Source organism: Punica granatum, chromosome 2, assembly GCF_007655135.1.
Source record: "Punica granatum isolate Tunisia-2019 chromosome 2, ASM765513v2, whole genome shotgun sequence".
Lineage (NCBI taxonomy): Eukaryota > Viridiplantae > Streptophyta > Magnoliopsida > Myrtales > Lythraceae > Punica > Punica granatum.
In genome coordinates, this window is record NC_045128.1 from 16,956,954 (window position 1) to 17,029,042 (window position 72,089).

A 72,089-nucleotide genomic window follows, 5' to 3' on the forward strand; every position below is an offset into this window, starting at 1 on the left:
ATCCTCACTAAACCATCACAGGCATGATCCTCATCCAGTTAGGAGTCCAATGCCACCGATCTTGCACCAAAAGACCACCGGGAGCCTCCCGTAGAGTCGTTTCTTCATCGGGTGCCAGTCGGGTTTGTTCCTCTGGTTGTCTTTCTAACCAGAAATTTGCAGGAACGTACAGGTCAGCTCGGGTTGAATCTTGCTACGAGCCACGTATCACCGTGATCCTCATTCAGTTAGGAGTCCAATGCCACCGACCTTGCACTAAAGGACCGCCGGGAGCCTCCCGTAGAGTCGTTTCTTCATCGGGTGCCAGTCGGGTTTGTTCCTCTAGTTGTCTTTTCTAACCCAAACTTTGTATGAACGTACAGGTCAGCTCGGATTGAATCTTGCTACGAGCCACCTATCACCGTGATCTTCACTCAGTTAGGAGTCCAATGCCACCGACCATGCTCCAAAAGACCACCGGGAGCCTCGTGTAGACCCGTTTCTTCATCGGGTGCCAGTCGAGTCTGTTTCGCTCCGACTGGGTCTGTCATTTTTTACTAACCCGACTTTGTTTTTGATTTCCGGAAAATCTACACCTGCCCTCCTCCCGAAACCACCACAGACGCGATCCTTAATCTCTTTGGACTCCAACGCAACTGGCCCCGAGCGAAAATTCCATCCCGATCAACCGGTACAGCCCCGACAAGCCAGACTGCCAGTCGACCCGACTGCACCGGTTCGGGTCTGTCCATTCCAACCGAGTCTCCTGACTCCCTTTGCTACTTCTCCAACTCCTTCCTCGTGTTCCGAGGCTAGGTATAACCTCTCTACGACTTAGAGGAGTTAGGTCTTCAATGTTTGCTTGTCGTGGGATGACAAGGTGGTTGATAACTATATTACATGCAAGTTTCGTTTTTTTTTTTTTCATTTCCGTGCATATGTACATCATTCATCATGCACATACATCGTTATATTACTTGCATCATGGCTGGAAATGATTAAAGTCGGGGTAGAAGAGACCACACGGTCCGGTATAGCCATGGGAACTCACGGCTAGAGCCCACGATAGGGAGTCGCGGGGTTCCTTTGATTCACCGAGACTAAAATGGTCTCTTCTTCCCCGAAATTAGTTGTTTCCCATGACTTTACCGTTGTTTATTGCATGTGATGTGTTATTATGACGGGAAAAGACTTAAATCGGGGTCGAAGAGGCCGTCTTGACCCATGTGAGCCATGGAAACTCACGGCCATTCTTGAGGGAATGTGGCCGAGAGTTTCTTCGGACCACACGGGTCCAAGGAAGCCTCTTTCATTTCGAAATAGGTCGGTTCCTGTGTTTTCACGTTTTACCATTGCATGGATCGACGCCGTTTTATTGATTCCTTTATATATATATTGTATGTGTTTGTTTGTGTGTCCGCTCGAGTTTTGAGATCTTGGTGGCGTCGGTTTCCTTTTATTTTCGTCGAAACATGTGTTATTAACGTGCTTGACGTATTATGCATGCAAGGAATGGCTCGAATTGACGTGGGAGACCACCCTTGACCCCTCCTGGATCTAGGATGGTCTTCTTCGTCGCTTCAGACTAATTCCTTGGAATTGAGTGCACTTATGTTCGTGTTTTATCGCTAGCCATGTGTTAGTTTCATGATAGATAAATTGATTTTGGACCATTACCCATTAAATCCATAATACCTATAATATAAGATCACCACCACCGAATAATTTCACAAATGGGATAAACGGGACGTGTCATTCGATTAATTAAATCACTCGGACCAAATAATTGGATAAATTGATTATTAATTCGTAAACGCATCGATGGTTCACGGAACGGCAGAAATGCCCTTTTCTTTAAAAACTCAAAATTTCAAAGCACCGAGACATGTAACACGAATAGAATCGTGTCTAGCGAGTACTCGCGTACTATGACTCTAGTCCGGGCCCAATTTGAGGCGGCTGGAGTCGAGACGCGCGAGTCCTTTTTAGACCTCTTCGTGTCACGCGATCTTTAATTTATATGTGAACCTCACACGTTTTACCGATTAAGGGCATAATTGTCATTCCGCGATCCACCGATATCCTAAGCATTAGGGAGTCGGAAACACCTTGATCTATGGACGGAAAAAGGCAACCCGTTCAGGTGCGAGTTTCATTCGCACGGCCCATTCTGTCCACTTTCGGTGTTTCTATCTCCCTATTGCAGATTCGGTGGCGACCATTTTATTTCTGTTGCAAAACACGAAAAACCGGATTAATCACGCATTCGGCTTAATCAAACATTGGTTAATGGATAGGCGGAATGCTAGATTCCAATCTAGAGTCAAAATACAGGTTTGGCAAATTCGGTGAAACCGCAGTGACACCTCACTGAATAGAGTTCTAAAACAAATTCACACATGTAATTGGCCTAGAACCATATCCCAGCCCACCTCTTTGTTTGCCTAGGTTAGATACATTGTTTACTAATCAACCCCGGTTAATAACTGATTAAATCACGTAAATTCGGCCTAATATACAACTTGTCTGTATTTATCTGCATTTATCAGTTTTTGTCTGTTTTTCATCAGTTTTATCAGTTTTCTTCTGTTTTCCATTTGCTTTTGCTGATCTGTTGCGGCTCGAGTCCGAACACATAGGTTACGTAATACACGGGGTATAACACCCCAAATCACCGAACACGAGGTCCAATGCCTCTTAACTCACTGAGCGCTTGCAACCCGAGTGCGGAATGGGATCTAGCCTCGAGTCATCGTCTCACTCCAAGTATGACCTATGTGGAAGACAATTTGGATTGGATGTATGAAACGTGTTTAGATATCACCCGGGAGCTCGATCGGTCCAACGGTTACAGTGAGAATCAATCGGTTCTCTTGTAGACAGTTGGTTCGATTGGACCCGACCCCCGGCTCCCTGAGCCTGCGTTGCCTTAATTTATTTATCGGTTATTCCAAACACATGGTGAGCCGGAGCGGAATATTGGCCTAATGCAAACCGATCGGGATCCATTTACTTATTCAGTTGTACTTTGTAATTATTCGAGAGAGCATTGCGAGGATTTTGTTTGTACATTCACTCTTTCATTTGTAAGGATCCCCGATCGGCGAGCAAGAGGTCCGAGTGTCGAACCGGTCAAGTTGGTCTATTGTTACCAAGAGAAGAGTAAGCTCGAATACTCGAGGTCTCGGTTCGCGCAGAGAATCAACCATCACGGTTCGATGAACTGTAACGCTAAGATAGTGAACCGATTCCTCGACGCACAAGCCTACTCACCTTTCGGATTCTTGGCCCAACTTGATCAATTCATCGACTTTACATTGTCAATACGGGCGAGTCAAGTGCAACTCTAAATCACGCGGTAAATAAATAAAATGGTAAGCCTAGCAAATTAGAGTACCGAAAGGGCGTGCGGGATATAGGTCCGCACGTAATAGAACCCCCGAATTCGAAATTTTCGATTATGCATGACCATTGCCTTAGCATTTAGGTATACCCCGTACCCCTAGACCCGGGCGAGTAAACGACCCTCGACCTACGGGTCGTAAACAGTAAGTGGCGACTCCTTCTCACGCGTGTCTGTCGCGCATCCCCGGGAAGGTGGATACTCCCAAGCCACGTTGCGTAAGCTTCGCACATGCGTACCCTGACGAGATGAAATTCGAGTGCGCACATTGTCAGTTGGGTATTTTGTATCAAAATACAATTACCTGACTAATTATTTCATTCAACTTAACCAAACGCTAGAAAATGGTTAGGCGGAACTCTAGTTCCAAATCCATAGTCAAAATACAAGTTTGAATCAATTCAGTGGTAATTCAGTGTCACAACACCGAATCACTGTAAAAGCAATCCACACACACGAAACTTGACTACGGACACCCGACATGTCAGGTTCTCAAACTGAAGCCGAATGCTAAAACATTGGCACGCGTTTGTTTGTCTAGGGTAGGATTTGCATGCGAAAATACCCCGGATTAATAAACTTGCTAATTCACGTGCATTCGGTGAATACAAACACATTGTCTGTTATTTATCTGCTACTTGTTATCTTTCCGCACCTGTTTGCCATGCGGGTCGAGCCTGATCCCTGGGCCGAACAATATTAGGGTTCAACGCCCTAATCATCAATCACAGGGTTCGACGCCCTGATCAACACTCACAGGGTCCAACGCCCTATTCAGTGAGAGCGTGCATTGAATTTTAGTTTTTCGGTGTTTCCCTAAACTCACGGTGAGTTAGAGTGGAATAATAACCGAACGCGAGTCGACTGGAATTCGACTATCTGTAATTTGTATTTACTGTTTTCGAGAGCATTGTAAGGACTTTTATTTTGTATATTCATTCTGTAAGAATTCCAGTCGGTGAGCGGACGGTTCGAGAGACGAATCATTCGAATCGGTCCCATGCTTGCCCAAAGGAAAGTAAATCTAAGAATTCGTGGTTCTGGTTCACGCAGGGATTCAACCTCCATGGTTCGATGAACTGTAACAAGATTGTGAACCAACTCCCCGACATACGGGTTTACTTCTCTCTTGGCTTCTCAACCGACATCGTTTGGTTCACCGAATCTCCGGTGTCAAAACGTGCGAGCCGAGTGCAGCTTAATTCAAGCGGTAAATAATAAAACATGCAAGTCTAGCAAACCATAGTACCGAAAGGGCGTGCGGGATATAGGCCCACACGTAACATGAACCCCCGAACACGAATTTTCCGGTTCCGCACAGATCAATGCCTTAACGACAAACTAGGTGTTCCATACCCCTAGACCCGGGTAACTTACCCGCCCTCGACCTTCGGGTCGTAAAATGATAAGTGGCGATTCCTTCTCCCACGCGTGTCCGTCACGCGTCCCCATGGGAAGGTGGACACTCCCAAGCCGCGCGATCCAAAAGCGCGCAATGCGGGCCCCGACGAAAATCCACATTCGAGTCTGTACAGCGCCGTACCCCTACTTCGAACCCCTGTCTAACCTGGGTTGCCTAAAACCGGTCGTGGGACGCAACCCATAGGTACCTAGTACTAGCATGATATGCAATGCAAGTGCTTTAAATAAAAGTGTGTAAAGTAGATAAGTAGAAAATTGCGGAATGCAGTAAATAAACAAGCAAGCAAAGCAAGCGGGAACGAGCCCGAACCCTCTAAAAGAAGTCCCCAGTGGAGTCGCCAAGCTGTACGGACCCGAATATACTGTCATCGGGGCCCACATGCGCGCTTTTGGGAGTGTCCACCTTCCCGGGGATGCGTGACAGACACGTGTGAGAAGGAGTCGCCACTTATCATTTTACGACCCGAAGGTCGAGGGCCGATAAGTTACCCGGGTCTAGAGGTATAGAACACCTAGTTTTGCTAAGGCATTGGTCTATGCGGAACCGGAAAGTCCAAGTTCGGGGGTTCGTGTTACGTGCGGGCCTATATCCCGCACGCCCCTTCAGTACTCTGGTTTGCTAGGCATGCAAGTTTTATTTCATTTACCGCGTGAATTAGGTTGCGCTCGGCTTGCACATTTTGACACCGAAAATTCGGTGAACCAAACGATGTCAGTTGAAAACCTGAGAGAGAATTAAACCCGCGTGTCGGGGGATCAGTTTACAATCTTGCGTTACAGTTCATCAAACTATGATGTTTGAATTCCTGCTTGAACCGGAACCACGAAATCTTGGGATTACTCTTGTCTAGGCAAGCATTGGACCGATTCGATTGATTCGAATCTCGGACCATTCCCTCACCGACCGGGATTAATACTGAACTAAATGTACAAAATAAAATCCTTACAATGCTCTCAAAAACAATAAATTACAAATAGCAAATGGTCAAATCCCAGTCGATTCGCGTTTGGTTATTATTTCGCTCCGACTCACCGTGAGTTCAGGGAAAAATTGAAAAAACTGAAATTCAATATGCGCTCTCAATGAATGGGGCGTTGGACCCCGTGACTGATGGTTAGGGCATTGAACTAAGTGCAATGCGTCATATGGGTCGGGCTCGACTCGCATGGACAAACAAGAGCAGAAAAGTAACAAACAATGATGTGAATTGCAGACAATGTGTTTGTTATTGTCAAGTGTACGTGGATTAACAAATTATTAACTCATGGGTATTTTTGCAAGCAAATGTCATATGCTAAACAAGCAATCGTGCAAAATGTTTTGCATTCGGCTTTGCTTTGAGAACTTGGCAAATAGAGTCAAGTCTCGTGTGTGTGGATTGCTTTTACAGTTGTTCGGTGTTGTGACACTGAAATAACCAAACTTGTGTTTTGACTCTAGATTTGGAACCTAGAGTTCCACCTAATCATTATCTAGTGTTTGGTTAGGTTGAGTGAAAGGTTAATCAGCGTTTTGCATGTTTTGTGATAGAGATAACCATTCTAGTTACCCGAATCTATGATAGAATGATAAAAACTCATCAGTGGATAAGAAAAGGCTATGCAGATGAATCTGCACCTGAACAGGTAGCCCATTCTTATCCCGATACTGTAGTGTTTCTGTAAAGCTAACATTAGGGGTGTCGCTGAATTGTGAAAAGATGATTTTGCCATTTATTTGAAAATTATTTTCAGAAAAGGGAAACATCGCAGTGCAGACAATGTCGACCAATTCCTTGAATCGTCCAGGGTTATGCAAGAACCCCGAAAAAGCCAAAGAACCGGTCGATCTAATCGGAAGTGATTTAGAAAGATCTTATGTATCTTGACCTGAGTTACTTGAAATCAGGTAAAAACTCAAGTTGAGACACACAAGTCCTTTCTAAACGTCTATGCTACATCAGACTGTGCATTTCAGGATTTTGGAAATGCAAGTTTTGAAAAGGGCATTAACGTCATTTGACAACTCATCGAGGTGAGTTATCAAATAATTGTCAATTCATGCAAGATTTGTCAGTGTGAAGTGGATTTAATCATGTGAGCGTCCCGATTAACCTGTTTGTGGATTTACAGCTTAAAATTAAATGCCAAATGCAATAAATATGCGGGTTACAGACAATCAGACATATCATGGATTGATCCACTGAATGAAGTCTGAATACTCGAAAAGCTTAATTTAATGAAATCAATCCATGCACGATGACCAAGACGGGTCCAGGAAGGTCGAGGATAATTTGGTCAAAATGATCAAATACCCTCGGAATCCAAATGGCCCCGAAAGAGTCATAAATACATGAATTCATGCATCTTTGCTTTAAAACAATGTTTTAAAGGCATTTTAATACGGGATTTGCGACGATATTAAAATTGTAATTTTGCAACAAATCCGAGAAATGGATTTCATCGAGATAAATAGACCGTTCTTGACCCGAATAAGGTCGAGGAACCTTCGGCTCTTTCCTCTTGGGAATCGCCGTGGGTTTCCTTGACCCATTTTGGGTTTCAAGTGTTCTCTTTAACCTAATTTCGACTATTTCTTGCATACTCCAATGTTAAACACGGTAAATAACACGTTTTTAACAAAGCCGGTATCGCCATGACCTTGAAAAAAACACATTTAAACATACAAACATGCACAAACACGTTTTTTGTGGAATCGATAAAACAATACCGGCTCCATGGATGCGGTAAAACATAAAGATTCGGGAAACAACTCAAATCAGGGCAAGGAAACCAGTCTTGACCCGAAAAGGTCAAGAGTACCCTCGATTACCTCTCCAAGAGGTTAATCCGAGAGGTATCTCGGCTTTTCCGGGTCGATATGGTTTCCTCGACTTCGATTGAAACATTTCCCGACATGCTAGTACGTTAAACGACAATAAACATGTATAACATTGAAATTGCATAAAAATTAAAACTTGGAAGTAAAACATGCATAAAATCAACTTATAATTCCGTAAACACAACGAAAACGTAAAAGTCCTAGCTCCTCTAAGTCGGGAATGGTCATACCTAATCCCGGGATGCGGGATGGGACTGTAAAAAGTCGGGTTAGATCTTTGTTGGGTCGGGTTTGGGCTATTTTTTGTTGAACAGACCCGGATTGCACAGACAGACCCGGTTGGCAGTGTCTCAACCCGACTGGGCAGTTTTCGGGTCGGAAGTCACCATAGAGGCTCCCGATGGAATTTTGAGGCAAGGTTAACGGCTCCAGACTCCTAATTGGCCCCTGTAGGTGAATGTGGTGGCCGTTTTGTTCCAGAGTTATCGGGTAGACCCGTACAGCCCTGCAAAGATCACGAAAAACAAAGCACGTCTAGATAATAGACATGACTAGGCAGTTTTCGGGTCGGACGTCACCACGGTGTCTCATGATGGAATTTTGAGACAAGGTCAATGGCCCCCAACTCCTAACTGACCCCCAGAGGTGACTGTGGTGGTAATTTTTCAAAAAGAGTCTCGAATCGACAATCGCAAGAAAAGTCAAAAATTTCGACCCGACTGGGCAATCAAGCTGTTTCTTCGTACTGGGCTAAAACCATTGGGTTTTTCTTGGATTTTTCGACTCCTTGACACCCTAGGGTTGTGTGGGGAAGTGTTTTATGGGTTTTGACAACTCAAACCAGTCCGGAAAGGCTTGAAACCCAGGTTGCCATTTTTGACCCGAGAAGAGCTTTTCCTTAGTACGGTTCTGTGGTTGCTGTTCCGATGGGTTGGAGTCTTCAAACTTAAAATCTAAGCTCGGAAATGGATAGAGGGGATTGAAAACATGTGGGATATGAAGTTTGGTGAAGTTTGGATTTAAGTGGAGATGGTAAATGCCATGATTCCGACTTAAGTCTTGTGGATTTTTGCTTGGGTTGAAGCTTCTAGTTTTTCTTCAAACTCTTGAGAGAATTTGAAGAGTGAGAAAGCTAGAGAGATAGCATGTGGTGAGTTGTGATTAGCTTAATGGCATAAATGCAATATATAGGCAAAACATAAGTGCAATTAAGTGAGAAAAAACTTGATTAAGGGCATGCTTATGGGGATCCGAATTTGCTAAGCAAGATAAGGATGAATGTCATCCAAGTATTCTTCATGGAGAAGATCCAAGAAGCATTAATGCTTGGATGGGAAGTTTGTGTGTAATATTGAAAGACTTAAATATTGTTGGTGCAAGTGTGCAAGAGGGCAAGGAGAGGGCGGTTTGGGCAATTTGTGGTTGCCCTAGGGCAAGCCGTGGGTCCCACGGGCCTTGAGGAAGGTTCGGGACAAAGTTTGAATCTCGATTGATCATGCGTTCCATGCTCGTTTTTAAAACGAATGTCGAATTATCAATGTGCACGCGAAAACGGTTCAAACGAGCCTAAAATTGTTCATTTTGCCTAAGGGAATGCCTGTGTGGTTTTTGGGCTCGAAAGCCGATTTTACTCATTTTAGGTGACTGGAACAAAATTAGTCATTTCTGGATGCACATCTCGTGTCTGCATTCCGAATTGGTTGTTTTGACGTGTATTGTCAATCAGACCAAATAGTTGACCCTTAAGCCGATAATGCAAATGTGGAGCCAGAGACGTCCTAAGAGGCCAAAATTGGATTTCTAAGATTGCTTTCTGAGTTGTTTAGACGCTCCGGAGATCACTATGATCTCTGTTTGTCGAGATTGGACCTCTAAGGACTTGAAAAGTGCATCTAAGACTTTTAAAGTACTGCTCGGAAAGCCTAGATGAGTTGTGCAGTTCAGTTTGGCGATTCCACATTAAGCCTTGGAATGGCTAGCACTGTGTAGGGTATGCATCCGGCATCAAATTTCCCCAAAAAGGACCTCCGGATATGGATTTCCACTGAAAACGGCCTTTTATGCTCCTCGGAGATTACTCGAGAAACTGAAAAGGGTTTTCCTGTCTGTTTTGCCCAATTGCGTCTGTCCGATAGAGTTTTCAGGGTAATGCAGGATCAACTTCGTTTGCCGTTATTCTGTCAGACCGCTCTCCGGCTGTGCATTTCCGAAGAAGGGTACGCTTGTTATGTCGCTCGGAAGTTATTTGAAGTGTCAATGTGGCTTCCAAGAGACAATCTGAAGCACTGCTCATGCTCTGTATGCTTGTGGGGCATGACCGCATCTGACATTTGGAATTAACTTTTCTCTGAGAAACCGGCATTTTTTTACTTTCACTGAAAAGTTGTATGTATACAAAAAGTTGTTCTGTATAGAGCAGATGATTTGTGAAATGCATTTGAAGACATTTTTCATCTGTTTAGCACTGATGTGGATTTTTGGAATCCAATATTGGCTATCTTCCGATGGTCGAGCGAACTATCGGAAAATAGGACTGTTCGCAATGTATTTTGAAAAATGTTGGTTTTGGGATTGTTTGGCTTCTTCTTGCTCTGTTGGCTCTGGATGACCTAGGAGGTTCTTATGTTGTTCGCCCATATCATCTGCCTTCTCCTGCTGACTTAAGAATGAATAATGATATCTTGCTCTGTGGAGCCCATATTCTGTGTTCTTGCTCAAGTCGTGGCCTGAATCATTGGTGATAATGTTGTTTGAATTAGTGAGCCAAAATGGGGTGATGACAAGTGCGATACAAATTTCCAATTCCACGATTGGATGATTTGCTTAATCAGGTCAGCGGTGCAACGGTATTTACGAAACTGGATTTGAAGAGTGAATACCATCAGATTCACATAAGGCCTGGCGACGAGTGGAAAACAACTTTCAAGACACGCAAAAGGTTGTATGAGTGGATGGTGATGCCTTTTGAGCTGTCTAACGCACCAAGCACTTTTTATGAGTATGATGAACCAAGCCCTACGACCATTCATCTACAAGTGTGTTGTCGTTTATTTCGATGATATTCTGATTTATAATGCTAACAAAGCATAGCATCTCCAACATCTGCAGGCAATTTTGTGTGTGCTTCGCAAGGAGAAATTCTATGATGCCATTAAGAAGTGTGTATTCATGGCATCAAAGGTCTTATTCCTTGGATATGTGGTCTTCGGCGACGAATTGAAGGTAGATGGGTCCAAGATCGAAGTGGTGAAGCAATGGCCGCAACCGAAGATAATTACTGAAGTTCGTAGCTTCCATGGACTTGCTTCCTTCTATAGGCGTTTCATCCCTCACTTTAACACAATTATGGCGCCTATAATAGATTGCATGAATGGTGGAAAGTTCGCGTGGATGGAGGAAGCGAAGAAGGCATTCTAGCTTATGAAGATGCGTCTTACGACTGCCCCAATATTAGTCTTGCCTGATTTTGCCCAACCCTTTACATAGTGATGCTTTTAAAGTGGGCATTGGAGCAGTTTTAAACCAAAACAACAAGCTTGTCGCATATTTTAGTGAGAAGTTGTCCGGGGCTAAGTGAAAGTACAATACCTATAATGTGGAGTTCTATGCAGTGGTACAAGCAGTTAAGCATTGGCGGCATTATTTGTTTCATCGAGAGTTCGTGCTTTATACTGACCACGAAGCGTTAAAACACCTTCACCGCCAAGATAAGGTGTCCCTGCGGCATGCCTCATGGGTTGCTTATTTACAGCGTTTTACCTTCGTGATGAAACACAAGTCAACGGTGACAAATCGGGTGGTTGACGCATTGAGCTGCATGAGCAATTTCTTGGTCAGCCTGCGTATAGAGGTACCTGGTTTTGATTGTCTTCGTAATTTGCTTGAGATTGATCCTTATTTCTCTAATGTTTTGGGGAAAGTTCGTGCATGAGAGAAATCATAATTTTTGTTGTATGATGGAAGGGCAACCAATTGTGTATCCCAGATTGCAGCCTCCGTTTGAAGATTATTAAGGAGTTGCATGGAGAAGGCCATGCTGGGCGAGATCGGACGTTACTATTAGTGCAGGGCTCGTATTTTTGGCCAACCATACACAAGGAGGTGAATAAGTACGTGCAAAGGTGTCGGGTCTGCAACGTGTCCAAGGGGACAGCTACCAATGCTAGGATTAAAGACAATTATTTTTTGAATTATCAATAAAGCTTTGGAGCTACTGTGCTTTTTCGCCGAATCTCGGATTTGATTCGAGTTTGATGCCTATTCCCTAATATTCGTAAAATCAATAAGTAATAGAAGATTCTCTTTTGGTATTCGTGCGCAAATCAACAGATTGCAATTAATCCTTTGCGTCAGAGAGTCTCCAAACCTGCTCTAGGTCTGATCACACCCATCCCGGAGCCTTGGTGGTGATTTGAGGTCGTCCAAGGATATCAGAGGCCACGCCTTCTCGTTTTCAGCTTAAGTATGGTTCACCCATGCTAAACCTCCCAAGAACCTCTTAGGAATAGCTGCCTCCTCACGTCTTAATATCATGCTTTGGCCCCTCTCAATGAATGATGATTTTGAAGTTGTTCAGTGCGTTACTTGACCTGTATATGCACGAAAATGACATAATACGAACTTGGATATCTATAATCGGTGAAATGCTTGCTAAATCCACTTTATATGAGCTTGATGAATGCTGAGTGTTACTTATATGTGGCTGTGATATTGAAGAGTTGAACTTATGCGAACCCAGTTTAAGAAGGCTTTCCAGATTTCCAGCACCTCTGGAAATGTGTCAAATGTTTCTGGGGCAGTGTCAATCTTCAGCCAGGAAGAACCCATAGAATGATAGAACGGTCTTTGAAGACAAAGAAGTTGTAGGTGCGAAGGTCGAGGGTCGAGATTAAGCAGGTGGCAATCAGAAGCTCTAGAGTGGTTGAGTGTCTACGTGCCTCTTTAAATTTTAGGCCATGGCAAAGAAGGTTTTGATCATTAAGTTGGAAGGGAGACCTGAGTTTGGGGATATAGGCATAGATCCAGTGCTGTAGAATCTAGAGGGGCCCTGGCGATTTGTTAAAGGGGGAAGACACAACTTCAGTACACCCTCGGTACAAATAGCCTAAGGCTAGTGTGGCTAAGGCTAATTTGTGGCCAGTAGCCAACTTCTTTGCAAGGATGAGTGTTTCCTAAACAACCCCACCATTAGTAGGAAGGATAAAGAAATTGTTTAACAGATTCCAGAGGAAAGAGACATGTTCCCTGACAGAAGGGTCTTTTGCGCTACACTCTTACTTGATGAAGACCTGAAAGTTGTTCCGTTTACCTAAAGGCCGGTAATTCCTAACCTCCTAAGGATCAACATCATTCAGTTCTAAAGGATTAGTTGGGTGAATTTTGTCAGCAGTCATAGGGAGGCCAGTAGAGAGCAGAGGTCAAGGAGAGTTACCGAGATTGCTCCGCAAGGAAGAATGAAGGTATTAATGGAACGCTGCCAAAAAGTCAGCAGCTCTGGCAGTAGTTTCTCATCCATCGGCCGGACATGACAGGATAGTCCGATGAAGGGACAAATCTCAAGGAAGTCCCAGAGGCTTCCAAAAGTTCCCTTGAGACGTTCATGGAGGGTCAATACTTGAGAGGGTCAGACTTCCATTGACGCCTGTCTTGTGAATACAAGGAGGCATACGGCGTAGGAGACAGGTGTGGGAAAGGAAAGGCTTCTTTGATACTTGGATCAGGGACATCAGTGAAGAAAGGCCCAAGAACTCTCTCGTGAGTGTGGCCGAGAACGGCGCCAATCATGGGTTGCCAAGCAAGATGTCGCGGGGAACTCTAATGTCGGCCATGGCAGCGCTTTGAACTGGCGCCAAAAGCAGAGCTAGAGTGTGGGTAACACCGTCGAAGGCTCCGTGAGTCAATTGCTCATTTGTTTGAAAGATTTTCAGAGGCACATGCTAGGGTTTGCTCACGAATGTGAAAGGAATGAGAGAGTTTGAAGAAGGAAATATGGAGACGGAGGAGGGAAATGGCCGATTTGATGGAGAGATAAAGAAGGAAGCTTATGCTTCATTTAGTTTCGCAATTAAAATCACAAAAAATTTAATTTTAACTTTAACTCAACACACTATATAATAAAAATACACATTTCTCAAATCAAAAATTTTAATTTTAATTTTAACTCAACTCACTACATAATTATTTGTCATTTTTCACAGTCAAAATTAAAATTACTTTAATTCTGAAATCAAACCGACCATTAAAGATCCTGGCTTAGTGGAAGAAAAGGCAATTATGACTTGGCTTATTCCATGCGACAGTGTCGCCATTTAAGGGATAGGAGGTGCTTTTTCTCTCTCCAACTGTGCATGGTAGTTACATGCAAGAGGAGACGTGAGAAGAGAAGAGACACGAACATGGCAGCAGTGGGTACGGTTATTTCCTTTAATTTTTAAATGTTCAAAAGCCGTGACCTTTCCTTAAATTTTATTTGTGCTGTAAATTAATTTACGTAAGTTTCGGCATGGCATCAATTTTACAGGGGTATCTTTATACCTATTTCCTGCACTTCGTGGGAAGGGTGTTACGAGCACGTGATTGGGCATGCTTAGTGTGTAAATTAGAGCCCAACAAATGGATCGTGAAGTCTAATCCATATTTGGGCCCAGTCTAGTCAAGGCCGAAGATAGCAAAAGCAATCCAACGAACCCAGTAGTGAAGAAGCAGCTCATTTCCGAATTCGGGCAAGGGCTAGAGGATGGAGTAGAGTCCGGATGAGCCTTGGCAACATCCTTTTTAGCCAGCCATGGATAAGGAAAGACAACTCATGGGCGCAAAAATCCAGATTTGATCCCGGCCCACGAGAAACTAGATTCGAAGGAAGGAGATGAGCATGATCCAGAGTCAGCTTCCTTATTTGTAATAGATTTGATTTGTCTAATTAGGAATGTAATAAGTGATTTTCATATCACGATTTTAAACATTCCATACTTAGGTTTAATTTCTTAATGCCATTCTTTTGGTATGGAGGGCGTCCTCAAGCCTATATAATACCAATAGCGAAGGATTTTGTACTCTCTCAACAACAACAACACAGCACAACGTGTGTGTTTATCAATTCTATTCATTTCCCATTTGCCGTACCCTTACCCTTTCCAGCACATTTACTCTTTATGTTCTTTTTTCTTCCTTGTAGTTTATCTTTTATGCACCATTTCAAATCTGTCCTTTCCCTTTTCATCGCACTCATTTCCACTTCCTAGAGTTTATCCTTCAATCTTTCCTCCACCTACTCCAGGCTTCCAGGTGGAGACTAGTTTGCCCATCCAAGCCTTGACTCCAAGGTCTTGGCTCGATTCCTCTTGGCTTGAACCGGCCAGGATTCACTCGTCATGAGACTTCAGAGGTCTGTGACTGTTGATTGGGTCCGATTGGCTAGCAGGTCATTTATTGTAACAACGTTTGGCATACAGTCTATTAGCACAAGGGGAAGAACTCAACAGCCAAATCCTCGTGCCGTGTCATTGTTTGAATATCTACAAGCCCAATCATACAGTTTACTTCAAAACCCAACAACCAGTTAACCCTCTGACTCTCTTGGATCGAGGTGCAACGCGTTAGACCTAGTGAGGTCGACTGGTGTTCGTTGTGACACCGCTTGGGAAAGTGCCCCGATATGCTTGGTAAATTAAAAAAGTTATGTGACAGCAAGAGGCTGATCTAATAAAAATAAGGCGAAACATAATTTTTTTAATTATTATTTCTAGCCATTTTCTATTTTTATACAAAACATTATTCTTTCCCAGTCCATATCAAGAGGGGTGGTGGGCCCCCCGCTGGCGACCACTGCCTGATCGAGATTGCCAACATCCTTCTTTTCTCGAGTATTCTCCTTCCTTGTATGAGAGCCCCAATGTAGAAGAGCACCCTTCAAATTGGGGGCATGCACTGTACGTACTAATGCGCCCACAATGTGCCCATCAATGGGCACGAAGCTTCGGATAACTATGCAATAACTCATTACATAACAAGATAAAGCACCCACCGCACGCATGGGGTGCGTGTTGCAGTACCCAATAAATAGAGATACGGTATTCAAACTTTACTTCATTATTTGTTTTTTTTTTTTTGGTATCTGGCTATTTCACTTTCTCACTAAAGGATAATGTGTGGGGTATCGTGTAGGTCGGCTCTTCTCCCAACCCAAGCTCTCACCTTTTCCTTAAGACAAAAATATATTGTAGGCTACTCTATGTTATTGAGATGCCAGCTTGTCAAGGGTTCAAATCTATCGTAGCTGATTGCACTGAAAGATTTGTCATATATATTAAGTTCCAAAGCCATACATGCACCTGGTGGCTATCAATCAAATATGATCCACCAACTAGTTAAGTACTCTAGAGGATGGCAAAACAATTTAGAGCTGACTTTTAGTTGAGGAAAATGTGAATCTCAGCTAACTTCCTTTAACAGACAAGCACACACATCAATATGATATTCTATCTTCTAGGGATAGGATGATTTTTTTTGGCCATATGAAATGTTAAATTTTTTCAGTTACAAAAGAAACTCATAAGATTAGCCTAATCCTAATCCTAATAACTAATAACTAATTGATAGAAGGATACAAATAGTCCCATCATGAAAATCAAACCTGCAATCTCTTAATTGATAGACGAAGGCTTGCGTCAATGTGCTATACTCTTATTTTTATATCACGTGTTAATATTTATATATATACATATACATACATATATATATATATATATATATATAGATAGACACACACATATGCACACATTACATCTGACTTTGGTCCTGAAAAGCTAGAAATGATCAGTGCAAAGTGTCCCCGCATCATCATCCCATCTTGCTGCTTCTTCTCACTTACCATTCTTCTGCTATGGCAACCATATTGCACTAATAGCCAGGAGGTGCCCATTGGGCCTGAGGTACAAGAAGAAGAAGAAGATCATCACTATGTGTCTCTCAAGTTTAACAGAAGTAGTTTCCCCCCCTATTTCACTTTTGGAGTCGGCTCGAGCGCTTACCAGGTATATTGTTAATTGCTATTTGCTCGCCCAAGTTTCCCCGTTTGCTCATTTGGGCCAATCCGTGAAATGAGGGCTGGAACATATGTCGACCTCTGTCCGCTCTTTGAACTACCTGACCTACTCGTATAGACTGATCAGTGAGTGCATCGATGCAACGCCAGTGGTGAACAGGTCTTCCACACAACCATGGATGTGTTGCAAGTACCGTTATTTATTATTATTTGTTATCTATTGCAAAGTCCATATATATATATATATATATATATATATATATATATATATTGTGCGCACCCGAATTTCGTCTCGTCGGGGCACGCATGCGCGAGCCTATGCAACGCGGCTTGGGAGTGTCCACCTTCCCGGGAACGCGCGACGGACGCACGTGAGAAGGAGTCGCCACTACCTGTTTACGACCCGAAGGTCGAGGGCCGGTGAGTTGCCCGGTCTAGGGGTACGGGGTACACCTAATTGCTAAGGCATATGGTCTGCGAAACCCGAGGTTCCGAATTCGGGAGTTCTGTTACATGCGAGCCTATATCTCGCATGCCCTATCGGTACTCTAGCTTGTCTAGACTTGCCATTTTTATTTAATTACCGCTTAATTAAGTTCCGCTCATCTTACGCGTTTTGACACCGTAAATTCGAATAAACACTCCGACTGTCCGCTCTCCGACCGGGATTCTTACATGAATAAATGTACAACATAAATCCTTACATTGTCCTCTCAAATAAATAAAATATAAATTACAACAACTGAATCCCGGTCGGTTCGCGTTCGGTCATTATCCCACTCATGCTCACCATGTGGTTTGAAAAGACCGAAATTGAAATTAAAGTGCGCACTCGGTGTTTAGGGGATTAGATCCCGTAATCTACGATTGGGGCGTTGGACCCCATGTGAAACGTATCCTAAAGGATCGGGCTCGACCCGCATAACAAAAAAATGTAACAAGTAAGCGCAAATAAACAAATAATGAGATTTTGTTGTTGCCGAATTTACGTGAGTTAATCAATTATTATCCGGGATATCTTGGCATACAAATCCTACCTTAAAAAAAACAAAAAGGATGATGGATAGGGTATGTAGCATTCGGCATTATTTAACGGACTCGACAAACATGATGTTGTAGTCAAGTCCTGGATGTGTGTGTTGTTTTTAGAATTTTATGTATTATGACAATGTAGCTTTTACAGATTAAGAGTGTTTTTGTCCGAAACCCGAATCCTAGCCCTTTACTCAACTATTTGCCCATGTTTAATTAAGCCGAGTTTATGATTATTTTTTTTTCGTGTTTTGACCCATTCTAAGCACAAACTTACCCTAGGGTGATGACAGATCAAGAACCGGTAATCATGCCCTTGAAACGGAAAATAGGTGTGTATATGGAAAGTCGAGATTACGTGACACGTATCTCGGTGCTTTTGAAATTGTGAATTTTAAAAGAGCATGACTACAGTTTTTGTTTTGAACTGTCAACGCGATTATAGATTATTAACCGATTCGTGCAATTCACTTTAAAAGAGGTCAAATGATTTTAACTTAGCCAAATTCATCGTCCTAATTACCCCGTGTGTGGAATCTTTTAGGTTAATTAGAAATTTGCCGAATGCTTTGATTTACGGGTTTCGAGTCGTCGAGATAGTCATTTGGTTGACCGCCCGATAAACTCTAATTTCCGACATTATCACATATAATTACAAAAATAAAAATATTTAAATGGGACACATACATTGTCGGTGGGTGATCCAAGTAGGAAAGGGTCGGATATTTTTTTAGAAAATGTCCAGGGGACTGAATTGAACGATTTTAAAAGATTAGGGACTGATTTGCAAATTCGGATAAAGTCTGGGGACCAATTTGAAAATTATGAAAAATTGGGGACTGTGTAAAAATTACTAAAAATGTCCCAGGACTTGTTTGAAACGAATTTGAAAATCTGGACTGATCTAGAAACGAAAAAAAAATGACCACAGGACTAAACTGAAACAACTTGGAAAGTTCCTTGGGATGCTTGAAGAATTCTGAAAAAAATCCAAGGACTGATTGGAAAATAGTAAAATGACTGGGACTTGATTGAAAAGAAATTTTGAAATTCGGGGCAGATCTGAAAAAAAAATAAAATGCGTCCTCTGGACAGAAATGTGACAAAACGAAAAGTTTGTAAAATCGAGTTCGGGACAAATCCGATCACCCACGCGACCCAAGAACACTCATTTCACATTATATCCATCAAGCAATCATTAATATTCAAAAATGGAGCCCTAAACATGCCATTAAGTTGGGAATTTACCTTGTTTGAGAAGAATAGGGGCAGATCTGTAAATAAAAAAAATTCGTCAGACAACTTGGGCTGCTGGGAAGTGGGCCGAACTGGGCCGAAGGGCTGGACTGGGCTGACGGTGTCGAACTGGGCCGAGTGGGCTGTTGGGCCGAACGGACTCCTGAACCGAACTGGGCTGGTCTCTGGGCTGGATTGGGCCGAGCTGGACTGGATTGGGCCTAGTTGGGCTCCTGGGCACAAGCTGGGCCATCGTGCGTCCGTCCTTGGCTGCTCACGGGCGACGCCTGTATGACCCGAAAAATAAATCGACCCGGTTAGAACAAAAATGGAACCGAGGGGAGGCTACGCGGTCTGGGTGGCTCGAGTGGTGTGACACGATCGCACGTGACCCTTGGCGCGAGGAAGGCGGTCATTGGAGTCGAAGGTCGTCCGGTCGTCGAGTCGGGGAATGATGCGAGATGGAAGACGGGGAGGTCCGAGGAAGGACGGGATTCGGCTAAGGAGTCGGTCGTGGGCGTTGAGGGAAAATCAAATCAATCCGTGAAGGTGGAGGCTAGTTCCGAGCTGAGGGAGAGGTCGAGAAGACGAGCTGTGGGTTTTTTTTTTTTTTCCGGCGAGCGCGAGCTGTGGGAGGAGCTACTGGTTTTTTTGAGCTGCCGTCCTCTCCCTCCCCTTTTCTACGAGCTAGGGTTTCTCCTTTTTTAGGGAGTCGATGCTAGGTTTTGTTTTTTGTGTGTGTCCGATCCGAGAATCCCGAGATCGTCGCCCATGCCGTTCAGATTTTTTCTTTATTTGTTCTCTCCTTCCATTTTTCCTTTCATTTCCTTTTTAACAGAAAACGAAAAATAACGGAAGGATGATGAGGAGCGCGGCTAGGGTTTTCGAATGTGAGGGAGGGGCTAGCTGGAAATCGCGGAGAATCAGCTAAGAAGAGGAAAGATCGAATTCAAAATTTTATTTCCTTCTCGATTTTTTTTTGGCTCAGGAAGAAGAAGAAGAAGGAAGGAAGGAAGAAGAAGAAAGCAGAAAAAAACAAAAAATCGGGGGGAGAAAGAAGAAAAGGCAACGGTCAGTTGACCGTTGCCTTTGACTTTGACTTTGACTTTTTTTTTGGTCAGCAGTCGGTCAGACCTTGTCTGACCGACCCTGACCCATTTGTCACGTCGGTCAGACCAATTCTGACCGACCTGACTTCTTTCTTCCTCCTTTTATTTTTTTATTTTTTTTATTTTTTTATTTTTTTTTAAATTCAAAAATTCAAATTTAACGCGCGTCAAAATTAAAATTCTCGTCTTTGCAATTGGATGTCCAAAAAATGTTCCAGGACCAGCATTGTGTTCAGAAAAATTTACGGATCAATGTTATGCAATAAAAATATTTTCTGACCTTGAGTTTTCTTCCCGGATTTGAAAATTGATGTTGACGCGCGTGAAATTCAAAGACACCCCGTAAAAATATTTTTATAAAATTGATGTCACTTTTTCAAAGGCCATGAATGCTAGAGCAATTCGCTAGAAACACTTCCCTCATGCGGGGTGACAAAGTGATGATTTTGTCGCTTTGGAGTCGGTGGACCGAAATGGGGTGCTGACAGCTTGCCCCTCTTTGGTTGCGTGCTCGGATAGAGGATGCAGCCAAAGACCATGAGAAGCACCCCGTTTGACTTCGGCGACCGTTCCAGCGTCTTTCCTCATAGCCACTTGTTCTCTCTGGTTTTGGATTCATGGGAGGGAGTTGGATAGACGTATGTACCTGAAAACAGTGAAAATGTGACTTATGGATCCGAAAGCAATAAAGATGGGCTTATGGCCCTAAAAGCAGTAAAGATGGGTTTACGGGCCCAAAGAAAGTAAAAATGTGGGTGTCCAAACCCAAAGCAATAAATGTGGGTGTCCACACCCAAAGCGGTAAAGGATAGGTGTCCAAACCCAAAGCAGTAAATGTGGGTGTCCAAACCCAAGGCAGTAAAATGTGGGTGTCCAAACCCAAGGCAGTAAAAGGTGGGTGTCCAAATCCAAAGTAATAAATGGTGGGTGTCCAAACCCAAAGCAGTAAAAGGTGGGTGTTCAAACCCAAAGCAGTAAAAGGTGGGTGTCCAAACCCAAAATAGTAAAAGGTGGGTGTCCAAATCCAAAGCAATAAAGGTGGGTGTCCAAACCCAAAGCAATAAATGTGGGTGTCCAAACCCAAAGCAATAAATGTGGGTGTCCAAACCCAAAGCAGTAAATGGTGGGTGTCCAAACCCAAAGCAGTAAAAGGTGAGTGTCTAAACCCAAAGCAGTAAAAGGTGGGTGTCCAAACCCAAAACAGTAAATGGTGGGTGTCCAAGCCCAAAGCAGTAAATGGTGGGTGTCCAAGCCCAAAGCAGTAAATGGTGGGTGTTCAAACCCAAAGCAATAAAAGGTGGGTGTCCAAACCCAAAATAGTAAAAGGTGGGTGTCCAAATCCAAAGCAATAAATGTGGGTGTCCAAACCCAAAGCAATAAATGGTGGGTGTCCAAACCCAAAGCAGTAAATGGTGGGTGTCCAAACCCAAAGCAGTAAAAGGTGGGTGTCCAAACCCCAAAGCAGTAAAAGGTGGGTGTCCAAACCCAAAGCAGTAAATGGTGGGTGTCCAAACCCAAAGCAGTAAAAGGTGGGTGTCCAAACTCAAAGCAGTAAAAGTGGATTCGGTCATCGAGGATGGCCCGAGAACTCGAGAGAGTTGACTTGGGCCCAATAATGCCAACGGATTTGTCAGATGATGGTGTGAGGTGCCTCCTTGAGGGCCCTTCGCTCGGGTTTGAGATTACGATCTTGTCGCATGAGGCAGACATGAGTCCGTCAGGGAGAGACGCCTCTTAGGATCCACAAGCCCGTACCTGCATAGGAGGGTGACAGCTAACGGTCGTTGTCAGTCGTGTGAAACTGCTGGAATTACGATGTGCAAAGGAAATCTATGTAATGATGCTTCAGGGATCTGAACTTGGTGACCGTTTGAGGGGTGGCCGTGTCCCAAACTCATGTTTGACCAAAAGAAAGGCTTTTCACAAAATGAGGGCATGGCCCACAGAGCTTTGAATAAGGGTAAAGGGAAGGATCTTTAGGATCCTCCAAATCAAGGATACGACAATTCGACCCCATTTTGAGGGGCGTCTCGAGCCTTGAGAGTCGAGGAGAGTTTGTTTGCGTTGAGAACTGCCGAACCACTACTAGTTGTAGCTTCACGCGGGGTGCTGCTGTTCTTTCGTGGTCGAACCGACAATTGCCCCTAATTTTTGCTCAGGCCGCAAAACGCGTGACGACCCGACGGGGTATTTTATTTTGACTTTTCTCTCATGAATGCTCTCCTTTTACTACGACCGCCCAAGATAGGGTCCGATCGCATCTCTCGATTCCTCTAACTTTTGCCTAGACCGCCCTTTACGGGTTTTCAACCTAGCAAGGATATGATTTATGCTCTCCTTTTGCCACGGCTCCCCTTTACGGGATTTTAAGCCGTGCCCCTCGTTCCCTAACTTTTGCCTAGGTCGCCTAGAGGAGGTTTTCAACCTAGCGGGAAATTTATTCTTTTCTCTCAAAGGTGATCTTAGATGAAAAGAGTACAAGTACTGATGACAGGATGCGCTGAGGCGGTATGAGCATGGAGTCTGAAGAATACGGAAGAAGACAAAGGTCGGAAATGTGGTTTGCAACTGGCGAGGACATAAAGAGGCTGCGGAATGACGAAGAAGGCTATCAGGGATAGTACTTCTTGAGGGCATCGGCGTTGACTGGGAGCGCGTTTTCGGTCCCGTCCATGTCGCTTAAGATAATTGCCCCTCCAGAGAAGGTTTCTCTGACGACGAAAGGCCCGTCATATTTGTATGCGAACTTGCCCCGAGAGTCAGGTGTAATGTGAAGAACCTTTCGCAGGACAAGGTCACCAGGGTTGAACTCGCGGTGGCGGACCCTTGCATTGAACGCTCGAGCCATTCTTTGTTGGTAGCATTGGCCGTGACATAACGCTGTTAGCCGCTTCTCGTCGATGAGATTGAGTTGTTCGTAGCGTTGCTTCGCCCATTCTGCTTCTTCGAGCTCGGACTCGGCAAGGACCCTCATGGAAGGAATCTCCACTTCGATTGGGAGGACTGCTTCCATGCCGTAAACCAAAGAGTACGGAGTTGCCCCAGTTGAAGTGCGGATAGATGTTCGGTACGCTAAGAGAGCAAAAGGGAGCATCTCATGCCAATCCTTATAGGTCACCGTCATTTTCTCGATAATCTTCTTGATGTTCTTGTTCGCAGCTTCTACCGCACCGTTCATTTGGGGACGGTACGGCGTGGAGTTGCGATGCTGCACTTTGAATTGCTCACAGAGCTCATTGATGACCTTGTTATTCAAGTTCTTAGCGTTATCAGTGATGATTGTCGCGGGGACTCCGTATCGGGCGATGATGTTGCACTTGAGGAAGCGTGCCACGGCCTTTGCGGTGACCGAAGCAAGCGTTATTGCCTTGATCCACTTAGTGAAGTAGTCGATTGCCACCAAAATGAAAAGGTGTCCGTTGGATGCTTTGGGATTGATAGGGCCGATCACATCTATGCCCCACATTGAAAAGGGCCACGGGGCCGCCATTGGATGTAGCTCATTGGGGGGTGCTTTGATCTGGTCGGCGTAGACTTGGCACAAGTGGCAGTGTCTGACGTGTTTGGCGCAGTCGGCCTCCATAGTGGACCAGAAATAACCCAAATGCATAAGTTTCTTGGCGAGCATGAGCCCACTCATGTGAGGTCCGCAACTTCCCTCGTGTATCTCTCCCATAAGGCGTTGTGCCTCAATTTCATCGACACACCGGAGTAGTGTGGCGTCGAAGGAACGGCGATAAAGGACCTCTCCACTCAGGAAGTAGTGTGCTGCGAGTCGCCGAAGTGTTTTTCTGTCACGCTGGTTGGCGAATGTCGGGCATTGGCCGGTTTGCAGAAAATGTTTGATGTCTTCATACCACGGCTGTTCGTCAGTTGCCTCGATTGCGTCGCAGTGAGCAGGGCCCTTGGCAATCTCAATTTCGAGTGGCTCAATGAGATTCTCTTTCGTGATGCTCACCATGGATGCGAGCGTCGCAAGTGCATCTGCAAATTGGTTCTTGATGCGCGGCGTATATGTGAATGAGATTCTCTCGAAGTTCTCCACTAACTCCTCGAGATACTCGTGATATGGCACTAGCTTCGCGTCCTTCGTCTTCCATTGCCCCAACGTCTGGAAAATTGTAAGCATGGAATCACCAAATACTTCTAGTTCCTTCACCTTGAAGTCGATCGCCGCCTGCAGGCCGAGGATGCATGCTTCGTATTCGGCCACGTTATTAGTGCAGGGGAAATCAACCTTTGCTGCGACCGGATAATAGCGTCCGTCGGGGGATATCAGCACTGCGCCAATGCCGGACCCAGTGGAATTTACTGCGCCGTCGAAATACATCTTCCATGCGAATTTGTTCTCCTCACTGTCCACTTGGAGAATCCCTTCATCCGGGAAGTTAGAGTTGATCGGCGTATCGTCTTCGATTGGGAACTCCGCTAAGTGATCCGCAATTGCCTGCCCCTTGATCGACGTGCGGGGCACATATTCAATGTCGTATTCCGTCAGCTGACATCGCCACTTTGAAATGTTCTTCATGGAAGATGGACTATCGAGCAAGTACTTCAGGGGATTCGCTTTTGACAATAAGCGGATAGTATGATAGAGAGTGTACTGCCGGAGCCTCTGCATGACCCACACTAGCGCACAGCACATCTTCTCAATCTCTGGGTAGTTGGACTCCCCTTCGGTGAACTTCTTGCTTAAATAGTAAATGGCGTGTTCTGCGTGCGTGAACTCGTCTTCCTGCCCTAACATGCATCCTAGGGATTGCCGGCGCACTGTCAGATAGAGAATAAGAGGGCAATCTGGAGTAGGCGGGACCAATACCGGGGGTTGAACCAAGTATGCCTTGATAGTGTCGAAGGCCTTCTGACATTCTTCGTCCCACTTAATCGCTGCATTTTTGCGAAGCAAACGGAAGAGTGGTTGACATTTGTCTGTCAGGTTTGCAATGAAACGCGCAATGTAGCTCAGCCGTCCCAGGAAGCCTCGTACTTCGCGGACTGTCGATGGTGGAGGTAACTCCCTGATTGCCTTCACCTTGTCGGGATCGACCTCGATGCCTCGTTCGCTGACCACGAATCCTAACAGTTTCCCTGACTTGGCGCCGAATGTGCACTTTGCCGGGTTAAGTCGAAGCTTGTATTTCTTGAGTCGGTCGAAGAGGCGTTTTAAATTGACGAGGTGATCCTCTCCTTCTTTTGATTTAGCAATCATGTCGTCGACGTAGACCTCGATCTCTTTATGCATCATATCGTGGAATAGCGTGACCATGGCCCTTTGGTATGTTGCCGCGGCATTTTTGAGGCCGAAAGGCATGACTCGGTAACAGAAAGTGCCCCACATTGTGATGAACGTCGTCTTGATCTTGTCCTCATCGGCCATCCGAATCTGGTTGTACCCGGAGAAGCCATCCATGAAAGAGAACAACGTATGGCGTGTTGTGTTGTCAACTAAGACGTCAATGTGAGGCAGGGGGAAGTTATCCTTGGGGCTAGCCTTGTTGAGGTCCCGATAGTCGACGCAGACTCTGACTTTTCCATCTTTTTTCTCTACCGGCACAATGTTCGCCACCCACTCAGAGTAATTACAACTTCCAGGAAGCCCGCGTTGATTTGCTTGATGACCTCTTCCTTAATGCGAAGGAGAAGGCCGGCTCGCTGACGTCGTAAGTGCTGCCGTTTGGGTGGAAACCTCTCCGTATCGAGCGGAAGGAAGTGCTTAACTATTGAGGGATCCAAACCTGGCATGTCGGCATAAGACCAAGCAAAGACTTCTTGGTATTCCTTGAGGAAATCGATCTTCCGGGCCCGCTGTGTGGGGTCGAGGCTCGTCCCGATCTTCAGGGTGCGTGGTTCTTCTTCGGTGCCCACGTTGATTTCTTCTATTGGCTCAACTGAAGTATATTGGCGGTCCTCGAGGCGGCGCAAACTCTCCTCTATCTTAGGCACTCGACCGTCCTCGTCGAGCCCTTCCCCGAAGTATATGGGTCGGGACTCTTCGAGACGTTCTTCGGATGGGTTCGAATTGTCGTGTCGAAGATTTGGATTCGAGTGGAGCCTGGAAATTGAAATGAATTGTCTTAGAAATTTAGAGCGTTGCGAGATAAGTTAGAGAAAGGAGAAAGTAGACGCGGAAATTCAAAAAAAATGCATGCAGAGATTTCATTATTGATGTAAGCGTGAAGCCATAACAAAATCCCTCTTCCGTCGTGTGGCTTATGGCTATGCCGACACGCGGGGAAACATCAAACACATAGATAGCCTTACACATCGGCGATCACAGCCAAGTAGCACGGGACTGAGGTCCAGTTGTTGAGCTCCTCATTCTCCTGTGCAAGGCGGATATGGACCCCTAAAGGAGTCTCCTCAGTGACGGCGCATATGGCTGGCAGATCGACAGGCTCAGCGTCTGAAACCGAGGAGGGGCCGTCAAGAGTACCTCCGATGATGTGTGGCGGTGCGGGAAAAAAGTGAGAGAGTGGGGGAACCGGGATGCCCCTGTTGATCTTCCCATAATGCGCGGCGAGATGGTGGAGGTGTTTGCCCCTACGGGCCTCGATAATTTCGTGGCAGGAAGGGCGAAAACCGAGTCCCCTCCTGTTCTTGTACTCTTCAATCTCGATGGGGCAATTGATCCCTTGCCCCTGTGCTCCAAGCCCGGTACCGGGAACGTAGTTGTGACGCAGAAGGACCTTCCCGACCATGCGGTCAGCACGAGATGGACGGACCTCTCCATAGTCCCGAATGACGGAGATGGTCTCGAATGAATGGAATGGGAGGTTCTCGTCGTCTCCGATGCTAATATAGGGCACAGCCGTTTCCTTGTAGATGGCGTAGTCCTCTTCACCCTTGACCGTAATGAGCCGACCATCCGCGATGAACTTGATCCTTTGGTGCAGGGACGAGGGAACGGCTCCAGCTGAGTGGATCCAGGGTCTCCCGAGGAGCAGGCTAAAAGCATTCGGGATGTCAAGGACCTGAAATGTGACGCTGAATGAGCACGGGCCGACATTGTTCAAGAGGTCAATCTCCCCATTCACTTCCCTCCGCGAGCCGTCAAAGGCTCTAACCGCGGTTTTGCTCGGGCGGACGCGGTTGAGGTCCACATTCATTTGCTTCAACGTGGACACTGGGCAAACATTGAGGGCGGAGCCGTTGTCGATCATGACCCGGCCAATGATGAAATTGTTGCACTTGCAGACGATGTGCAATGCCAGTGAGTGTGCCCACCCTTCGGAGGGGAGCTCGTCATCTGAAAATGAGATGGCATTGGAGAAAATCGAGCTGACGGTCTCTTCAATCCAATCCGGGGTTGTCTCCTTAGGAACCTGTGCTGCAGTAAGGACCAGTAGGAAGGCTTCTCGGTGTGGCTCCGAACTCAAGAGGAGAGCGAGTAGTGAAATATGAGCTGGAGACTTACCCATTTGTTCTACTACCTTGTACTCGCTTGCCTTAATCACTTTCATGAAAGCCTCAGCTTCTTCTTCGGTCACCTTCTTCTGCGGGATAGGCGGGGCTTCCGGAGCAGCTCCGGATGCAGCGGGAGCCTTACCCTTGCCTGCGATCTCCGAGTTCGTGTACACCCGGCCCGAGCGTGTCACGCCCATGACACTGAACTGCTGCTCAAGGTTCCCGATACTTCCTTCGTAGGTCCAGGGGACCTTGCTGTCCTAGTACGGCTCTCGAGCGGGGACTTCTATTATGAACGGGGCGGGTGCGGCACTAGACCCTGTGAACCCTACGGTGGCTTCCGCGGGGACATACTCGATTATAAATGGAGTAGGGCCCTCCTGTTGGCTCTCGTCCTCTCTCATAGTGCAAATACTGATCATATTGATGGTGGGCCCCGAGCTCGACCCGTGATCAGGGAGAGGGTTAACTTGCACGTTCGGGGGCCTAATGGCGTTGAACGAGATCTTTTTACTATTGATCAACTTCTGAACCTCCTCCCGCAATTTCCAACAGTTGTCGGTGGTGTGCCCGGGTGCACCTGAATGGTACTCGCAGCGTAGACTCTGATCTTGGTTTGCCGGAACGAAACTGGGACCGGGAACCGTTGGTCGAATCATGTCGCCGGCTAATAGCTGCCTGTATATATGGGAGAACGGGGTAGGCAGGGGTGTGAACTGTATGCGCTGCCGAGCTTGCATTGCGCCGCCTTGTTGACCTTGTGGAGCTGGGGCATGTTGCGTCGGCTGAGGAGTTCTCGAAGCCGGAGGCCTGTACTGCGGGGTCTGAGGAGGAGCGGGAGCATAATGATGGACGACTTGTTGCGGGGCCGATGGAAATGCTGTCGACGGGGCCGAATAATAAACCGGTTGAGCGGGATGCTGAAACGGATAGTGTACAGTCGGCGGAGCATATGCGGGAATAGCAGGTGGCGCAGGTGTGAAATTCACCGAGTACTGTTGAGATCTCGGATGTCCTAGATTAACTGCATTAACCGAAGCCTCCTTTCCCCTTCTGCCGTTAGTAGCGGCTACTGCAGCCGCGGTCTTCCTCGAGGACTCTCCTTCTCCCTTCTTTGTCGGGCCCTCTAACCTTCCAAGTTTGATGCCCAGGTCTACCTGCTTCCCGGCCATAATCATCTCCGAGAAAGTAGACTTGTGACCCATGAGGTGAGAGTAATAAGCCCCTTTGAGAGTCCCATGAAACATTTGGATTTGCTGCGCTTCGCAAATTGGAGGGAAATGTTTTGCTGCTTCCGAACGCCAATTCGTGGCGTAATCCTCAAACTTTTGCCCCTCTACCATTTCCATCGTGCTCAACTCGAGGAAGGACGGGGGTGTCTCCATGTTATACTGATACTGCTCAACAAACTTCTTGGCCAGTTCGGTCCAGGAGGGGATGTCCTCTGCTCGGAGAGACATGAACCAGTTAAGGGCCGATCCCGATAGACTTTCTTGGAAAGTGGCAACAACGAACTGCTCATAATCCCAGTACTGGAGCATCTTTGTATGATAGTGGCGAAGGTGGTGCCGCGGGTCTTTAGTTCCATCGTATTTCTCGAACTCATGCATTTTGACTTTCGGGGGCAGCTGCATCCCCGGGAAGAGAGATGAATCCAAGTAGCTCGTGCTATGTCGGGGATCACTTGCTTGGAGGGCTCTAATAGTCTCTTCCATCTTCTTCATTCTCCTCTCCTGCTCGGTTTCCGTTTCGGGAAAGAAATTTGTGGGTGGAGCTCTGGGGGCCGCTTGAGTCGGCGTGCCCGGTTCGGAGAAAGTAATATTTATGGGAGGTGGAACTTGGTAGGGGAGGTTAATATGGGGTTGTGGAGCTTGGTAAGGGAAAGGCTCAGTTGTGTGAGCAGGAACAGGGGCACTCGATGCCGGGAAGCCCATCGGCGGAGGAGCAGTATAAATGGTAGTTGGAGCTGGCACGGGCACGGGAGGTGGTGCGAACATAACCGGATCTGGCACGGGAATCGTCATGGGTGGAAGTGAGGCGATTGCTGGAATGGTGGACTGAGGAAGGCCAGAGACGACCGGGTGAATTGCCGGCGCGCACGTCGGATGAGGAGAAGGCACTGGGATAACTGTCGGCGCGGGGGCGGCCGCTATGTGGCCTTCTGGTTCATGGGTTGGCGGGACCCAAGGAGCGGGATCGACAGTTGGCCCGCGTGCGAGAGGCGAGATGGAGCTCGAAGACCAGCGATTTGGCCCCCTGAGCAAGGCCATCATCTCGGCCATATTAGCGGCCATTAAGTCAACCGCGTTTTGAAGAGTGGTGACGTTGCCCTCAAGCGTGGCCATGCGAGTAGGATCATGGGCAGGTGGTGGTGCTTGAGTGGCCGACGACGGCACATACATTGGTGGTGGTGGCGCGTACCCAGGTGGCGGTGGCCCTTATCCCGGCGGTGGTGACATGCTCGTTGAAATCGGTTGTGGGAGATGGACCGAGGGGGCCCCATGATGTGCTAGTGGCACGCCTGTGGAGGTAAGCGGTGGTAGTGCGTTCACCGTGGGCTGTGGAGAATGAACCGGCGTCAGTGGTGTATTTCCCTCGAAGACAGCGAGTTGATTTTCCTCTGCCATTCTTAATTGGAAGCGTGTGGGATACCGGTGGGGCGCCGCCAGTTGTTAATACCCTGATTCCATAAGTGTGTGAGTTTCGATGTAAGAATATTCTCTTTAAAATAAACATACAAAGTAATGAGAAGAGAGGGAATGCATGAGGTGCATGAATTTTTTAAAACTAATGCTGTCATTTGTATTAACTCCGAATGGTTCAAAGTGCAATACAAATTTTTAAAAGATAGTCCTAAGTCGGTCTTCCAACGTGCCCGGGGTGCAAGTGACCGTCGCCATGGAAAGCGTCGGTTCCTAGGATGTGCGTGGACCTCCACGGGCCCTCTTTCTGGACCTCTCCAAGGCAGCGTTCGCTTGCGCCAACTCCTGATCACGCCTCTGCAGTTGGGCGCGGACTTGGGCAAGCTCCTTCTGTAGTTGGTGCTGATCGCCAAGCTGCTCATTCTTCTCGGCGACCTCCCGGCGGAGGCGGTCCCTTTCAGCCCTGAGATTGGCAAGCTCAGCTTGGATGGCCATGTCCGGTACCAGTGCCCCGGATGATGTGCTACTCTCGACCGGAGAAGTGTCTGTGAAATCATCATTCTCTGATGGACCCCATCGATAAAAGCGGAGGATATATTCCTCTGTGGCTTGAAAGTCCCGTTCATCTTGGGTCGGGTGCTCAGGGAAGTAAGGATGCTCGATGACCGTAGTCTGCCACGCGGTCATAACCCGTTCGATTTCACTTAGGCGATCTATGGACGTCTGGTCCTCCCGCCAGGTGTGTTCGAACTTGGTTCGCACCGTACCTTTGGGAACCATCTGTAAGCCACCTAACTGCCTCACTACTCGCGCCGGAAAATAGGTGGTGGACCCCGCATGGCTCACGAGTGGTACTCCGTTAAAATCAAGACATTTAAGGGTCATGGGTCCGGGTGGCATCCACGCAGCGCGCCATTTAAAGCCCTTTGGTGCTATTTCGCGAAAAATTTTGATCCACTCGGAAACCTTGCGTTCCTCCACACGCATCAGAGGTAGTAACCGCGAAATGATAGACTCCGGACGTGTGAAAAACATAACCGGACGAACAAGGCCGAAGGGGTTTGTATGGCTTTGGAGCCAAATTTGCAAAAAGATTGGGGACCCTCTCAACCTTCGATCGGTCTTTCTCGTAACGCGATCAAGGGACCGTATGGTCTCGGCCAACAAGGCCACCTCGTACTCGCGGCCTCCCACCACTTGGAGGACAACGCTAGCTAAAGCTGCATCAATGTGACCGGCCGAGCGAGGGAATAATAGAGTCCCGAAAATTAAGAATAAGATCGCATGACATAAATTCTTTTGTAAAAGATCCCCTTGAACCTCGCGCGCTCGTATTTCAATAAAACGGAGGAGTTTCGCGGTAACTATCTCTATGCCACCGGAATATGCAAGTTCGGCTTGTAGCTGAGACCTATGCACCCCGAGTAGGCGCGATACCAAAACAAGTCGGGTGGTATGGAAGTTAGGTTCCACAATGCCGTTGGTTGCTGCAGTTCTTCCGACGAGAGTACGATATTCCTCGATGGTAGGTGTGAGCTCGGTACCTTGGATGTTAAAGACGGCGTGGGCTGGGTCCCAAAACGTCACCGCTGCTCCCAAGAAGTTCCAATCCACTCGGCAGATGGCTAGGATTGGTATATCCCCAACAAAGGTCTTGATGTAATCGCGGTCGACTTGGCGCAGATACGCCCAGATATGACTGATTTCCTCGAGTGGTGGCGTGACCCTGTCGAGGTGTGGAAAGGAGATCAAGCGCGCCATCTCTTACCAAGATGAAAGGAAAACCGATTTAGGACTAATTAATACAAATGACACCTAATTTTGAAATTATATGATGCATGGATACAGAAAATAAATGCCCACGGCTTAATGTATACAACGTACATCTCTCTCAAAACAGAAAAGGACTCAAATGGCGCGCAGGCCGACTCGATAGACTGTTGTTGAAATCGGGTTGGAAGATGGCATGGAGCTCCTGCAGTATGCATGGTTTCGGCACTACAAGGACCGTGCTACCTAGGGATGGGGGCCCCCGACTCAAGGGTGTCAATTCCTTGAAATCGAGCGGGATTCTTTTCAAGGCCTAAGCGACAGTCGAACTGCGCGCCGTACCCCTACTTCGAACCCCTATCTAACCTATGCTCCTATTATCGGTCGTGGGACGCGACCCATAGGTACCTAGATGCTAGTATGATATGCAATGCGTGTACGAGAAATAAAAGTGCGTAAAGTAGATAAGCGAAAAATTGCGGAAAGCGATAAATAAACAAGCAAACAGAGCAAGCGAGAACGAGCCCGAACCCTCTAAGTGTCCCCAGTGGAGTCGCCAAGCTGTGCGCACCCGAATTTCGTCTCGTCGGGGCACGCATGCGCGAGCCTATGCAACGCGGCTTGGGAGTGTCCACCTTCCCGAGGACGCGCGACGGTGCACGTGAGAAGGAGTCGCCACTACCTGTTTACGACCCGAAGGTCGAGGGCCGGTGAGTTGCCCGGTCTGGGGGTACGGGGTACACCTAATTGCTAAGGCATATGGTCTGCGAAACCCGAGGTTCCGAATTCGGGGGTTCTGTTACATGCGAGCCTATATCTCGCATGCCCTATCGGTACTCTAGCTTGTCTAGGCTTGCCATTTTTATTTAATTACCGCTTAATTAAGTTCCGCTCATCTTACGCGTTTTGACACCGTAAATTCGAATAAACACTCCGACTGTCCGCTCTCCGACCGGGATTCTTACATGAATAAATGTACAACATAAATCCTTACATTGTCCTCTCAAATAAATAAAATACAAATTACAACAACTGAATCCCGGTCGGTTCGCGTTCGGTCATTATCCCACTCATGCTCACCGTGTGGTTTGAAAAGACCGAAATTGAAATTAAAGTGCGCACTCGGTGTTTAGGGGATTAGATCCCGTAATCTACGATTGGGGCGTTGGACCCCATGTGAAACGTATCCTAAAGGATCGGGCTCAACCCGCATAACAAAAAAATGTAACAAGTAAGTGCTAATAAACAAATAATGAGATTTTGTTGTTGCCGAATTTACGTGAGTTAATCAATTATTATCCGGGATATCTTGGCATACAAATCCTACCTTAAAAAAAACAAAAAGGATGATGGATAGGGTATGTAGCATTCGGCATTATTTAACGGACTCGACAACGCGATTATAGATTATGAAAAACAAAAAGGATGATGACTACAGTTTTTTTTTTAACTGTCAACGCGATTATAGATTATTAACCGATTCGTGCAATTCACTTTAAAAGAGGTCAAATGATTTTAACTTAGCCAAATTCATCGTCCTAATTACCCCGTGTGTGGAATCTTTTAGGTTAATTAGAAATTTGCCGAATGCTTTGATTTACGGGTTTCGAGTCGTCGAGATAGCCATTTGGTTGACCGCCCGATAAACTCTAATTTCCGACATTATCACATATAATTACAAAAATAAAAATATTTAAATGGGACACATACATTATCGGTGGGTGATCCAAGTAGGAAAGGGTCGGATATTTTTTTAGAAAATGTCCAGGGGACTGAATTGAACGATTTTAAAAGATTAGGGACTGATTTGCAAATTCGGATAAAGTCTGGGGACCAATTTGAAAATTATGAAAAATTGGGGACTGTGTAAAAATTACTAAAAATGTCCCAGGACTTGTTTGAAACGAATTTGAAAATCTGGACTGATCTAGAAACGAAAAAAAATGACCACAGGACTAAACTGAAACAACTTGGAAAGTTCCTTGGGATGCTTGAAGAATTCTGAAAAAAATCCAAGGACTGATTGGAAAATAGTAAAATGACTGGGACTTGATTGAAAAGAAATTTTGAAATTCGGGGCAGATCTGAAAAAAGAAAAAGAAAGTTGGAAAATAGCCCCGGGACCAAACTGAAACAACTTGGAAAGTTTCTTGGGGTGCTTGAAAAATTCTGAAAAATCCAAGGACTGATTGGAAAATAATAAAATGACCGGGACTTGATTGAAAATAAATTTTGAAATTCGGGGCAGATCTGAAAAAAAAATAAAATGCGTCCTCTGGACAGAAATGTGACAAAACGAAAAGTTTGTAAAATCGAGTTCGGGACAAATCCGATCACCCACGCGACCCAAGAACACTCAGTTCACATTATATCCATCAAGCAATCATTAATATTCAAAAATGGAGTCCTAAACATGCTACTAAGTTGGGAATTTACCTTGTTTGAGAAGAATAGGGGCAGATCTGTATATAAAAAAAATTCGTCAGACAACTTGGGCTGCTGGGAAGTGGGCCGAAGGGCTGGACTGGGCCGACGGTGTCGAACTGGGCCGAGTGGGCTGCTGGGCCGAACGGACTGCTGAACCGAACTGGGCTGGGCTCTGGGCTGGATTGGGCCGAGCTGGACTGGATTGGGCCTAGTTGGGCTCCTGGGCACAAGCTGGGCCATCGTGCGTCCGTCCTGGCTGCTCACGGGCGACGCCTGTATGACCCGAAAAATAAATCAACCCGGTTAGAACAAAAATGGAACCGAGGGGAGGCTACGCGGTCTGGGTGGCTCGAGTGGTGTGACATGATCGCACGTGACCCTTGGCGCGAGGAAGGCGGTCGTTGGAGTCGAAGGTCGTCCGGTCGTCGAGTCGGGGAATGATGCGAGATGGAAGACGGGGAGGTCCGAGGAAGGACGGGATTCGGCTAAGGAGTCGGCCGTGGGCGTTGAGGGAAAATCAAATCAATCCGTGAAGGTGGAGGCTAGTTCCGAGCTGAGGGAGAGGTCGAGAAGACGAGCTGTGGGTTTTTTTTTTTTTTTCCGGCGAGCGCGAGCTGTGGGAGGAGCTACGGGTTTTTTTTGAGCTGCCGTCCTCTCCCTTCCCTTTTCTACGAGCAAGGGTTTCTCCTTTTTTAGGGAGTCGATGCTAGGTTTTTTTTTTCTGTGTGCGTCCGATCCGAGAATCCCGAGATCGTCGCCCATGCCGTTCGGATTTTTTCTTTATTTGTTCTCTCCTTCCATTTTTTCCTTTCATTTCCTTTTTAACCGAAAACGAAAAATAACGGAAGGATGATGAGGAGCGCGGCTAGGGTTTTCTAATGTGAGGGAGGGGCTAGCTGGAAATCGCGGAGAATCAGCTAAGAAGAGGAAAGATCGAATTCGAAATTTTATTTCCTTCTCGGTTTTTTTTTTTGACTTTGACTTTTTTTTTTGTCAACAGTCGGTCAGACCTTGTCTGACCGACCCTGACCCATCTGTCACGTCGGTCAGACCAATTCTGACCGACCTGACTTCTTTCTTCCTCCTTTTATTTTTTTATTTTTTTTTATTTTATTTTTAAATTCAAAAATTCAAATTTAACGCGCGTCAAAATTAAAATTCTCGTCTTTGCAATTGGATGTCCAAAAAATGATCCAGGACCAGCATTGTGTTCAGAAAAATTTACGGATCAATGTTATGCAATAAAAATATTTTCTGACCTTGAGTTTTCTTCCCGGATTTGAAAATTGATGTTGACGCGCGTGAAATTCAAAGATACCCCGTAAAAATATTTTTATAAAATTGATGTCACTTTTTCAAAGGCCATGAATGCTAGAGCAATTCGCTAGAAATACTTCCATCATGCGGGGTGACAAAGTGATGATTTTGTCGCTTTGGAGTCGGTGAACCGAAATGGGGTGCTGACATATATATATAAATTAATTTATGATTATGATCTAAGAGGGTGTAACGTAGTAGTGCATGCTCTCATATGATAACTAAGAGATTTCAAATTTGACAATTAAGTGAGACAATCTGAGTCACTTTATTAGATGTTTAGGATTTTTTTTTATCGTACTATTTTCTTCGTAACGGAAAAAAAATATTTATGATGAATCTTTTTCAATTTTCTGATTTCCCTGCGCCGCCATGGTTCTTTTTGTCTTATGCTTAAGTATGAAGGAGCAGCAGATGAAGATGGCAAGGGCTCCAGCATATGGGATACCTTCACCAAATTATATCCAGGTCTGTACCCTCACTCTTCTCCTTTCCCTCCGCAATCCGCTTGTACTCTGAATGAGGAGAACGTTTTTTTTTTTCCTTTCATTATGTGGAGGTGTAATTCATCCCATTGAATCGACAGGTGACTAAAATCTCGAATCAGATTATTATACTTACTAAATCACCATGGGGCACCTTGGATAGAACTTTTTCATCGTTGTCACGATTCTTTCTTTTTTTATTGATTCTTCTCTGATTGAGATATATGGATCCATGGATCTATGTATTTATAGATCCTCTATTCTTGAAGAAATTGCGAGAGAACTTTTTTGAATCATCCTCTAACTGTTCGACGGATGACTGGTAGCAATGAGAATAAATTAGTTAGGTCATAATGTTAATGAATATTTGACTACACTTGTTTTTTGTCCTGGACTTGATAACTTTTTCCATTTTTGGGTCCTAAAAAAGATCCACAAGTTCAGTAAATATATATATATATTTATGAGCACAGTAAATATTATATATATATATATATATATGTATACACACATGTGAAATGAACAGATATGTAAACCTTAGGATATGAATTGAGTCTAAATTAAGCATCTTGGTTTAGTTTCAGGTGAAAGAATCAGTATCACTGCACTTAATCTTAGTGGTTCATTTATTTTATGTTTTTTTTTCCGTTTTATACCATGTGGTATTTAGAAGCTCCAAGAGGCTCAAAAATTCAAGTTCGAGGCGAATCGACACACTAAACTCTAAAGAATAAAAGTCTTTTAATCGTAGATTTATTCTAGTCACTAGTTTCAAATCCAAAAATTCGGGAAAAGGTGTAAAACCACCTAAATAAACCCTCTCGAAATCAATTTAAATATGGAGGTGTACTGCTAAAGATAATTAGTTGGTCCAAAATGAATAATGGCACAGACATTTTTTTTTTTCGGTTGAATGGCAGATACATTTTGAAATAAGCTATTTCTCAGTCAATACTTTATTTGCAATAATTTCTACTCCCATATTAATCCACACATAGTTATACGAGCATCTAATACTTTTCTCTAAAATCTTCCACCATATTTCCCTTTCCTGATAAAGCTCTTCAGTTTTTTTTTTATGGGTAAATAAAGGTTTTCAGTTTTTAATATTAAACTTCCTGCATCAATTAAAAACCGGAAGAACTGTCTAAATCATTAAAATCCAATAGGCTAAATTTTAAATGGTCGTGTGCCCGCACCATGCACACTTGTTTATTTAATGAATTGTTATTATGCAAAATTTTCTTAATTTGTCTCTGCCAGAAAAGATAGTAGATCAAAGTTCTGGAGAAACGGCCGAAGAATTTTACTATCTATACAAGGTAATTTTTTTTTCTTTATTTACTTCATAGAATGACTAAGGGGCCTCGCTTGTTATATATTTCCTGAGAGAATTACTCATGAGATCATCGTGTGCATGTGGCATGAATGAAAGTTTTTCCTTATAATTCAGTTGATTTAGGAAAATAAAACCAATGAAAGTATTACCCTATATATGCTTAGAAGATTTAATTGTCTAAGTGGCATTGTTGTTGATCTGGGACCAAACGATCTTGAATTCGAGTAGTTCCTATGGGACTCTTGTGTATATTTTTATTTTTTCTTTCTTATCCCTTTTTAGACTCCCGGCTTGTTTGTAACCAAAAACTATATAGTGTTTCTTCTTGCATCCCATTAACGAAGGATATCTGCATGATTTAACGAAATCCTGCAGGAGGACATCCATTTGCTAAAAGAGATTGGATGGGATTTCTTTAGATTTTCCATCTCATGGTCAAGACTCATACCTTGTAAGATATTACTCATATAATAGCTAAATGATCCTCTAGCTAGCTAGCTCATGTGCCCTTTTCTTTATTTAATTTCATCCGGTGTACGTATGAACCTCTAATATTTTCATGATAAGAATTCCAAACTTCTTTTATCGGAGTCACACTCTTTTTGATTTTTGCAAGTATAGATGGCAAAGTTAGCAAGGGAGTGAACCAACAAGGCATCGACTTCTACAATAATCTCATCGATCAACTCCTTGCGTATGGTATGTTACATATAACTCTCTATACACATATATAAAAACAAAGCCCTTTTACCGTTTGCTCCAAATAAATCATAAGTTATACCACGATATATATTATATGCTTATTAATTTTCCTCTTTTTTTTTTTCATTTTCCATTTTTTGGATAAGGTATACAACCATTTGTGACCCTATTCCACTGGGATGTACCACAATGATGTGCCCAAGAATGCAGTCCAAGACGAGGCCATATCTAGGTTGGGTCCTATCACTTGTTCCATGGCCAAGAAGCTTGTTGCAACTCTCCCCGGGCCCTTTACCTTACTTAAGTGCTTGGAAATAGGAGACGAGGAGTCCAGCCCGAAGTGATGGCCCATATTTTAAAAGACTTCAGCTGTTAAGAGAAGATAATATTTCTATGATATAGTTTCCCTTAATTAGATATTATTTCCTATATTAGCTTGAGTCAGCAATCTTAAGTTTCCTATTTCAGATTATTGCATTACTCTATTTTAGGAAAGTAATCTAGAGGATATCAGATATCAGTTTCCTATATTATTAGCTGTCAGTTTCCTATTCTAGAGTCAATGGAGGTGTATTCTCTCTATATAAATATGCACCTTATTGTAAGAGAAGAACACAGACTTTGATGAATATTTGAATGAAATTGCTTAAAGCGTTTCTTCTCTTTCTTATCTAAACAAGTTCCTTGTTTAGTGGCGAAAACCCCGATTCTTATCGTTCTTCCTTGAGCGTGGCGAATCAACCCGACTTTTCTTACTCGTGGCGAGTCATCTTATCGAGTGAGTTTTGTTGGTTCTACCCTCCACCCTTCTTTCTTATCAATTTCTGGTTCGTGAGCCTATCATTTGGTATCAGAGCTTAAGGTTCTGTTCTTGTTGGCCGAGTGAAACACGTGAAGGAGTGTATACACGAGTGTTTGGTGAGGAATTATTCTGGGAAACACAATGGATGAGGAAAACGTCATCAGGTTCCGAGGGGACTCACACTCGAGCAAGCCCAGTTCCTTGGGCTTCAGCGGGAGCAAGAGGAGCTCTCTGCACGGCTCGATGTGGTGATCCAGGCTCTTGATCGAATGGCTGTGGCGCCTGCTCCTCCGCAACGTGCACATCGAGTTCCTAAACGGAATGTTCGAGTGGAAGATGAAGCTGACTTGGAGGATGAACTTCCTGAAGAAGAAGAGCAGTCGGTTCCACGAAGGCAGCAAAGAGGAGTCGTTAACAATCTCAAGTTAAAGATTCCGCAATTCAAAGGTACGAGTTCCCCTGAAGAGTACCTCGAGTGGGTCCTGCGCGTCGATAAGGTGTTTGAATGTTATGAGTACTCCGAAGCCCAGAAGTGCCAACTTGCTGCCCTCGAGTTCACCGATTATGCGAATCTGTGGTGGGAAAACTTAAAGGCGCAGCGAAGAAGAGATAGGGAAGATGGGATTCGTAGTTGGCGGGAGATGAAGCGCATCACACAAGCTCTTGAAGATGCGTACGGGGGGTTCCTGAGCCGTGAAATCGTGTAAGCTATTATTTTGCAAATTATTAAGATTGCATCCTTTTAGTAAATGATGATTGCATGCTCAGCATATACTACTTTTATATATTTTTATCAAGAACGATTATCACGACTATGCCGACCTATGTTTCAAACAATTTGGGGACAGAGTGAAGTACTGGACCTCATTGAACGAGCCGAACTATTTTGCAAAGTACGGATATGCGACAGGAGAATATGCACCGGGTCGGTGTTCCAACTACATTGGGAATTGCACTGCTGGGAATTCAGCGACAGAGCCGTATATTGTCACACACAACCAACTTCTTGCCCATGCATCGGCCATGCAATTATATAGGAGCAAATATCAGGTGATATATTGTTCAGTCACTCGATCGTGATATATATATATATATATATATGTTTATTTATATATATTTATATATAAATTAATTAGCTAACTGAAAGCCCTATATAACATGGAAGATAGATCGAAAATAACAAAAAAAGGAGGTGCAGTAAAACTAAAAAGTTTTGCATTCCATTCTCGCCAGTAAAACTTTTCAGTGTCACTTTTTTTAGTTTTGCTTCTTCTTTTTCTTTTTCGTTTTTTAACCCAAAAACAAAAACGTACACGCACGCAAATAGTGCAGGCCTCTCAGAAGGGGAAAATTGGACTAACAACATCAACCTTCTGGATGAAACCAAAGTACCCAACAGATCTGAGTAGAAAGGCTGCCTTAAGAGCTCTTGATTTCGGATTCGGATGGTAAGCTCTAACAACATTCTATATATTATTTATTACAAACTTCAAATGATCATATCGCTAGATAAATTAATTATATATGAAGAATATGGCTTATTAATCGGCTTCTCTAAATTAAAGGATAATCTTGCTATAGGATGATGCAGTTTATTATTTAAGGCAATATATCCTTCAAGATCCTTGGCACAGTGATAGACAATAATTCATTTTCGTGTAGGATAGTTCATCCAATCACTTTCGGAGATTATCCCAGGAGCATGAGGTCTTTAGTAGGGACGCGGCTACCTAACTTCACAACAGCAGAGTCGGACATGTTGAGAGGATCCCATGATTTTCTCGGCGTCAATTACTACACTGCTCGATATGTTGATGAATCCACATCTTATAGTACCACCAACCTAAGTTACACAACTGATTGCCATTGTAATCAGACCAGTAAGTGTACCAAAGGGAAAAGTAACTGAAATTCTTAAATGTTGCGAGTCCTCAACAGATTACCATGCATGTCTCATCATTTCATTTATAATGTTCTGTTAGGATTAATGTTTTCTTCTTGTTGCATGCAGCGGAGAAAGACGGATTTCCCATAGGAGAGCCGGTACTCATAATAGATGTTGATTGACCACCGTATTAACATCCAAGTGTTTGATATTCCAATAATTAAGATGTGAAATATAATTGCAGACTGCGGTGGACTGGATATACATCTACCCAAAGGGAATCAGAAAGCTAATGCATTATGTGAAGAATAAGTACAATCCCCCCATAATTTACGTAACAGAGAACGGTAAAAATAATAAGATTAATCAGCTGGCGTAATAATAACATTGTTATATTATATAACTAAGTGGTTCGCTTATAGGTCAAGTTTTCTTGTTTAAGGAATGGGAGATGCTAATAACATTACGTTGCCGATTGAAGACGCAGTCAAAGATATCTTGAGGATGAAATACTTTATGCTCCATCTTTCCTATCTATCGAAAGCAATCAAGTAAATTACAAGACTAACACTCCTTTGAGCCCTTTGACGCTATAATATATACCTGTATATATATATATATATATATACACACACACAATCATATATATATATATTTATGTGTTTAATTAGTACTTATCCCTCTCATCAACAGGGAAGGAGTGAACTTGAAGGGATATTTGGCGTGGTCGTTCTTGGACGACTTCGAATGGGCGGAAGGTTACACTGCTCGCTATGGCCTCACTTTCATTGACTACAAGAATGGGTTGCAGAGATATCTCAAGAACTCCTCCCTTTGGTTTAAGCGATTCCTCCTAAAGGAAAACCCATCCCATAGCTATGATCTTCATGTTTCATATTGATCTCTGTCACCTTTCCTCTCTCAAATGGGAGACCGTGATACATTAATCAATTAATTAACTGTACCATTTTTTTGTCGATTATAAACACCCGCCCTTAACAACTGACAATGAGCCGAGCATCCTCTTCCGTGTTCGGGCAAGAGGAGACAAATATCAAACTAGCCTCGAGCTCCACACTCGGGCCTAACTAGAGTTGCACTTTTAGTTACCTCGGAACTGGACCAGGCCACTCATGGCCCCGATTAACATAAGGCGCACTCTTGGCTGTCTCGAAACTGAATATGCGTGGTGTGAGCCCATACAAGCGCGCAGAAGTATAACCCGCTCTGATACCATTTTAAATTTCCAATGGGCTTATATGGACCTTGGTGCATATCCACTTAAAAGTTCAAGTTGATAAGTGGTGGTACCCAAATCTCATTTAAACCAATGGATTTTGATTAATCTTTTCTATGTTAGATTAATATCCTCAACACTCGTCCTCACGTGCAACGTGTGGTCTATTTCTGACTACACGTTGTCACGTGCCCTTAAACACCCGCCCTCAACAATTGACCCCAAGTCAGGCTCTTCTTCCATGCTCGAGCGAGGGGGGACTAACATGAGGCGCACTTTGGCTGCACTCGACATACTGGGCCTGGCGTGGTGTGAGTCAACGTGGGCATGAAGCGTAACCTGTTCTGATACCATATTAAATTTCTATTGGGTTTATACGAGCTCGGACTAATATCCACTTAAAAGCTAAGTAAATAAAGGAAAAGTTAAGTTAAGTAAAGAATATGGGAAGCCCATTGATAAGAATTGAATCCGGACCTTTTTGGTTCAAGTGAGGATTTGTGTCACTATACATCACATCTCTTTCTCAACTAGAAGACCTTTGTTCATGCCAAAAATTTCTGGTTTGCAACTGGATATATGACTGGATTTATCAATTCATATCTATATCTATATCTATATCTATATGTATACATAATATAAAGGGAACTGTGGTGGATTTAGCCAGATGGCCTAAGAATGCTCAGTTGCTAAATGAAATTTTTTCGGTATTCTGAGTTTTTTTTTAAACATATTTTTCAATTATTTTGGTAGGTAGTTTTAATTTTTTTTAAAAGCATATATACATGTATTTTTGGACTGGTCTTTATTTTTTTTGAATTTTTTTGAAAACATAGTTTTTAATTTTTTTTAAAAATATATAGATATAAACTTGTGTAACCAGTCATTTTCTCGATTATTTGAGCTTTATATAAAAAGGATTTATTCAATTTTTAATTTTAAGTTTTTTAAAGCATATAAATATAGATTTATGGAATCAATAGTTAATCTCTCAAATTTTAACTTTCGTAGAAAATGAACTTTAATTTTATTTTAAAATATATATATATATATATATATATATATATATGTGACAATAGTCATTATTATGTTAGTTTTTCTTTCAATTTTTTCAAATTAAAAATATTTTATGAAAAGATTCCAATAAAACAAATTCTGTAAAACCATATTTACCTTTAAAAAAGCAAACCAAATCATATATATATATATATATATATATTAAAGATATAGATATGATATATTATCTATATATCAATAGTGTTTGTACCACACATAAAATGTGACCAATCTAATTTTGAAAAATTTTGCCGCTACTGAACACAAGTTCTTCAATTTTTCGTGCGCACGTGAGCTTACTTTAACAACCTCTAAAAACGGGTCCTTGACAGGCCCGAGAAAGGAGCCGGCTTCGCAGTGACCAGTGAGCTATGCTAGGCTGCATTATCTTTCAAGCCTGAACCTTTTAGGGGCTGATTGTGCACATAACCTAACCTGCTTCGAGGCATGCTGTCGATGTCTGAGCTTCTCATTTTTCATTTTGCATTTCAGCTTCCAACCAAAATTTTGATTGCGACTGTCTCGCCCATAGCGGTCACACGTGCATTAATATCGTCCGGGCTTGTGGCGGGCGACACCGCCATCTTCTTTGGCCAAAAAGGTTGTCGCCTCCAATCTATCTCATGTTTACTTGAGCCAACTTCTGCCGCTCCTCATGAACGAAAATAAAATAATTTTTATTCGGTGCCCGCATAGTTTATGTGCTGAGGATGCTGGGTATTATTGTGCTGAATTCGGGATTGGGGCCGTCAAAAGCTGGTGAGCTTCCTCTTTTTCTTATTGTATCGTGCTCTTGGCCACAACTTCAATTTGCTTGTGCAAAACGAGTAGATCGAGAAAATAGTCGAGTTCATCCCGAAGACCCCTGTGCTTTTAGTAATCCTCCTATCGCCTCTCTTGTTTGTGTAGACAAATCTCTAATTTGAGTTGGTATAACCTCATGAGATTTGAGTTGGTATAACCTCATCTCATTGCCCCTGCAAAAACCGCTACTTTAAATCGTCCCATAATACTTTAGCATCCTCAGCATAGATACTAGCTTGCAAATCCTTTCCCATAGTTGAAAATCCATGTGATAAACATGGGATTTTCAAATGCTCCACTTCTCCGCATAAAGTATACCTTCCTTCGGCTGCTTAATCGTGCCGGTGATAAATGCCATCTTGCTCTCGCGCATAACACATTACGCATCAACATGACTGAGTAATATAGTTATTGGCGTTTAAAAGGCAACAGATGAGAGAGTTTCCTGAAATATTGGAGAATCGAAGGTGAAGGCAGACGTCATTTTGGATGGTCGTGGTGAAAACTTAATCAATCTCAAGTCAAAACTCCAATGTCATGTAAAATTCTGGAAAACAGAACTTCATTCAGTAAAGAAGTTTATACGAAGTACAACTTCAGCAAAGTCTTAAGGAAAGAGAAACAGAAATCCTCGGAGATGGTAGAGATTTACAGGATAAGAGAAACTATTGGATCTAATTTAATGCCAGATAAACTTCAATAAGAATACTTCTTAAAAAGTGAAAATTGTAGATGCCAATCCGAGAATGCATGTCACCATGTGTCGGATGACTGAGTTTCCTTATTAAATAGCAAGAGTCTAGTTATTCAATAAGAAATTTATTATTTTTAAATAAAACAAAACACTTACTATATGACAATAAACTTCTTGTTATTTTATAATAAGATGATACTTTATTTTGTAAGAAACTTAATAGTTTGAATACAATAAGGTAATGTTATGCGGTCGGGTTAAGGGCTAAAAATCCTTATCTTATATTTGGGACACACAAGGATTAGAATTGGGATTAAAAGTAGGATAAATTTTTGATGAAATTTTTTCTTATTGCGGGGTGGGATAAAAAGGCAGATTAGGATTACAATATATATGAAATGACAAAACTACCCTTGGTTTGACTTTGATTTTTCCAATTATGCCATTTGAAGGTTTAAGGCAAGGTTAACATGATAGGGCAAAGGTGGCGGCCCGACACCAGCCACCACCACATGGGCGAGGTTGCCAGTGACTTCTCCTAGTCGGCTTCAGGATGCCACCGCTCGAAATTTCACCAAAAGACAAAAAGAATGAGGAAGAGACGAGATTAGGGTTGTGGTGGCTTGAAACCGACCATCGCTGCCCAATAGTGGTCTCCGATGACCTCTGTGGTCACCGGAGAACTCGATTAAGGAAACAAATCGGCAACAAGTGAGTTCACATGACTATAACTATAATGGGCAAGCAGCCACCGGAAATAGGATGTTCAAGTTACGGGGACAAAGTTGGAAATTCATCTTGAAATAAGAAAGGAAGAAGTGAGGTGAAACTGCAGCTAGGGATGTGGACGGGTACCGAGTATATCCGGAACCGGTCAGAACCTATCCGTTAGGGTAGAGTCCAAGTAGCTCGTATTGAAAATATGGTAGGTTCCGGATATTAAAATCAGAAACTGGTGAAAATCGATTCTAGTTCCAGATCCTACAGACAAGATACCCGAAATCGGTTATCTCAGAATAGAGGCACTTTGTTGTATGAGATCGTATTATGAATAGTTAATTTTATCGATGGATTGATTAGACATATTATTTTTTATTATTGTGAATTAATCTAAATTTTGTTGATATTCTATTTGGCGTAATTACTGATTATGTATGTGACATTTTCGGTTTTATTTAGCGAGAAAAAAAAATTACAGATTCCAACACGGTACCCGGAACCTGTGGTATAATATAAGTTCCGGGTAGGTTTCGGCTCCAGGATTCAACAAGGTAGGATCCTGTTCCAAAATTTTGAAATCTATCCCTTACAAAATAGGATCCGGGTATGGTGAAAAATACAATGTGTTTGAAACCAATCACCCCTAGCTGCAGCATTGTCAGTGTCGGTGGGGTGAAGGGAGGGAAATCGGTCAGCGCCAAAAGGTCAACATAAGATCTCCCGCCAAAATCCGCACTTTGGGCCTCTCTGTCTTCATTCTACGACATCAATGTTCTTTGCCTTCTTTTCTCCCTCTCTTATATTTATTTTTACAATAATTTTTCCTTTTTCTGCTGAGGAATCATTGTTCAGTTGTGATCTTCTTTAATCAGAGGAAGGAAGGTTGCATGGCTGAAATTGACCGACACCCCTATTACATATTGTGAATAATATTGGCTGTGACTTAATTAGGTCTGTATATCTTGTAAATGCATTCATAGATATAACAAAAGTGTCCCGATACACAATGAGCTATATACAAGGTAAGAGTATCCTAGAGATACCGAAATACACTCCATCATCTGTTGGGGGCGTAAACACTAACAGATTGCACAATATGATTGAAAGAGGGACACCGATAAATTCTTGGTTAAGATATCAATTAGCTAATATGCGTTGGTACATAACGTACAAGGAGGTCCCCACATTGGAGTTGCTTGCGAACGAAGTGATAGTCCACCGCTATGTGTTTGGACGCTGATGCTGAATCGAATTAGCCGCAAGATATGTTGCACTTATATTGTCACGACAGGCAATAATGGGACTTGGTGAGTAGCGATCAATGTCCTGAATAAGCTAACGAAGCCAGAGCGTCTCAGCAACAGCATAAGCTAAGGCACACTATTTGGCCTTAGTCGAACTCTTGGACACAATGGGTTGTTTCTTGGAGCGCCAGGAGATTAGATTCAGTCCAACGAACAATGCATATCCCATGGTCGATCATTTAGTATCTAGGCAGCCAGCCCAGTTGGCATCAGTGTAGGCAGCGATTTGTAGATCAAAAGATCGACTTAGACTGAGATCGTGTGAGATTTGTGCCCCGAAGATAGCGTATAATTCTTTTCGCAGTCTGAAAGTGATCCGTTCGTGGTGTATGCATAACTTGGCTAATCAAATTGACAACAAAACAATTGTTAGGTCTAGTAATTGTTATGTACTGTAGTGCACCGATGATGCTCATGTATTCAGTAAAGTCAAGTAATAACTCGCCATCGGTCAAAGACAGATTACGATGGGACGGTAAAGGTGTTGTAACTGCAACTGAGTTTTCAAGACCAAATCTAGCAAGGACATCTAAAATGTATTTTTGCTAGGACAAGAAAGGGTATCTGAGTGACGCTTGACCTGAACTCCAAGGAAAAAATGTAAAGGACCTAGATCTGTCATGGCAGTAAGCACCTCGTTTCGGCTCGGGCTAGGTCTACCTTTCAGGAAGCACATTGAATCAGAGATTGGATGAAAGCACCTCGAGATCGCATGTCAAAAGACAAACTTTCGAGATTAAATTGATAAGTTCTCGAGTGGTGAGTATTTGATTTTGATTATCCATGCCTATTTTCAAAATTTGTATGAGTTAAATGGCAATATTTCTTTTTCCGGAGACATGCGTGTAAAATGAATTTCGAAGCGTGACGCTTACTCTTCGAAGAGCTTGTTTTAAACCAAATTACTCGTATTTTCATGTAAAAAGGCACGATCAATTTTCTATAATTAAAACCCTTTGATTCATATATTTTATCCAACAAGGTAAGGGTTCGAGACGAAGAAGAACGATATTTCCATGTAGCGAAAATATTCAAGAAAGTATTTTCTAAACTCGTTGATATTTTCTGATAATTTTTCTTCGCTCAAATGTGCTTCAAAATTCCGAAAATGGTGAAAATACAATGTTTTTGAAAGTTTGAGGGCATATATGTTATTTTTGCTACACCAAACCAATTTAGTTCAACTGGTTCAAGTCAGCTCCCACCGATGTGGAATTTTAGGACATGGGCGCGGTTAGTTCCCGTGTCCCTGTACAGAGGCACGGGTACTAATTGGGACACGCCCACGGGCCAACTATCCCAACAGACAAGTTCGGACAACTGGATCCATCCGGAGCTCTCAGATTGTAATAAAGTAAATTACATTTTCATCCCTAAACTGTCAATATTTGTAAAACGACCCCCGATTCCCTTATGCCTATAAATAGGAGTTCATTTTCAGCATTAGAGGACTTTTGGCAATTCATGTGTTGAAACTCAGCCAAAATTACAACAAAATCTCTAATAATGCTTATAGTTCATAGATATTAGTAAGATTTAGTGAGTTTGAGTGTGATTTCCATCGATTCTGAGTTCGTGAGTCCGAGCCGTGCCGAACTATAGTGAAAGGGGCATCTTTTCACCCCTGTCCAGAACCAAGCTCCCATCTTGGTCAATTTGTGCTTAATTAGGATAATTATGTGTAGATTAGATTACTATGTTGGTAAATTATGTGATTTAGAGCCTAATTAGGATTAATTGAGTAGTATCTTTCTCAATTAGGATCAAACTTGGCTAATTAATCTTGACTGTACTCGAGAAAGACTAATTGCATATTAATTGGACATGATATGGAGTTAATTGAGTTGATCCCTTTGTAATTAGGTGTAATTAGCTGAAATTAGCTTGTTAAATCGTGCTTAATTGCTCATGATAGAGTACTGATCGAGTGATGATTTGGTCTAATTTAGGATCAATTAGGTTTAATAGGCTTAAATCATGTGTAATTGGCTTAATTATGAACTTGACTACGTGTGATTATGCTTGAATTAGCTTAATAAGCAGTAATTAGCATGAAATTGGACTTTGTAACATTTTGGGATTTTTTGTAAAATAGGCTGAGATGAGTCATTTTGATGATTGGTTGCTTGATTGGGTCTAATCGTGTGTAATTAGCTTCCCATTGATTCAAACCTTGCTTAATCTTGCTTAATTGTTGTACGAACCCGAATGTGTTTCTCGTCGGAGCCCGCATGCGCGCTTTTGGATCACGCGGCTTGGTAGTGTCCACCTTCCTAGGGATGCGAAACGGACACGCGTAAGAAGGAGTTGCCACTTACCATTTTACGACCCGAAGGTCGAGGTCCGGTAAGTTACCCGGGTCTAGGGGTAGTGATACACCTAGTTTTGCTAAGGCATTGGTCTGTACGAAACCGAAAAGTCCGAGTTCGAGGGTTCATGTTACGTGCAGACCTATATCTCGCACGCCCTTTTCGGTACTTTGGTTTGTTAGGCTTGCAATTTTATTTCATTTATCGAGTGAATTAAGCTGTGCTCAGCTTACACGTTTTGACATCGAAAATTCGATAAACTAAACGATATCGGTTGAGAAGCCGAGAGATAAGTAGGCCCGTTTGTCGAGGAATCAATTTATTATCTTGTGTTACAGTTCATTAAACCATGATGGTTGAATTCCTGCGTAAACTAGAACCGCGATATCTTGGGTTTACTCTTGTCTAGGCAAGCATTAGACCAATTTGATTAATTCGACTCTCAGACAATTCGCTCACCAACTGGGATTCTTACAGAAATAAATGTACAAAGTAAAATCTTTACGATGCTCTCAAAATACAACAAATTACAAATAACAAATTATCGAATCCCAATCGACTCACTTTTGGTTATTATTCTGCTCCGACTCACCGTGAGTTCAGGGAAAAACTGAAAACTGAAATTCAAATGCGCTCTTAGTGAATGGGGCGTTGGACCCCGTGACTGATAGTTAAGGCGTTGAACCCTAAGTGCAATACGTCCTATGGGTTGGGCTCGATTCGCATGGACAAACAATAGCAGAAAAGTAACAAACAACATGCAAATAACAGACAATGTGTTTGTTATCGCCAAATGTACGTGGATTAACAAATTATTAACTCAGGGATATTTTGCAAGCAAATGCCATATGCTAAACAAGCAAACGTGTGCAAAGCATTTTTGCATTCGGCTTTGTTTCAAAGACCTTATAGACATTGTGTCTGTAGTCAAGTCTTTTGTGTGTGGATTGCTTTTAAAATTGATCCGTATTGTGACATTGAAATTCCATTGAATTCGCCAAACTCGTGTTTTGACTCTAGATTTGGAACCTAGAGTTTCCCTAACCATTATCTAGTGTTTGGTTAAGTCGAGTGAACGGTTAATCAGCATTTTGCATATTTTGTGATAGAGATAACCGTTCTAGTTACTTGAGTCTATGATAGGATGACAGAAACTCATCAGTGGATAAAAAAAGGCTTTGCAGATGAACCTGTACTTGAACAGGTAGCCTATTCTTATCTTGATACCATAGTATTTCTATCAAGCTAACCCTAGGGGTGTCACTAATTTGTGAAAAGACGATTATGCCATTTATTTGAAAATTATTTTCAGAAAAAGGGAAACATCGTAGTGCGGGCCACCTCGGCCTTAGTCGGTGTCGGCCAATTCCCTGGATCGTCCAGGGTTATACAAGAACTCTAAAAAAGCCAAAGAACCGGTCGATCTAACTGGAAGTGATCTAGAAAGATCTTCTGTATCATGACCTGAGTTACCTGAAATCAAGTAAAAACTCAAGTTGAGACACATAAGTCCTTTCTAGACGTCCGTGCTACATCGGACTGCGTATTTCGGGATTTGAAATAGACAAGTTTTGAAAAATGACATTAATGTCATTTGAGAACTCATTGATGCGAGTTATTAGTTAATTACCAATTCATGCAAACTTATCAATGCTAAGTGGATTTAATCGTTTGAACATCCCGATTAACCCGTTTGTGGACTTATGAATTGTGACTTATTGCCGAATGCAGTAAATGTGTGGGTTACAGACAATTAGACAAATCATGAATTGATCCACTAAATGGAGTCTGAGTACCCGAAAAGCTTAATTTAATGAAAATGATTCATGAATTGACGACCAAGACGATTCCAGTAAGGTGGAGGATAATTTGGTCAAAATGACCAAAATGCCCTCAAGACCCAAATGGCCTTGAAAGAGACACCAACTTCCGAATCCATGCATTTTGCTTTAAAAACAATGTTTTAAAAAGCATTTTAATGTGGGATTTGCGACGATATTGAAATTGCAATTTGCACAAAATTCGAAAAATGGATTTCATTGAGGTAAAGAGACCGTTCTTGACCTGAATAAGGTCAAAGAACTCTCGACTCTTCCCTTTTGAGGATAACCGTGGGTTTCCTTAACTCATTTCGGGTTTCAAGCAGTTTTTTTTAACTCGATTTCGACTATTTCTTGCATACTCAAACGTTAAACACAATAAATAACATGATTTTGCGAAGTCGGTATCGCCATGATATCGAAAAGCGCATTTAAACATATAAACACGCACAAACATTTTATTTATGGGATCAATAAAACGATACCGACTCCATGGATGCAGGAAAACATAAAAACTCGAGAAACGACTTAAATCAAGGCAAGGATATCATTGTTAACCCGAAAAGGCCAAAATTGGTTTCAGTTATCTCTCTTGGAGACAAACCCAAGAGCTTCCTTTGGTTTTTCCGGGACGGAATGATTTCCTTGACTCCGATTTAAACATTTCCCGACATGCTAATACATAATACGATGATATAACTTGGAAGTTGCATAAAAACATAATCTTGGAAGTAAATCATGCATAAAACCCCTTACAACTCCATAAACACAACAAAAATTTAAAAGTCCTAGCTCCTCTATATCAGGAATGGTTATACCTAGTCTCGGGATACTAACTATAAAAAGTTGGGTTAGACCGTTAGTGGGTCGGGTTTGGGATGTTTTGGCTTGAACAGACCCGAATGGCAGCAACAGACCCGACAGGGGAGTGAACAGACCCAACGAGACACCCGGGAAAGAATAGGGCAGTTCGATTTATTTCGATCGGTTTTCTAGCAGGTTCACCCCGGTTCTAGACAACCAAGGGACCCTCCTAGGTGGTGGTGGTCGTTGTTTGGTTCCAGAGTTGTTGGGTTGACCTGTATAGCCCTGCAAAGATCACGAAAAACAGAGCGCGTCCAAGAAACAGACTCGACTGGGCAATTTTCGGATCGGACGTCACCACGGTAGCTCCCGATGGAGTTTTGATGCAAAGTCGGTGGCTCCCAGCTCCTAACTGACCTCTGGAGGTGACTGTGGTGGTCGTTTGGCGAAAAGGGTCTTGGATCGACCCGATCTGTAAGGAAAACCTAAAAAACAGTTAGAAAATCCGACCCGACTGGGCAGTCGGGCTGTTTCTTCTTGCTGGGTCAACACTAGAGGGTATTTTCTGGATTTCTCCACTCCTTGACACCCTAGGGTCGTGTGAGGAGGTGTTTGGTGGATTTTGGCAGCTCAAACCGACCCGAAAGGCCTTGAAACATGGCATTTTTTACCCGAGAAGAACAAAAACACAGTTCGGTTCTGTGGTGGGCTACTCCGACGAGTTAGAGGTTTCAAACTTAAAATCTAAGCTCATCAATGGATAGAAGGGGTCGAAAACATATGGGATATGAAGTTTGATTAAGTTTGGATTTAAGCTGGGATGGTGAATACCATGATTCCGACTTAAGTCTTGAGGGTTGTATTTTGGTTTTTTGCTTGGGCTGAAGCTTACTAGTTGCTGCGATTTGCTTGAGGATTTTGAGAGCTTTTGAAGAGTGAGAAATGCTAGAGAGATGGCATGAGAGAAGTTGTGATTAACTTAATGACATTTGGACAATATATAGGCAAAGTTTAAGTGCAATTAAGTGAGACAAAGCTTGATTAGTGGCATGATTAGTAGGGGGCGACTAGCTTAAGGAAAGATAAGGATGAAGACTTCTCCAAATGCATTAATGAAGAAGAGTCAAATGCATTAATGAAGGTGGAGTGTAGAAGTGAATTGTGGGCTTGATTTTTTTGAAGAAGATAAAGAGAAGTTACATGGAGTAGAAGGCAAGGAGATGGGGTGGCATTGGGCAAGTCACGACTGCCCTAAGGCAGCCCGTGGGTCCCACGGGACTTGAGGGAAGTTCGGGACAAAGTTCGGGTCTCGATTGATCTCGTATTCGAGGTTCGTGGTTCAAACGAACGTCGAATTGTCATTGTGCGCACGAAAACGGTTCAAATGAGCCAAAAATCATCAATTTTGCCCATAGGAATGCTCGTGTGGTTTTTGGGCTCGGAAGTTGGTTTTGCTCGTTTCAGGCAATCAGAGCAAAGTTAGCCATTTCTGAATGCACATCTTGTATCTGCATTATTGCATTGGTCATTTTGACGTGCTTTGTCAATCAGACCGAATAATTGACACTTAAGCAGGTATTGCAAATGTGAAGCCGAAGACATCCTAGGAGTCCGAAGTCGAATTTCTTAGAATGCTTTCTGAGCTGCTTAGATGATCCGGAGATCGCTGCGATCTCTGTTCATTGAGAACAAACCTCGAAGGATTAGAAAAATGCATATGAGACCCTAAAAGCACTGTTCTGAGGGCCTAGATGGATTGTGCAATTCCATCTGAGGATTTCACATTGAGCCTTGGGATAAGCGGCATTGGGTTGGCCAACCATCCAGCGTTAAGTTTCCACGAAAAGGACCTCCGGTTATGAATTTCAGTTGAAAACGGCCTTTTCTGCCATTCGGAGGTTATTCGGGAAACTAAAAGGGATATTGCAGTCTGATTTGCCCAATTGTGTATATCCGCTGTAGTTTTTGTAGCAATGCATGGCTAACTTCGTTTGCTGATGTTTGATCAAATCAGTCTCCGATTATGCTTTTCCGTAGAAATGTATGCTTGTTCTGTCGGTCGGGAGTCATTCAAGGAGTCTGTGTGACTTCCAAGAGATAGTCTGAAGTAATGATCATGCTCTGTATAATTTCTGGATGTGATTGCATATGACATTGGGAATTAACTTTTCTCTGGTGAACTGGTGTTTTTGGACTCCCACTGAAAAGTTGTCTGTATTTAGAAAATTGCTCTATATAGAGCAGATGATCTGCGAAATGTGTTTGAAAACAGTTTTCATATGTTTGACACCGCAAGAGATTTTTGCTGTCCAATATTGACTATCTTCTGATAGTCGAGCGAACCAGCAGATTATAGCACTATCGGCGATGTATTCTGAAAACCCCGGTTTGGATGCTGTCTAGGCTCTCTGTTTGCTCTGTACGTCGCTGGATGATTCTGTATGTTCTTTTGTCATGTGCTTGAATCATTTGCTTGTCTCTGTTTACTTGAGAATGAATCGCAATTTGCTGCTTTTCGAGTCTTTTTCTATATCAATGCTCAAGTCGTAGTCTGGATTGTTGTTGATAGGCCTTACATGAACTGGTGAGCCAAAATGGGGGTACTGATAGCTTGTCCCTCTTTGACTCCGTGCTCAAGTAGAGGATGCAGCCAAAGACTTTCACAAGCACTCCAGTTTGATCGCAATGACCAACATGGCACCCCAATGACCGTCTTTTTCCTCTTGCATTGGATATGTGGGAAATATTGTACATAAGATAACAAAAGCAGAATGAGATATGAATAAGTTTTGCAAAGAACAAGAAGTGCGTGTGTAAAGAAAAGTGCTCAGTTGATCGAAAATGCCTTGTTTAATCGAAAATGAGGTGTTTAATGAAATGGCGATGTTTAATGAAAATGCGATGCATTGCTTATAGAAAAGGTACGGTGCTTAATGAAAATGCGGTGTTTAATTGAAAGTGCAGTATTTTGTTTAATTGAAAATGCCGTATTTAATGAAAAGTGCAGAGCTTAATGAAAAGTGTGGTGCTTAATGAAAAGTGCGATGCTTAATGAAAATGCATTGCTCAAAGAAAGAGTGTTTACAAGAGGCACGAGCGCCTGCTCGGTGAGTTGCGTGATGCACGGGCGCTTGCCCGATGGATTTGCAATAAGCACGGGCGCTTGCCCGGCTGGTTTTGCAAGATGCATGGGCGCCTGCCCGATGAGTTGCATGATGCATGGGCGCTTGCCCGATAGTTTTGCAATATGCACGGGTGCATTGCCCTGTGGATTGCATTATTTAAAGAAAGATGCATTGCATTGCTTAATGAAAAAGTGCTTTGTTTAATGAAAAGTGCATTGCTTAATGAAAATGTGCATTGCTTAATGAAAATGTGCTTGCTTAATGAAAATGTGCATTGCTAAAATGCACGGGTGCTTGCCCGGCAAATTTGCAAGAAGCACGGGCATTTGCTTGGCCGATTTACAAGAAACATGGGCGCTTGCTCGGCGAACTTGCGTAGCTTATTGCTTTGTCAGAGGCCTATTTTACTGCTGCAAGACTCAAGCTCTGGGGAGTAGCGCCTGCGTACCCCATTAGGTAGGGGATCAGAGTCTACTGTAGTTCTTGCCGCTTGTAGTACCTGTGATCCTGGCATTACTAGTAAATCACATGAGAAATACTAACACGAGATAGACATAGGTAAGCATGAAAATGTTGTTGCAACATGCAGATCTTCAGTTTCGGGTCACCTAAGTGACCCATGAAGAATTTTGCTCTGACAATGCAGTTGGTCCTGTTCTTGGAGGTCTAGATACGAGGCCTCCAAGGACTCATGTTAGCCGTGCATGGGCATATCGAGACTTCCCCGACGATGCCCTAGAAGTTCAATCGTTTGTTCGACACTCCCGTCGGCTTTGGACCCTTATCATCCGGATGCCGTAGGGTGACTGCATTTACAACCCTGCATGGGAATTTCTATCTAGAATCTGTCAGACCTCGGTCTAGTCTTTTCCGGAGTGTTATGACTAGACTCCCGGAAAGGAATGTTTAGGACTTTGGCTCTGTGGTAGCCGATTAAAAGGGTGGTTGTGACCCATCTTGGAATTGTACAATGACAAAGAGAAAAGAGAAAGCTTGGGGAGCGCGTTGCCCCAAGCTAAAAGGATATACAAGTTCACGCTTGCAGCGAGATGTACCCCCTCATTTTCGTCCTGCTATTGGTGGGCTGTACCGAACTGCTTGGATAGGGTGCTAAGTTGCCCACTATGTCTGAAGAAGAATCCACCTTAGACGGTTGAGTTGTATTGGAGAGCTGATCGGGAATTGTGTTGGAGGAAATAACCTAGCCACTTTCCCTAGGGATCCCTGGTTCGCGTAATGTGTGAGGTATTATAGGGACAATTTTATCTATCTCTCGTTTTGCTCTTCTTTTGCTACGGTCACCCACCTCGGGGCTGTACCTCTCAACCTAAAGGGGACACGCGTGAGAATGAGTCGCCACTTATCATTTTACGACCCAAAGGTCGAGGGTGGATATGTTACCTAGGTCTAGGGGTATGGAACACCTAGTTTCGCTAAGGCATTGGTCATGTGGAACCGAAAAGTCCGAGTTCGGGGGTTCATATTACGTGCGGGCCTATATCCTGCACGTCCTTTCGGTACTCTGGTTTGCTAGGCTTGCATGTTTTATTATTTATCGCGTGGATTAAGTTGCGCTTGGCTCGCACGTTTTGACACCGAAAATTCGATGAATTAAACGATGTTGGTTGAGAAGCGGAAAAAAAAAGTAAACCCGTATGTCGGGGAATTGGTTCACAATCTTGCATTACAGTTAATCGAACCATGGAGATTGAATTCCTGCGTGAACCGAAACCGCGAGATCTTTGATTTACTTTCCTTTGGGCAAGCATTAGACCGATTCGATGAATTTGACTCTCGAACCGTTCGCTTACTGACTGGAATTCTTACATAATGAATGTACAATATAAAATCCTTACAATGCTCTCGAAAAATTCAACAAAATATAAATTACAAATGGCCGAATTCCAGTCGACTCGCAATTGGTTATTATTCCGCTTCAACTAACTGTGAGTTTAAGGAAAAACCGAAGAATTGAAATTCGATATGCGCTCTCACTGAATAGCGTGTTGGACCCTGTGAGTGATGTTTAGAGCGTTGAACCCTGTGCTCGATGAATAGGGCATTGGACCCTATAATGTTCGTCCTAGGGATTAGGCTCGACTCGCATGGCAAACAAGTGCAGAAAGATAACATGTAGCATGTAGAACAAACAAGGTGTTCATGTTTAGCCGAATTTATATGAATTAAAAAGTTATTAATCCAAGAGTGTTTTTGCAAGTAAATGTCATATTCTAAACAAGCAATTGTGTTCAAAATATTTAGCATTCGGCTTTTATTTAAGAACTTGACATATCGGGTGTCCGTAGTCAAGTCTCGTGTGTGTGGATTGCTTTTACAGTTGTTCTGCATCATGTCACTAAATTATCACTGAATTAACCAAACTTGTATTTTGACTTTAGATTTGGAACCTAGAGTTCTACCTAACCATTGTCTAGTGTTCGGTTAGGTCAAGTGAATGATTAATTAGGTAATTGTGTTTTGATATAGAATACCCGACTAACACCCTAAACTATGCTAAGATGACAGAAACTCATCAGTGGGAATGAGAAGGGCTATGCAGATGAACTTACGCCTGAACAGGTAGTCTGTTCCTATTCCGATACCGTCGCGTTTCTATCAAACTATCCCTTGGATGTCGCCAAATCAGAAAATGACGTTTTTGCCCTTAATTTGAAAATTCTTTTCAGATAAGGAAAACAACGCAATAAGGGCCATCTCGGCTTGTAACCGGCGTCGACCAATCCCTTGGGTCTTTCAGGGTTATGCGAGAACCCCGTAAAAGCCAAAACTTTGGTCGGTCTATCCGGAAGGGATCTAAAAGGAACTTCTGTATAACGACCTGAATTACCTGAAATCAGGTGGAATTCAAGTTGAAACACACAAGTTTCTCCTAGACATCCATGTTACATCACATTGCATGTTTCGGTATTTTAAAGTATGCGAGTTTTGAAAAGGGCACTAACACCATTTTGTAATTCATCGACGCAAGTTACAGATTAATGTTCAATTCATGCAAAGTTGTTTAAATTGAATGAATTAACTGTGTGAGCATCCCGATTAACTTGTTCGTGACATTACTGCTTAAGGTTGTTGCCGAATGTATTAATTATGAAAACGATTCGCGTATCAGTGACCAAGACGGATCAAAAAAGACCGAGGATGATTCGGTCAAGAAAGACCAAACACATCCTCGAGTCCTAATAGGCCCGAAAGGATCTCCGAATTGTGAATCCATGCATATTGCTTAAAAGAGACGTTTTCAATGCGATGTTATTGAAATTACGAATTGCACAAAATCCGAGAACGGACTCAAAACGGGGAGAGAAAGCCTCGTGCAACCTGTACTAGTCTATGAGGCTCTCGGCCACTACTCCTTGGAGCAAGCTGTGCGCACCCGAATTTAATCTCGTCGGGGCACGCATGCGCGAAGCCCGTGCAACGCGGCTCGGGAGTATCCACATTCCCGGGGACGCGCGACGAACGCACGTGAGAAGGAGTTGCCACTCACTGCTTACGACCCGTAGGTCGAGGCCGTTGAGTCACCCGGCGTCGACCAATCCCTTGGGTCTTTCAGGGTTATGCGAGAACCCCGTAAAAGCCAAAACTTTGGTCGGTCTATCCAGAAGGGATCTAAAAGGAACTTCTGTATAACGACCTGAATTACCTGAAATTAGGTGGAATTCAAGTTGAAACACACAAGTTTCTCCTAGACATCCATGTTACATCACATTGCACGTTTCGGTATTTTAAAGTATGCGAGTTTTGAAAAGGGCACTAACACCATTTTGTAATTCATCGACGCGAGTTACAGATTAATGTTCAATTCATGCAAAGTTGTTTAAATTGAATGAATTAACCGTGTGAGCGTCCCGATTAACTTGTTCGTGACATTACTGCTTAAGGTTGTTGCCGAATGTATTAATTATGAAAACGATTCGGGTATCAGTGACCAAGACGGATCAAAAAAGACCGAGGATGATTCGGTCAAGAAAGACCAAACACATCCTCGAGTCCTAATAGGCCCGAAAGGATCTCCGAATTGTGAATCCATGCATATTGCTTAAAAGAGACGTTTTCAATGCGATGTTATTGAAATTACGAATTGCACAAAATCCGAGAACGGACTCAAAACGGGGAGAGAAAGCCTCGTGCAACCTGTACTAGTCTATGAGGCTCTCGGCCACTACTCCTTGGAGCAAGCTGTGCGCACCCGAATTTAATCTCGTCAGGGCACGCATGCGCGAAGCCCGTGCAACGCTATCACATTTCTTCCCCGGGCCTCCACTCATCATCGGGAGCACCTCTGACGGCCCTTCCTCGGACTTCGACGACACGACCGACGCTTTGCCAACCGTGTATGCCGTCACCGAGGAGATTCTTTCAGGGGTTCACATCCGCCCGGCGCAGGAAAACGAGGAGCTTAGCAACTGGACCTCAGTCCTGCGCTATTCGGTTGTGATCGCTGATGTGTAAGATTTATCTATGTATGAGATGTTTCCCGCGTGTCGGCGTAGCTGTAGGCCACACGACGGAAGAGGGAACTCTGTTATGGCTTCGTGTTCCGCACCATCAATGAATTCCCTATATGCATTTTTGAATCCTTGTCTATTCCACTCTCTCTTACTCTTTTGTTCATACCATTCTAAATTTTTCTAAGACGATTCTTTCAATTCTCCAGGCTCTACTCGAATCCAAATCTTCGACGCGTTGATTCGAACCCATCCGAAGAATGTCTCGGAGAGCCCGGACCCATATACTTCAGGGAAGGGCTCGACGAAGACAGTCTAGTACCTGAGATAGAAGAGAGTTTGCACCGCCTCGAGGATCGCCAACTCACCTCTGTCGAGCCAACGGAAGAGATTAACGTAGGCACCAAGGACGAGCCCCGCAACATAAAGATTGGCACGGGTCTCGACCCAACGCAACGAGCTCGAATGATTGACTTCCTAACAAGATACCAAGAAGTCTTTGCCTGGTCCTACGCCGATATGCCGGGTCTAGACCCGTCGATAGTAAAGCACTTCTTCCCGCTAGACACTGAGAAGTTCCCGCCCAAACGGCAGCAATTGCGACGGCAACGGGCAAGCCTCCTTCTCCGCATCAAGGAAGAGGTTGTCAAGCAGATCAACGCGGGCTTTCTCGAGGTCTGCAACTATTCCGAATGGGTGGCAAACATTGTGCCGGTGGAGAAGAAAGACGGAAGGGTTCGAGTCTGCATCGACTATCGGGACCTCAATAAGGCCAGCCCCAAAGACAACTTTCCCTTGGCCCACATCGACATACTAGTCGATAACACGGCGCGCCACGCCCAGTTTTCCTTCATGGACGGCTTCTCCGGATACAACCAAATTCGGATGGCCGAGGAAGACAAGATCAAAACGACGTTTACTACCATGTGGGGAACCTTTTGTTACCGCGTCATGCCTTTCGGCCTCAAGAACGCCGGGGCAACTTATCAGAGGGCTATGGTCACATTGTTCCACGACATGATGCACAAAGAAGTCGAGGTCTATGTCGACGACATGATTGCCAAGTCCAAAGAAGGAGAAGATCACCTCGTCAATCTGAAACGTCTTTTCGACCGCTTACAAGAGTACAAGCTTCGGCTTAATCCGACAAAATGCACGTTCGGCGCTCGATCGGGAAAGCTACTAGGATTCGTGGTTAGCGAGCGCGGTATCAAGGTAGATCCCGATAAAGTCAAGGCGATTAAGGAGCTTCCTCCGCCATCCTCGGTCCGCGAAGTACGAGGCTTCCTAGGGCGATTGAATTACATCGCACGATTCATTGCAAACCTGATAGACAAATGCCAACCACTCTTTCGCTTGCTCCGCAAGAACGCGGCGATCGAATGGGACGAAGAATGTCAGAAGGCCTTTGACACCATCAAGGCGTATTTGGTCCAACCGCCGGTATTGGTCCCGCCTACACCGGGCCGTCCCCTCGTACTTTACCTAACAGTGCGCCGCCAATCATTAGGATGCATGCTGGGACAGGAGGAGGAGTCCACACACACAGAGCGCGCGATCTACTACCTGAGCAAAAAGTTCACCGATGGAGAGTCCAATTACCCGAAAATCGAGAAGATGTGCTGCGCATTGGTGTGGGTCATGCAAAGGCTCCGACAATACACGCTTTATCACACGGTCTGCTTGCTGTCAAAGGCAGACCCCCTGAAATATTTACTCGACAGTCCTTCCTCCATGCGGAACCTCGCCAAATGGCGTTGTCAGTTGACGGAATATGACATCGAGTACATGTCCCGCACTTCGGTCAAGGGGCAAGCGATCGTGGATCATTTGGCAGAATTCCCAATTGAAGACCACACACCGATTAATCCCGACTTCCCGGATGAAGGGATTCTCCAAGTAGACGACGAGGGAGAGAAATCGGGGTGGAAGATGTACTTTGACGGCGCCGTCAATTCCATGAGATCAAGTATCGGCGCAGTACTGATATCCCCGGACGGACACTATTACCCGGTAGCGGCAAAGATCGACTTCCCGTGCACCAATAATGTGGCCGAGTACGAGGCATGTATTCTCGGCCTACAAGCGGCGATTGATTTCCAGGTAAAAGAGCTCGAAGTATTCGGCGATTCTATACTCACTATCTTCTAGACATTGGGGCAATGGAAGACAAAGGACGCAAAGCTAGTGCCATATCACGAGTACCTCGAGAAGTTAACCGAGAACTTCGAGGACATCTCGTTCACCTATACTCTGCGCATGACAAATCAATTCGCGGACGCGCTTGCAACGCTCGCCTCCATGGTAAGCATCACGAAGGAAAACCTTATCGAGCCCCTTGAGATTGAGATAGCCGAAGGACCGGCACACTGCAACTCAATCGAAGCATCCGAGGCAAAGCCGTGGTATGAAGACATCAAAAACCTTCTACGAACCGGCCAATACCCCCCATTCGCCGACCGCCGCGATCGGAAGACTCTTAGACGCCTCGCGATACATTACTTTTTGAGCGGCGAGATACTCTACCGCCGCTCCTTCGACTCCACACTCCTCCGGTGCATCGACGAACACGAATCGCGACGTCTCATGGAGGAAGTGCACGGGGGAAACTGTGGACCTCATATGAACAGGCTCATGCTTGCTAAGAAGATCATGCGCCTAGGCTATTATTGGTCCACCATGGAGATTGATTGTGTGAAGCATGTCAGGCATTGTCACCGATGTCAGGTTTACGCCGATCAGATTAAAGCGCCGCCCAACGAACTGCGCCCTATGACGGCACCATGGCCTTTTTCAATGTGGGGGATGGATGTGATTGGCCCGATCAACCCCAAAGCGTCTAACGGACACATGTTCATTTTGGTGGCAATTGACTACTTCACCAAGTGGATCGAAGCCGTTACTCTTCCGTCAGTCACCGCAAAAGCCGTGGCCCGTTTTCTCAGACGCGACGTCATCGCCCGATACGGGGTCCCTGCGACAATCATCACAAACAACGCCAAGAACCTGAACAACAAGGTCATCGATGAGCTCTGTGCACAATTCAAAATCCGACATCGCAACTCCACCCCGTACCGTCCCCAAATGAACGGTGCGCTGGAAGCGGCGAATAAGAACATCAAAAAGATCATTGAAAAAATGACGGTGAACTACAAGGATTGGCACGAGATGCTCCCCTATGCACTTTTGGCGTATCGTACATCCATACGGACCTCAACCGGGGCAACCTCGTACTCGCTAGTCTATGGCATGGAGGTCGTCCTCCCAATCGAAGTAGAAATCCCTTCCATGAGGATTCTTGCTGAGGCCGAACTCAAAGAAGCAGAATGGGCAAAGCAGCGGTACGAACAGTTGAATTTCATTGATGAGAAGAGGCTGAAAGCGCTATGCCACGGACAGTGCTATTAACAAAGAATGGCTCGAGCCTTCAACACAAGAGTCCGCCACCGCGATTTCAACCCCGGTGACCTCGTTTTGAGGAAAGTCCTACACGTCACGCCAGACTCTCGAGGGAAGTTCTCGTACAAATACGACGGCCCCTTCGTCGTCAAAGAGGTTTAATCCGGTGGAGCAGTCGTCTTGAGCGACATGGACGGCACTGAAAAAGCCCTTCCCGTCAACGCTGACGCCATTAAGAAGTATTATCCGTGAGCACTCGTATATTCTTTATTCTCCGGGCTCCGTGCCCCTTTCATTGTAAGACATTTCCATTTCCATTTCCGTGGACGAGCTTCAATTCCCACAATCTGCCCAATACTAAGCTCTCTCTCGAGAAAAAAAAAATTTCCCGCTAAGTCGAAAACCTTTTCGAGGCGGCCTAGGCAAAAGCTAGGGAACGAGTGGTGTACGGACCCGAATGTGGACTCTCGTCGGGGCCCGCATTGCGCGCTTTTGGATCGCGCGGCTTGGGGGTGTCCACCTTCCCGTGGGGACGTGTGACGGACACGCGTGAGAGAAGGAGTCGCCACTTATCATTTTACGACCCGAAGGTCGAGGGCGGATAAGTTACCCGGGGTCTAGGGGTATGGAACACCTAGTTTGTCGTTAAGGCATTGGTCTGTACGGAACCGGAAAATCCGTGTTCGGGGGTTCATGTTACGTGCGGGCCTATATCCCGCACACCCTTTCGGTACTCTGGTTTGCTAGGCTTGCATTTTTGTTTTATTTACCGCATGAATTAGGGTGCACTCGACTCACACGTTTTGACACCGTAACTTCGATGAATTAAACAATGTCGGTGGAGAAGCCAAGAGAGAAGTAAACCCGTGTGTCGGGGAATTGGTTCACAATCTTACGTTACAGATCATCGAACCATGGAGGTTGAATCCCTGCGTGAACCAGAACCGCGAGTTCTTGAATTTACTTGTATCTGGGCAAGCATTAGACCGATTCGATTAATTCGACTCTTGGACCGTTTACTCACCGATTGGAATTCTTACAGATTAAATGTACAAAATAAAATCCTTACAATGCTCTCGAAAACAATAAATACAAATTACAAAAGGGTCGAATTCCAGTCGTTTCGCGTTCGGTTATTATTCCACTCTAACTCACCGTGAGTTTAGGGAAAAGACCGAAGAACTAAAATTCAATGGACGCTCTCCCTGAATAGGGCGTTGGACCCTGTGAGTGTTGATTAGGGTGTTGAACCCTGTGCTCGATGATTAGGGCGTTGAACCCTAATATTATTCGGCCTAGGGATCAAGCTCGACCCGCATGGCAAACAGGTGCGGAAAGATAACACGCATCAGGTAAATAACAGACAAGGTGTTTGTTATTATCGAGTTTACGTGTTTTAACAAGTTGTTAATCTGGGGTATTTTGGCATGCAAATCCTACCCTAGACAAACAAGCACGTGCCAATGTTTTAGCATTCGGCTTTGTTTTGAGAACTTGACAAAGAGAGTCAAATCTCGTGTGTGTGGATTGCTTTTACAGTTGTTCTGTATTGTGACACTGAATTTCCACTGAATTAGCCAAACTCGTGTTTTGACTCTATATTTGGAATCTAGAATTCCTCCTAACCATTATCTAGTGTTTGGTTAGGTCGAGTGAAAGGTTAATCAGCATTTTGCATGTTTTCTGACAGAGATAACCGTTCTAGTTACCTGAGTCTATGTTAGGATGACAGAAACTCATCAGTTAGATAGGAAAAGGCTATGCAGATGAACCTGCACCTGAACAAGTAGCCCGTTCTTATCCCGTACTGTAGTGTTTCTGTCATGCTAACCCTGAGGATGTCGCTGAATTGTGAAAAGACGATTTTGCCCTTTATTTAAAAATTGTTTTCAGAAAAGGGGAAACATTGCAGTGCAGGCCACCTCGGCCTGTAACCGGTGTCAACCAAATCCCTGGATCGTCTAGGGTTGTGCAAGAACCCCGAAAAAGCCAAAGAACCGGTCGATCTGCCCGGAAGTAATCTAGAAAGATCTTCTGTATCCTGACCTGAGCTACCTGGAATCAGGTAAAAACTCAAGTTGAGACACAGAAGCCCTTTTCAGACGTCCATGCTACATCGGACCGCGCGTTTCAGGTTTTGAAATTGATAAGTTTGAAAAGGGCACCAACGTCATTTGACGACTCGTCTACGCGAGTTATCAGTTAATGGCCAATTCGTGTAAACTTTATCAGTGTGAAGTGGGTTTAATCATGTGAGCGTCCCGATTAACCCGTTTGTGGAATTAATGCTTAAGGGTTGTGCCGAATGCATTAATTGTGAAAACGATTCGCGACTCGACGACCAAGACGATTCCATAAGGATCGAGGATAATTTGGTCTAATGACCGAAACTACCCTCGTCACCGAATGGACCCGAATGAGTTATCGATACCCGAATCCATGCATGCTTTGTTTTGAAAAGACATTTTCATGCGATATTGTGACGATAATGTAAATTGCAAATTACACGAAAGCCGAGAACGGACTCAAAACGGGAAGAGGAAGCCTCATGCAACCCGTACGAGTCTAAGAGGCTCTCGGTTACTTCTCCTTGGAGATAGCCGAGAGGTCCCATGGCCCGAATGGGGTTCCACGAGGTTTCCCCGTCTTGTTTCAAATCATTTCTCGCATGCTTAAACGACAAACATTATAAATGATACGATTAAACGAAAGTAGGTATTGCCATGATTTGAATAACGCATTCGAACATGGAAACATGCACAAACAAGTTATTTAAGGAATCGATAAAACAATACCGACTTCATACACGTGAGAAAATACGATGAAACTCGGGAATCAAGCTTGGATCGGGTCAAGAAGATCGTTCTTTGCCCGAAAGGAGCAAGAGAGCATTCGGTCACCTCCCTTGGAGGGAAACCCGTGAGCTCTTTGCCTTTCCCGGTCGGGATGTTCTTCTTGACTACGATCCAAGTGTTTCTCGACATGCTAGCATATAAATCAAGGATAAATATGCATGATATAACATGGAAAATGCATAAAGATTAAAACTTGAAAATAAAACATACATAAAACCCCTTATAACTCCATAAACGCAACGAGAATGTAAAAGTCCTAGCTCCTCTAAGTAGGGAATGGTCATACCTAATCCCGAGATGCGGGATGGGACCTTCAAGAGTCGGGTTGGACCGTTGATGGGTCGGGTTTGGGCTGTTTTCCGTTGAACAGACCCGAATGGCACCAAACAGATCCGGCTGGAATGCTGGACAGACCCGACTGGCACAAGTCGGGTCGGACGTCGCCACGGAGGCTCCCGATGGAATTTTGAGGTAAGGTCAGTGGCTCCTGACTCCTAACTGACCCCCGGAGGTGACTGTGGTGGTCGTTTGGTCCCAGAGTTATCGGGTCGACCCGTACAGCCCTGCAAAGATCACGGAAAACAGAGCACGTCTGGAAATTCGGACCCGTCTGGCACCAGTCGGGTCGGACGTCGCCACGGAGGCTTCCGATGGAATTTTGAGGCACGGTCAGCGGCTCCTGACTCCTAACTGACCCCTGGAGGTGACTGTGGTGGTTGTTTGGTCCCAGAGTTATCGGGTCGACCCGTACATCCCTGCAAAGATCACGGAAAACAGAGCACGTCTGGGAATTCGGACCCGTCTGGCACCAGTCGGGTCGGACGTCGCTACGGAGGCTCCCGATGGAATTTTGAGCAAGGCCAACGGCTCCCGACTTCTAACTCACCTCTGGAGGTGGCTGTGGTGGTCGTTTTCCGAAAAGAGTCTCGGATCGACCCAATCTGCAAGAAAACCGCACAAACAGTCAGAAATTTCGACCCGACTGGGCAGTCGGGCTGTTTCTTCTTCCTGGGGTTAAACCGATGGGTTTTTCTTGGATTTCTTGACTTCTTGACACCCTAGGGTTGTGTGGGGAGGTGTTTGATGGGTTGTGGTAGCTCAAACCGACTTGGAAAGGCTTGAAACCCGGTTTGACATTTTTGACCCGAGAAGGACCAAATCTGTCCAGATTTTGTTCAAGGCTGGTTCTATGGTCTTGAGGCTTCAAACTTAAAATCTAAGCTCAGAAATGGATAGAGGGGGTCGAAAACATGTGGGATATGAAGTTTGGTAAAGTTTGGATTCAAGCCGGGAGGGATTCCGACTTAAGACTTTGCCCGGTTTTGCTTGGTTTTGCTTGCTGGAAATGGCTGAAGCTTGCTGTGGTTTGCTATGGAGTTTGAGAGCTTTTGAAGAGTGAGAAATGCTAGAGAGAGAGTGCTTGAAGGTGTCTCCTTAAGTTAATGACTTAGAAAGTATATATAGGCTATGCTTAAGTGCAATTAAGTGAAGAAAAGTGCAATTAAGGGGCATGGATTAGGAGATCCGAATTTGTTTAATGAAGGAAGAAGATATTCTTGCAAGTGGCATTGATGGAGAAGAGATAAAACATTAATGAGCATTGATGGGGAGTTGGAGTGCAAGAATGAAACACTTAGATATTTTAGGGGATAAGTGTGCAAGTTGTCTTCTTATCTTCATGGAGATGAAGAAGACAAAGGAGAGGACACCTAGGGCAAGGATGGGGCGGCTAGGCCTGATCCGTGGGTCCCACGGCCTAATAGAAGAATCCGGGAGAAAGCTCGGGTCTTGATTGGTCGAGTATTCGAAGTTCGTGGTTCGAATTGAACGTTGAATTGTCGATATGCGCGAGAAAACGGGTTTAATGAGCCTGAAATTGGCATTTTTCATGGAGAAATGCCCTGGAAGCATATGAGGCTCGGAAGTCGGTTTTGCTCATTGCAGATGACCAGATCGAAGTTGTCCGCTTTTGACAGTATATCTTGTGTCTGCATCTCACGTTGGTCATTTTGACATAAATTGTCAGACAACGTGAACAATTATCCCTTAAGCCGATAATGCTAACGTGGGGCCGGAGACGTCCTAGGAGGCCGAAACTGGATTTCTCAGGATGATTTCTGAGTTGCTTGGGCTCTCCGGAGATTACTGTAATCTCTGTTTGTCGAGATCAAACCTCCAAGGACTTGAAAAGTGTATCTGAGACCTCTAAAGCACTGCTCGGGAGGTCTAGATGAGTCGTGTGATTTATTCCGACGATTCCACATTGAGCCTTGAGAAGGCTAGCATTGTGTAATGTAAGCATTTGGCGCCAAGTTTCCCCAAAGAAGACCTCCGGATATGGATTTCCATTGAAAATGGCTATTTTCGCTCCTTGGAGGTTACTCGGGAAACTGAAAAGGGTTTTGCTGTCTGTTTTGCCCAATTGTGAATGTCTGCTAGAGTTTTCCGGGCAATGCGGTATGAACTTCGTTTGCCGTAATTCCATCAGACCATTCTCCAGCTATGCTCTTCTGAAGAGGGGTATGCTTGTTTTACCGTTCGGAAGTCATTTGAAGTATCTGTGTGACTTCCAAGAGACAATCTGAAGCATTGTTCATGCTCTGTGTGCTGATGGGGCATGGCCGCGTTTGATATTTGGAATTAACGTTTCTCTAGGAAACCGGCATTTTTGGACTTCCACTGAAAAGTTGTCTGTATACAGAAATTTGTTCTGTATAGAGCAGATGATTTGCAAAATGCCTTTGGGGACACGTTTTATCTGTTTGGCATTGGAGTGGATTTTTGAAGTCCAATATTGGCTATCTTCCGACGATTGAGCGAACTATCGGAAGATAGTACCGTCCGTGTGATATATTGAAAATGCCGGTTTTGGACATTGTTGAGCTCTCTGGTCGCTCTGTTGCCTTTCGGTGACCCCTGGAGTCCTTCTGTCACGTCCATGGGTCATTTGCTCAATTTTGCCGACTTGAGGATGAATAGTAATTTCTTGCTCTGCCGAGCCGTTTTCTGTATTCTGCTCAAGTCGTGGCTTGGATCATTGCTAATATCGTTGTTTGGAATGGCGAGCCAAAATGGGGTGCTGACAGCTTGCCCCTCTTTGATTGCTTGCTCGAGTAGAGGATGCAGCCAAAGATTTTAGAAGCACCCCAGTTTGATAGCAATGATCAAGGTGGAATTTCCTATATGGCCTTCTCCTTCTTACTTTGGATATGTGGGATGTTGTACCTAATAAAATGGAGATATAGTGAGATGCACGCAATAGACGTGTAGAGTCCGGAACAGAGATGAGATAGGCAATTAAAGTCGGGATTGACACGACGGGGACTGACCCCAGTGCAGAAAGTAAAGTCGGGATTGACCCGAAGGGTTTGCAATATGCACGGGGCGCATACCGAATGAACTGCATGGTTCAAAGGCGCCTACCCAATGGACTTGCGGGGTGCACAAGCGCTTGCTCGGCGAGTTTGTAAGATGCACTGCGTTCCTGAGAAGGTGCACGCCAATTAAAGTGCATTGCGGAAATAAAAGGTGCACCGCGTTCCTGAGAAGGTGCACGCCAATTAAAGTGCATTGCGGAAATAAAGGTGCACTGCGTTCCTGAGAAGGTGCACGCCAATTAAAGTGCATTGCGGAAATAAAGGTGCACTGCGTTCCTGAGAAGGTGCACGCCAATTAAAGTGCATTGCGGAAATAAAAGGTGCACTGCGTTCCTGAGAAGGTGCACGCCAATTAAAGTGCATTGCGGAAATAAAGGTGCACTGCGTTCCTGAGAAGGTGCACGCCAATTAAAGTGCATTGCGGAAATAAAAGGTGCACTGCGTTCCTGAGAAGGTGCACGCCAATTAAAGTGCATTGCGGAAATAAAAGGTGCACTGCGTTCCTGAGAAGGTGCACGCCAATTAAAGTGCAGTGCGGAAATAAAAGGTGCACTGCGTTCCTGAGAAGGTGCACGCCAATTAAAGTGCATTGCGGAAATAAAGGTGCACTGCGTTCCTGAGAAGGTGCACGCCAATTAAAGTGCATTGCGGAAATAAAGGTGCACTGCGTTCCTGAGAAGGTGCACGCCAATTAAAGTGCATTGCGGAAATAAAGGTGCACTGCGTTCCTGAGAAGGTGCACGCCAATTAAAGTGCATTGCGGAAATAAAAGGTGCACTGCGTTCCTGAGAAGGTGCACGCCAATTAAAGTGCATTGCGGAAATAAAGGTGCACTGCGTTCCTGAGAAGGTGCACGCCAATTAAAGTGCATTGCGGAAATAAAGGTGCACTGCGTTCCTGAGAAGGTGCACGCCAATTAAAGTGCATTGCGGAAATAAAAGGTGCACTGCGTTCCTGAGAAGGTGCACGCCAATTAAAGTGCATTGCGGAAATAAAGGTGCACTGCGTTCCTGAGAAGGTGCACGCCAATTAAAGTGCATTGCGGAAATAAAAGGTGCACTGCGTTCCTGAGAAGGTGCACGCCAATTAAAGTGCATTGCGGAAATAAAGGTGCACTGCGTTCCTGAGAAGGTGCACGCCAATTAAAGTGCATTGCGGAAATAAAGGTGCACTGCGTTCCTGAGAAGGTGCACGCCAATTAAAGTGCATTGCGGAAATAAAGGTGCACTGCGTTCCTGAGAAGGTGCACGCCAATTAAAGTGCATTGCGGAAATAAAGGTGCACTGCGTTCCTGAGAAGGTGCACGCCAATTAAAGTGCATTGCGGAAATAAAAGGTGCACTGCGTTCCTGAGAAGGTGCACGCCAATTAAAGTGCATTGCGGAAATAAAGGTGCACTGCGTTCCTGAGAAGGTGCACGCCAATTAAAGTGCATTGCGGAAATAAAAGGTGCACTGCGTTCCTGAGAAGGTGCACGCCAATTAAAGTGCATTGCGGAAATAAAGGTGCACTGCGTTCCTGAGAAGGTGCACGCCAATTAAAGTGCATTGCGGAAATAAAAGGTGCACTGCGTTCCTGAGAAGGTGCACGCCAATTAAAGTGCATTGCGGAAATAAAAGGTGCACTGCGTTCCTGAGAAGGTGCACGCCAATTAAAGTGCATTGCGGAAATAAAGGTGCACTGCGTTCCTGAGAAGGTGCACGCCAATTAAAGTGCATTGCGGAAATAAAAGGTGCACTGCGTTCCTGAGAAGGTGCACGCCAATTAAAGTGCATTGCGGAAATAAAGGTGCACTGCGTTCCTGAGAAGGTGCACGCCAATTAAAGTGCATTGCGGAAATAAAAGGTGCACTGCGTTCCTGAGAAGGTGCACGCCAATTAAAGTGCATTGCGGAAATAAAGGTGCACTGCGTTCCTGAGAAGGTGCACGCCAATTAAAGTGCATTGCGGAAATAAAGGTGCACTGCGTTCCTGAGAAGGTGCACGCCAATTAAAGTGCATTGCGGAAATAAAAGGTGCACTGCGTTCCTGAGAAGGTGCACGCCAATTAAAGTGCATTGCGGAAATAAAAGGTGCACTGCGTTCCTGAGAAGGTGCACGCCAATTAAAGTGCATTGCGGAAATAAAAGGTGCACTGCGTTCCTGAGAAGGTGCACGCCAATTAAAGTGCATTGCGGAAATAAAGGTGCACTGCGTTCCTGAGAAGGTGCACGCCAATTAAAGTGCATTGCGGAAATAAAGGTGCACTGCGTTCCTGAGAAGGTGCACGCCAATTAAAGTGCATTGCGGAAATAAAAGGTGCACTGCGTTCCTGAGAAGGTGCACGCCAATTAAAGTGCATTGCGGAAATAAAAGGTGCACTGCGTTCCTGAGAAGGTGCACGCCAATTAAAGTGCATTGCGGAAATAAAAGGTGCACTGCGTTCCTGAGAAGGTGCACGCCAATTAAAGTGCATTGCGGAAATAAAGGTGCACTGCGTTCCTGAGAAGGTGCACGCCAATTAAAGTGCATTGCGGAAATAAAGGTGCACTGCGTTCCTGAGAAGGTGCACGCCAATTAAAGTGCATTGCGGAAATAAAGGTGCACTGCGTTCCTGAGAAGGTGCACGCCAATTAAAGTGCATTGCGGAAATAAAGGTGCACTGCGTTCCTGAGAAGGTGCACGCCAATTAAAGTGCATTGCGGAAATAAAGGTGCACTGCGTTCCTGAGAAGGTGCACGCCAATTAAAGTGCATTGCGGAAATAAAAGGTGCACTGCGTTCCTGAGAAGGTGCACGCCAATTAAAGTGCATTGCGGAAATAAAGGTGCACTGCGTTCCTGAGAAGGTGCACGCCAATTAAAGTGCATTGCGGAAATAAAAGGTGCACTGCGTTCCTGAGAAGGTGCACGCCAATTAAAGTGCATTGCGGAAATAAAGGTGCACTGCGTTCCTGAGAAGGTGCACGCCAATTAAAGTGCATTGCGGAAATAAAGGTGCACTGCGTTCCTGAGAAGGTGCACGCCAATTAAAGTGCATTGCGGAAATAAAGGTGCACTGCGTTCCTGAGAAGGTGCACGCCAATTAAAGTGCATTGCGGAAATAAAGGTGCACTGCGTTCCTGAGAAGGTGCACGCCAATTAAAGTGCATTGCGGAAATAAAGGTGCACTGCGTTCCTGAGAAGGTGCACGCCAATTAAAGTGCATTGCGGAAATAAAGGTGCACTGCGTTCCTGAGAAGGTGCACGCCAATTAAAGTGCATTGCGGAAATAAAGGTGCACTGCGTTCCTGAGAAGGTGCACGCCAATTAAAGTGCATTGC

The 72,089-nt window shown here is 44.3% G+C and overlaps 1 pseudogene; it reads left to right on the plus strand.

Annotated features, from left to right (window-relative positions):
* Positions 1-16,302: 16,302 nt before the first annotated feature.
* LOC116193731 lies at positions 16,303-41,719 on the plus strand (annotated as a pseudogene).
* The last annotated feature ends 30,370 nt before the right edge of the window (positions 41,720-72,089 follow it).